Source organism: Chiloscyllium plagiosum, unplaced genomic scaffold (assembly GCF_037043375.1).
Source record: "Chiloscyllium plagiosum isolate Xiang-an unplaced genomic scaffold, Cpla_swu_hap1 HiC_scaffold_39, whole genome shotgun sequence".
Classification (NCBI taxonomy): Eukaryota; Metazoa; Chordata; class Chondrichthyes; order Orectolobiformes; family Hemiscylliidae; genus Chiloscyllium; species Chiloscyllium plagiosum.
In genome coordinates, this window is record NW_028270177.1 from 101083816 (window position 1) to 101155904 (window position 72089).

The window sequence follows — 72089 nt, forward strand, 5'->3', positions numbered from 1 at the left end:
TGTCTCCCCCACTCTGTTCTCCTCTCTCTGTCACCCTCTTTCTGCCCCCTCTCTCTCTATCCCACTCACTCTCTCTATCCCCCACTCACAGTCCCCCCTCTCTCTCCCGCTGTCTGACCACCTCTCTGTCCCCCCCTCTCTCTGCCCCCCCCTCTCTCTGTCCCCCCCTCTCTCTGTCCCCCCCTCTCTCTGTCCCCCCTCTCTCTGTCCCCCTCTCTCTGTCCCCCTCTCTCTGTCCCCCTCTCTCTGTGTACTCTCTCTGTGTACTCTCTCTCTCCCCGCTCTCTGACCCCCTCTCTGTCGCCCGTTCTCTCTGTCGCCCCTCTCTCTGTCCCCCTATCTCTGTCCCCCTCTCTCTGCCCCCTCTCTCTCTGCCCCCTCTCTCTCTGCCCCCTCGCTCTCTCTGCCCCCTCTCTCTCTCTGCCCCCTCTCTCTGCCCCCTCTCTCTCCCCCGCTCTCTGACACCCTCTCTGTCGCCCTCTCTCTGCCCTCTCTCTCTATCCCCCTCTCACTGCCCCTCTCTCTCTCTCCCGCTCTCTGACCCTCTCTCTGTCACCCTTTCTCTCTGCCCCCTCTCTCTGCCCTCACACTCTCTCTGCCCCCCCAAACTCTGTCCCCCTCTTTCTAACCCCCTCTCTCTCCCCCACTCTCTCTGTCCCCCTCTCTCTGTTCCCTCTCTCTCCCCCGCTCTCTGACCCCCTCTCTGTTGCCCTCTCTCTGCCCCCCGACCCCTCTCTCTGTCCCCCTCTCTCTCTCTGTCCCCCTCTCTCTCTCTGTCCCCCTCTCTCTGTCTCCCTCTCTCTGCCCCCCTCTCTGTCACCGTCTCTCTATCCCCCTTCTCTCTGTTCCTCCTTTCTCTGTTCCCCCTCTCTCTGTCCCCCTCTCTCTGTCCCCCTCTCTCTGTCCCCCTCTCTCTGTTCCCCTCTCTCTCTGTCCCCCCCTCTCTCTGTCCCCCTCTCTCTCTGCCCCCTCTCTCTGTCCCCCTCTCTCTCTGTCCCCCGCTCTCTGTCCCCCCCGCTCTCTGTCCCCCTCCTCTCTCTGTCCCTCCTCTCTCTGTCCCCCTCTCTCTGTCCCCCTCTCTCTGTCCCCCTCTTTCTCTCCCCCTCTCTCTGTCCCTCCTCTCTCTGTCCCTCCTCTCCCTGTCCCCTCTCTCTGTCCTCCTCTCTCTGTCCCCCCCTCTCTCTGTCCCCCTCTCTCTGTCCTCCTCTCTCTCTGTCCCCCACTCTCTCTGTCACCCTCTCTCTGTCCCCCTCTCTCTGTCCCCCTCTCTGTCCCTCCTCTGTCTGCCCCCACTCTGTCACCATCTCTCTCTCGCCTCTCCCTCTGTTCCCTCTCGCTCTTTCCCCCTCTCTCTGCCCCCCCACACTCTGATCCCCCCTCCCCCCTCTGTCCTCTCTCGCTCTGTCCCTTTTCTCTCTGTCACCCTCTCTCTCTATCCGTCTCTCTCTCAGTCCACCCTCTCTCTGTCCCAAACCTCTGCCCCCTCCTCTCTGTAGCCCTCTCTCTGCCCCCTCTCAGCAACCATCTCTCTGTTCCCACCCCCGTCCACCCCTCTCTGTCACCCGCTCTCTGCCCTCTCTCTGTCACCGTCTCTCTTTCCCCCCTCTCTCTGTCCCCCTCTCTCTGTCCCCCTCTCTCTGTCCCCCCTCTCTGTCTCCCCCTCTCTGACCCCCCCAATCTGTAGCCCCCTCTCTGCCCCCACTCAGTCACCATCTCTTTGTTCCCCACCGTCCACCCCTCTCTGTCCTCCCTCCCTCTGTCCCCCTCTCTCTGTCCCCCTCTCTCTGTCCCCCTCTCTCTGTCCTCCCTCGGTCTGTCCCACTCCCTCTGTCCCCCACTCTCTGTCCCCCTCTCTCTGTCCCCCCTCTCTGTCTCCCTCTCTCTGCCCCCTCCCAGTCACCATCTCTCTGTTCACCCCCTCTGTCCCCCCTCTCTGTGCCCCCCTCTCTGTGCCCCCATCTGTGTGCCCCCTTCTCTCTGTAGCCCCTCTCTCTGTTCCCACGCTCTCTGTCCCCCACTCTCTGTTCCCCCTCTCTCTGTCCCCACTCTGTCTCCCTCTCTCTCTGTCTCCCCTCTCTCTGTCTCCCTCGCTCTCTGTCTCCCCCACTCTGTTCTCCTCTCTCTGTCACCCTCTTTCTGCCCCCTCTCTCTCTATCCCACTCACTCTCTCTATCCCCCACTCACAGTCCCCCCTCTCTCTCCCGCTGTCTGACCACCTCTCTGTCCCCCCCTCTCTCTGTCCCCCCCTCTCTCTGTCCCCCTCTCTCTGTCCCCCTCTCTCTGCCCCCTCTCTCTCTGCCCCCTCGCTCTCTCTGCCCCCTCTCTCTCTCTGCCCCCTCTCTCTGCCCCCTCTCTCTCCCCCGCTCTCTGACACCCTCTCTGTCGCCCTCTCTCTGCCCTCTCTCTCTATCCCCCTCTCACTGCCCCTCTCTCTCTCTTCCGCTCTCTGACCCCCTCTCTGTCACCCTTTCTCTCTGCCCCCTCTCTCTGCCCTCACACTCTCTCTGCCCCCCCAAACTCTGTCCCCCTCTTTCTAACCCCCTCTCTCTCCCCCACTCTCTCTGTCCCCCTCTCTCTGTTCCCTCTCTCTCCCCCGCTCTCTGACCCCCTCTCTGTTGCCCTCTCTCTGCCCCCCGACCCCTCTCTCTGTCCCCCTCTCTCTCTCTGTCCCCCTCTCTCTGTCTCCCTCTCTCTGCCCCCCTCTCTGTCACCGTCTCTCTATCCCCCTTCTCTCTGTTCCTCCTTTCTCTGTTCCCCCTCTCTCTGTCCCCCTCTCTCTGTCCCCCTCTCTCTGTGTCCCTCTCTCTGTCCCCCTCTCTCTCTGTCCCCCCCTCTCTCTGTCCCCCCCTCTCTCTGTCCCCTCTCTCTCTATCCCCATCTCACTCTCCCGCTCTCTGACCCCCTCTCTGTCATCCTCTCTTTCTGCCCCCTCTTTCTCTGCCCCCTCTTTCTCTGCCCCCCTCTCTCTCTGCCCTCCTCTCTCTCTGCACTCCTCTCTCTGGCCCCCATCCCCCTCTCTCTGTGTCCTCTCTCTCTCCCCGCTCTCTGACCCCCCCTCTCTCGCCCGCTCTCTCTGTCCCCTCTCTCTGTCCCCCTCTCTCTGACCCCCTCTCTGTCGCCCGTTCTCTCTGTCGCCCCTCTCTCTGTCCCCTCTCTCTGTCCCCCTCTCTCTGTGTCCTCTCTCTGTGTCCTCTCTCTCTCCCCGCTCTCTGATCCCCGCTCTGTCGCCCGCTCTCTCTGTACCCCTCCCTCTCTCTCTCTCTCTCTCTCTCTGTCCCCCTCTCTCTCTCTCTCTCTCTCTCTCTCTCTGTCCCCCTCTCTCTCCCTCTCTGTCCCCCACTCTCTCCATCCCCCCACTCTCTGTCCCCCTCTGTCCCCTCTCTCTCTCCTACCCGCATCTCTCTATCCCTCCTCTTTGGCCCCCTCTCTCTCTGTCCCCCTCTCTTTCCCACCCGCCTCTCTCTCTGCCCGCCTCTCTCTCTGTCCCCTCTCTCTCTGTCCCCCTCTCTCTCTGTCCCCCTCTCTCTCTGTCCCCCTCTCTCTCTGTCCCGCTCTCTCTCTCTCCCCCATCTCTGTCCCACTCTCTCTCCCACCCGCCTCTCTCTCTGTCCCCCTCTCTCTGTCCCCCTCTCTCTGTCCACTCTATCTCTCCCTGTCTCTCTGCCCTCTCTCTGTCCCTCACTCTCTCCATGCCCACACTCTCTGTGTCCTGTCTCTCTCCCCGCTCTCTGACCCCCTCTCTATCGCCCGCTCTCTCTGTCCCCTCTCTCTGTCCTCCTCTCTCTGTGTCCTCTCTCCCTCCCCGGTCTCTGATCCCCGCGCTGTCGCCCGCTCTCTCTGTCCCCCTCTCTGTCGCCCGCTCTCTCTGTCCCCCTCTCTCTCTCTCTCTGTCCCCCTCTCTCTCTCTCTCTCTCTCTGTCCCCCACTCTCTCCATCTCCCCACTCTCTGTCCCCTCTCTCTCCCACCCGCATCTCTCTATCCCTCCTCTTTGTCCCCCTCTCTCTCTGTCCCCCTCTCTCTCTGTCCCCCTCTCTCTCAGTCCCGCTCTCTCTGTTCCCCCATCTCTGTCCCCCTCTCTCTCCCACCCGCCTCTCTCTCTGTCCCCCCTCTCTCTGTCCGCCCCCCTGTCCCCCTCTCTCTCTGTTCCCCCCTCTCTCAGTCCCGCTCTCTCTCTTCCCCCATCTCTGTCCCCCACTATCTCCCACCCGCCTCTCTCTCTGTCCCCCTCTCTCTGTCCCCCTCTCTCTGTCCCCCTCTCTCTGTCCCCTCTATCTCTCCCTGTCTCTCTGCCCTCTCTCTGTCCCCCACTCTCTCCATCCCTCCACTCTCTGTACCACTCTCTCTGTTCCCACTCTCTGACCCCCTCTATCTCCCCAACTCCCTGTCACCCTCTCTCTGCCCCTCTCTCTTTCCCCTCTCTCTCTGCCCCCATCTCTCTGTCCCTCTCTCTCTGTCCCCCTCACACTGTCCCCCTCACACTGTCCCCCTCTTTCTGCCCCCCTCTGTCTGCCCCCATCGCTCTCTGCCCCTCTCTCGCTGCCCCCCTGTCTCTGGCATCCTCTCTCTTTGGCCCTCTCTCTATCTGGCCCCCTCTCTCTGTTGCCTTTTTCTGCCCCCCTCTCTCTGTCCCCCCCTCTCTCTGTCCCCCCCTCTCTCTGTCCCCCCCTCTCTCTGTCACCCTCTCTCTCTATCCCCTCTCTCACTGTCCCCCTCTCTCTGTCCCCTTCTCTCTGTCCCCCTCTCTCTCTGTCCCCCTCTCTCTGTCCCCTCTATCTCTGTCCCCCGCTCTCTGTCCCCCCCCTTTCTCTGTCCCCCTCTCTCTGTCCCCCTCTCTCTGTCCCCCTCTCTCTGTCCCCCTCTCTCTGTCCCCCTCTCTCTGTCCCCCTGTCTCTGTCCCCCCTCTCTCTGTCCCCCTCTCTCTGTCCCCCTCTCTCTGTCCCCCTCTTTCTCTCCCCCTCTTTCTCTCCCCCTCTTTCTCTCCCCCTCTTTCTCTCCCCCTCTTTCTCTCCCCCTCTTTCTCCCCCCCTCTTTCTCACCCCCTCTCTCTGTCCCTCCTCTCTCTGTCCCTCCTCTCCCTGTCCCCTCTCTCTGTCACCCTCTCTCTCTCTGTCCCCCTCTCTCTCTCTGTCCCCCTCTCTCTGTCGCCCACTCTCTCTGTCCCCCTCTCTCGGTCCTCCTCTCTCTCTCTCGGTCCTCCTCTCTCTCTCTCTGTCCCCCAATCTCTCTGTCACCCTCTCTCTGTCCCCCTCTCTCTGTCCCCCTCTCTCTCTCTGTCCCCCTCTCTCTCTCTGTCCCCCTCTCTGTCCCTCCTCTCTCTGCCCCCACTCTGTCACCATCTCTCTCTCGCCTCTCCCTCTGTTCCCTCTCGCTCTTTCCCCCTCTCTCTGCCCCCCCACACTCTGATCCCCCCTCCCCCCTCTGTCCTCTCTCGCTCTGTCCCTTTTCTCTCTGTCACCCTCTCTCTCTATCCGTCTCTCTCTCTGTCCCCCTCTCTCTGTCCCCTCTATCTCTCCCTGTCTCTCTGCCCTCTCTCTGTCCCCCACTCTCTCCATCCCTCCACTCTCTGTACCACTCTCTCTGTTCCCACTCTCTGACCCCCTCTATCTCCCCAACTCCCTGTCACCCTCTCTCTTTCCCCTCTCTCTTTCCCCTCTCTCTTTCCCCTCTCTCTCTGCCCCCCTCTCTCTGTCCTCCTCTTTCTGTCCCTCTGTCTCTGTCCCCCTCACACTGTCCCCCTCTTTCTGCCCCCCTCTATCTGCCCCCATCGCTCTCTGCCCCTCTCTCGCTGCCCCCCCTGTCTCTGGCATCCTCTCTCTTTGGCCCTCTCTCTATCTGGCCCCCTCTCTCTGTTGCCTCTTTCTGCCCCCCTCTCTCTGTCCCCCCTCTCTCTGTCCCCCCTCTCTCTGTCCCCCCTCTCTCTGTCCCCCTCTCTCTCTGTCCCCCTCTCTCACTGTCCCCCTCTCTCTGCCCCCTCTCTCTGTCCCCCGCTCTCTGTCCCCCCTCTCTCTGTCCCCCTCTCTCTGTCCCCCTCTCTCTGTCCCCCTCTCTCTGTCCCCCTCTCTCTGTCCCCCTCTCTCTGTCCCTCCTCTCTCTGTCCCTCCTCTCTCTGTCCCCCTCTCTCTGTCCCCCTCTCTCTGTCCCCCTCTCTCTGTCCCCCTCTCCCTGTCCCCCTCTCCCTGTCCCCTCTCTCGGTCCCCCTCTCTCTGTCCCCCTCTCTCTCTCTGTCCCCCTCTCTCTGTCCCCCACTCTCTCTGTCCCCCTCTCTCTGTCCTCCTCTCTCTCTCTGTCCCCCACTCTCTCTGTCACCCTCTCTCTGTCCCCCTCTCTCTCTCTGTCCCCCTCTCTGTCCCTCCTCTCTCTGCCCCCACTCTGTCACCATCTCTCTCTCGCCTCTCCCTCTGTTCCCTCTCGCTCTTTCCCCCTCTCTCTGCCCCCCCACACTCTGATCCCCCCTCCCCCCTCTGTCCTCTCTCGCTCTGTCCCTTTTCTCTCTGTCACCCTCTCTCTCTATCCGTCTCTCTCTCTGTCCCCCTCTCTCTGTCCCCTCTATCTCTCCCTGTCTCTCTGCCCTCTCTCTGTCCCCCACTCTCTCCATCCCTCCACTCTCTGTACCACTCTCTCTGTTCCCACTCTCTGACCCCCTCTATCTCCCCAACTCCCTGTCACCCTCTCTCTTTCCCCTCTCTCTTTCCCCTCTCTCTTTCCCCTCTCTCTTTCCCCTCTCTCTCTGCCCCCCCTCTCTCTGTCCTCCTCTCTCTGTCCCTCTCTCTCTGTCCCCCTCACACTGTCCCCCTCTTTCTGCCCCCCTCTGTCTGCCCCCATCGCTCTCTGCCCCTCTCTCGCTGCCCCCCTGTCTCTGGCTTCCTCTCTCTTTGGCCCTCTCTCTATCTGGCCCCCTCTCTCTGTTGCCTCTTTCTGCCCCTCTCTCTCTGTCCCCCCTCTCTCTGTCCCCCTCTCTCTCTATCCCCTCTCTCACTGTCCCCCTCTCTCTGCCCCCTCTCTCTGTCCCCCTCTCTCTCTGTCCCCCGCTCTCTGTCCCCCCCCTCTCTCTGTCCCCCTCTCTCTGTCCCTCCTCTCTCTGTCCCCCTCTCTCTGTCCCCCTCTCTCTGTCCCCCTCTCTCTGTCCCCCTCTCTCTGTCCCTCCTCTCTCTGTCCCTCCTCTCCCTGTCCCCTCTCTCTGTCCCCCTCTCTCTGTCCCCCTCTCTCTGTCCCCCACTCTCTCTGTCCCCCTCTCTCTGTCCTCCTCTCTCTCTCTGTCCCCCACTCTCTCTGTCCCCCTCTCTCTGTCCCCCTCTCTCTGTCCCCCTCTCTCTGTCCCCCTCTCTCTCTGTCCCCCTCTCTGTCCCTCCTCTGTCTGCCCCCACTCTGTCACCATCTCTCTCTCGCCTCTCCCTCTGTTCCCTCTCGCTCTATCCCCCTCTCTCTGCCCCCCCACACTCTGATCCCCCCTCCCCCCTCTGTCCTCTCTCGCTCTGTCCCTTTTCTCTCTGTCACCCTCTCTCTCTATCCGTCTCTCTCTCAGTCCACCCTCTCTCTGTCCCAAACCTCTGCCCCCTCCTCTCTGTAGCCCTCTCTCTGCCCTCTCTCAGCAACCATCTCTCTGTTCCCACCCCCGTCCACCCCGCTCTGTCACCCGCTCTCTGCCCTCTCTCTGTCACCGTCTCTCTTTCCCCCCTCTCTCTGTCCCCCTCTCTCTGTCCCCCCTCTCTGTCTCCCCCTCTCTGACCCCCCCAATCTGTAGCCCCCTCTCTGCCCCCACTCAGTCACCATCTCTTTGTTCCCCACCGTCCACCCCTCTCTGTCCTCCCTCCCTCTGTCCCCCTCTCTCTGTCCCCCTCTCTCTGTCCCCCTCTCTCTGTCCTCCCTCGGTCTGTCCCACTCCCTCTGTCCCCCACTCTCTGTCCCCCACTCTCTGTCCCCCTCTCTCTGTCCCCCCTCTCTGTCTCCCTCTCTCTGCCCCCTCCCAGTCACCATCTCTCTGTTCACCCCCTCTGTCCCCCCTCTCTGTCCCCCCTCTCTGTGCCTTCCTCTCTGTGCCCCCCTCTCTGTGCCCCCCTCTCTCTGTAGCCCCTCTCTCTGTTCCCACGCTCTCTGTCCCCCACTCTCTGTTCCCCCTCTCTCTGTCCCCACTCTGTCTCCCTCTCTCTCTGTCTCCCCTCTCTCTGTCTCCCTCGCTCTCTGTCTCCCCCACTCTGTTCTCCTCTCTCTGTCACCCTCTTTCTGCCCCCTCTCTCTCTATCCCACTCACTCTCTCTATCCCCCACTCACAGTCCCCCCTCTCTCTCCCGCTGTCTGACCACCTCTCTGTCCCCCCCTCTCTCTGTCCCCCCCTCTCTCTGTCCCCCCCTCTCTCTGTCCCCCCCTCTCTCTGTCCCCCCCCTCTCTCTATCCCCCTCTCTCTGTCCCCCTCTCTCTGTCCCCCTCTCTCTGTCCCCCTCTCTCTGTGTACTCTCTCTGTGTACTCTCTCTCTCCCCGCTCTCTGACCCCCTCTCTGTCGCCCGTTCTCTCTGTCGCCCCTCTCTCTGTCCCCCTCTCTCTGTCCCCCTCTCTCTGTCCCCCTCTCTCTGTCCCCTCTCTCTCTGCCCCCTCGCTCTCTCTGCCCCCTCTCTCTCTCTGCCCCCTCTCTCTGCCCCCTCTCTCTCCCCCGCTCTCTGACACCCTCTCTGTCGCCCTCTCTCTGCCCTCTCTCTCTATCCCCCTCTCACTGCCCCTCTCTCTCTCTCCCGCTCTCTGACCCTCTCTCTGTCACCCTTTCTCTCTGCCCCCTCTCTCTGCCCTCACACTCTCTCTGCCCCCCCAAACTCTGTCCCCCTCTTTCTAACCCCCTCTCTCTCCCCCACTCTCTCTGTCCCCCTCTCTCTGTTCCCTCTCTCTCCCCCGCTCTCTGACCCCCTCTCTGTTGCCCTCTCTCTGCCCCCCGACCCCTCTCTCTGTCCCCCTCTCTCTCTCTGTCCCCCTCTCTCTCTCTGTCCCCTCTCTCTGTCTCCCTCTCTCTGCCCCCCTCTCTGTCACCGTCTCTCTATCCCCCTTCTCTCTGTTCATCCTTTCTCTGTTCCCCCTCTCTCTGTCCCCCTCTCTCTGTCCCCCTCTCTCTGTTCCCCTCTCTCTCTGTCCCCCTCTCTCTCTGTCCCCCTCTCTCTCTGCCCCCTCTCTCTGTCCCCCTCTCTCTCTGTCCCCCGCTCTCTGTCCCCCCCTCTCTCTGTCCCCCTCTCTCTGTCCCTCCTCTCTCTGTCCCCCTCTCTCTGTCCCCCTCTCTCTGTCCCCCTCTTTCTCTCCCCCTCTCTCTGTCCCTCCTCTCTCTGTCCCTCCTCTCCCTGTCCCCTCTCTCTGTCCCCCTCTCTCTGTCCCCCACTCTCTCTGTCCCCCTCTCTCTGTCCTCCTCTCTCTCTCTGTCCCCCACTCTCTCTGTCACCCTCTCTCTGTCCCCCTCTCTCTGTCCCCCTCTCTCTCTGTCCCCCTCTCTGTCCCTCCTCTGTCTGCCCCCACTCTGTCACCATCTCTCTCTCGCCTCTCCCTCTGTTCCCTCTCGCTCTTTCCCCCTCTCTCTGCCCCCCCACACTCTGATCCCCCCTCCCCCCTCTGTCCTCTCTCGCTCTGTCCCTTTTCTCTCTGTCACCCTCTCTCTCTATCCGTCTCTCTCTCAGTCCACCCTCTCTCTGTCCCAAACCTCTGCCCCCTCCTCTCTGTAGCCCTCTCTCTGCCCCCTCTCAGCAACCATCTCTCTGTTCCCACCCCCGTCCACCCCTCTCTGTCACCCGCTCTCTGCCCTCTCTCTGTCACCGTCTCTCTTTCCCCCCTCTCTCTGTCCCCCTCTCTCTGTCCCCCCTCTCTGTCTCCCCCTCTCTGACCCCCCCAATCTGTAGCCCCCTCTCTGCCCCCACTCAGTCACCATCTCTTTGTTCCCCACCGTCCACCCCTCTCTGTCCTCCCTCCCTCTGTCCCCCTCTCTCTGTCCCCCTCTCTCTGTCCCCCTCTCTCTGTCCTCCCTCTCTCTGCCCCCCTCTCTGTCACCGTCTCTCTATCCCCCTTCTCTCTGTTCCTCCTTTCGCTGTTCCCCCTCTCTCTGTCCCCCTCTCTCTGTGTCCCTCTCTCTGTGTCCCTCTCTCTCTGTCCCCCTCTCTCTCTGTCCCCCTCTCTCTCTGTCCCCCTCTCTCTCTGTCCCCCTCTCTCTCTGTCCCCCCTCTCTCTATCCCCATCTCACTCTCCCGCTCTCTGACCCCCTCTCTGTCATCCTCTCTTTCTGCCCCCTCTCTCTGCCCCCTCTCTCTCTGCCCTCCTCTCTCTCTGCACTCCTCTCTCTGGCCCCCATCCCCCTCTCTCTGTGTCCTCTCTCTCTCCCCGCTCTCTGACCCCCCCTCTCTCGCCCGCTCTCTCTGTCCCCTCTCTCTGTCCCCCTCTCTCTGACCCCCTCTCTGTCGCCCGTTCTCTCTGTCGCCCCTCTCTCTGTCCCCTCTCTCTGTCCCCCTCTCTCTGTGTCCTCTCTCTGTGTCCTCTCTCTCTCCCCGCTCTCTGATCCCCGCTCTGTCGCCCGCTCTCTCTGTACCCCTCCCTCTCTCTCTCTCTCTCTCTCTCTGTCCCCCTCTCTCTCTCTCTCTCTCTCTCTGTCCCCCTCTCTCTCTCCCTCTCTGTCCCCCACTCTCTCCATCCCCCCACTCTCTGTCCCCCTCTGTCCCCTCTCTCACTCCTACCCGCATCTCTCTATATCCCTCCTCTTTGGCCCCCTCTCTCTCTGTCCCCCTTTCTTTCCCACCCCCCTCTCTCTCTGCCCGCCTCTCTCTCTGTCCCCCCTCTCTTTGTCCCCCCCCCTCTCTGTCCCCCTCTCTCTCTGTCCCCCTCTCTCTCTGTCCCCCTCTCTCTCTGTCCCCCTCTCCCTCTGTCCCGCTCTCTCTCTGTCCCGCTCTCTCTCTCCCCCATCTCTGTCCCACTCTCTCTCCCACCCGCCTCTCTCTCTGTCCCCCTCTCTCTGTCCCCCTCTCTCTGTCCACTCTATCTCTCCCTGTCTCTCTGCCCTCTCTCTGTCCCCCACTCTCTCCATGCCCCCACTCTCTGTGTCCTGTCTCTCTCCCCGCTCTCTGACCCCCTCTCTATCGCCCGCTCTCTCTGTCCCCTCTCTGTGTCCTCCTCTCTCTGTGTCCTCTCTCCCTCCCCGGTCTCTGATCCCCGCGCTGTCGCCCGCTCTCTCTGTCCCCCTCTCTGTCGCCCGCTCTCTCTGTCCCCCTCTCTCTCTCTCTCTCTGTCCCCCTCTCTCTCTCTCTCTCTCTCTGTCCCCCACTCTCTCCATCTCCCCACTCGCTGTCCCCTCTCTCTCCCACCCGCATCTCTCTATCCCTCCTCTTTGTCCCCCTCTCTCTCTGTCCCCCTCTCTCTCAGTCCCGCTCTCTCTGTTCCCCCATCTCTGTCCCCCTCTCTCTCCCACCCGCCTCTCTCTCTGTCCCCCCTCTCTCTGTCCGCCCCCCTGTCCCCCTCTCTCTCTGTCCCCCCCTCTCTCAGTCCCGCTCTCTCTCTTCCCCCATCTCTGTCCCCCACTATCTCCCACCCGCCTCTCTCTCTGTCCCCCTCTCTCTGTCCCCCTCTCTCTGTCCCCCTCTCTCTGTCCCCCTCTCTCTGTCCCCCTCTCTCTGTCCCCTCTATCTCTCCCTGTCTCTCTGCCCTCTCTCTGTCCCCCACTCTCTCCATCCCTCCACTCTCTGTACCACTCTCTCTGTTCCCACTCTCTGACCCCCTCTATCTCCCCAACTCCCTGTCACCCTCTCTCTGCCCCTCTCTCTTTCCCCTCTCTCTCTGCCCCCATCTCTCTGTCCCTCTCTCTCTGTCCCCCTCACACTGTCCCCCTCTTTCTGCCCCCCTCTGTCTGCCCCCATCGCTCTCTGCCCCTCTCTCGCTGCCCCCCTGTCTCTGGCATCCTCTCTCTTTGGCCCTCTCTCTATCTGGCACCCTCTCTCTGTTGCCTTTTTCTGCCCCCCTCTCTCTGTCCCCCCTCTCTCTGTCCCCCCCTCTCTCTGTCCCCCTCTCTCTCTATCCCCTCTCTCACTGTCCCCCTCTCTCTGCCCCCTCTCTCTGTCCCCCTCTCTCTCTGTCCCCCTCTCTCTCTGTCCCCCTCTCTCTGTCCCCTCTATCTCTGTCCCCCGCTCTCTGTCCCCCCCTTTCTCTGTCCCCCTTTCTCTGTCCCCCTCTCTCTGTCCCCCTCTCTCTGTCCCCCTCTCTCTGTCCCCCTCTCTCTGTCCCCCTCTCTCTGTCCCTCCTCTCTCTGTCCCCCTCTCTCTGTCCCCCTCTTTCTCTCCCCCTCTTTCTCTCCCCCTCTTTCTCTCCCCCTCTTTCTCTCCCCCTCTTTCTCCCCCCCTCTTTCTCACCCCCTCTCTCTGTCCCTCCTCTCTCTGTCCCTCCTCTCCCTGTCCCCTCTCTCTGTCCCCCTCTCTCTCTCTGTCCCCCTCTCTCTCTCTGTCCCCCTCTCTCTGTCCCCCACTCGCTCTGTCCCCCTCTCTCGGTCCTCCTCTCTCTCTCTCGGTCCTCCTCTCTCTCTCTGTCCCCCAATCTCTCTGTCCCCCTCTCTCTGTCCCCCTCTCTCTCTCTGTCCCCCTCTCTCTCTCTGTCCCCCTCTCTCTCTCTGTCCCCCTCTCTGTCCCTCCTCTCTCTGCCCCCACTCTGTCACCATCTCTCTCTCGCCTCTCCCTCTGTTCCCTCTCGCTCTTTCCCCCTCTCTCTGCCCCCCCACACTCTGATCCCCCCTCCCCCCTCTGTCCTCTCTCGCTCTGTCCCTTTTCTCTCTGTCACCCTCTCTCTCTATCCGTCTCTCTCTCTGTCCCCCTCTCTCTGTCCCCTCTATCTCTCCCTGTCTCTCTGCCCTCTCTCTGTCCCCCACTCTCTCCATCCCTCCACTCTCTGTACCACTCTCTCTGTTCCCACTCTCTGACCCCCTCTATATCCCCAACTCCCTGTCACCCTCTCTCTTTCCCCTCTCTCTTTCCCCTCTCTCTTTCCCCTCTCTCTCTGCCCCCCTCTCTCTGTCCTCCTCTCTCTGTCCCTCTGTCTCTGTCCCCCTCACACTGTCCCCCTCTTTCTGCCCCCCTCTATCTGCCCCCATCGCTCTCTGCCCCTCTCTCGCTGCCCCCCCTGTCTCTGGCTTCCTCTCTCTTTGGCCCTCTCTCTATCTGGCCCCCTCTCTCTGTTGCCTCTTTCTGCCCCTCTCTCTCTGTCCCCCCTCTCTCTGTCCCCCCTCTCTCTGTCCCCCTCTCTCTCTATCCCCTCTCTCACTGTCCCCCTCTCTCTGCCCCCTCTCTCTGTCCCCCTCTCTCTCTGTCCCCCGCTCTCTGTCCCCCGCTCTCTGTCCCCCGCTCTCTGTCCCCCCTCTCTCTGTCCCCCTCTCTCTGTCCCCCTCTCTCTGTCCCCCTCTCTCTGTCCCCCTCTCTCTGTCCCTCCTCTCTCTGTCCCTCCTCTCTCTGTCCCTCCTCTCTCTGTCCCTCCTCTCTCTGTCCCCCTCTCTCTGTCCCCCTCTCTCTGTCCCTCCTCTCTCTCTCCCTCCTCTCCCTGTCCCCCTCTCTCTGTCCCCCACTCTCTCTGTCCCCCTCTCTCTGTCCTCCTCTCTCTCTCTGTCCCCCACTCTCTCTGTCACCCTCTCTCTGTCCCCCTCTCTCTCTGTCCCCCTCTCTGTCCCTCCTCTCTCTGCCCCCACTCTGTCACCATCTCTCTCTCGCCTCTCCCTCTGTTCCCTCTCGCTCTTTCCCCCTCTCTCTGCCCCCCCACACTCTGATCCCCCCTCCCCCCTCTGTCCTCTCTCGCTCTGTCCCTTTTCTCTCTGTCACCCTCTCTCTCTATCCGTCTCTCTCTCTGTCCCCCTCTCTCTGTCCCCTCTATCTCTCCCTGTCTCTCTGCCCTCTCTCTGTCCCCCACTCTCTCCATCCCTCCACTCTCTGTACCACTCTCTCTGTTCCCACTCTCTGACCCCCTCTATCTCCCCAACTCCCTGTCACCCTCTCTCTGCCCCTCTCTCTTTCCCCTCTCTCTCTGCCCCCCTCTCTCTGTCCCTCTCTCTCTGTCCCTCTCTCTCTGTCCCCCTCACACTGTCCCCCTCTTTCTTCCCCCCTCTGTCTGCCCCCATCGCTCTCTGCCCCTCTCTCGCTGCCCCCATGTTTCTGGCATCCTCTCTCTTTGGCCCTCTCTCTATCTGGCCCCCTCTCTCTGTTGCCTCTTTCTGTCCCCCTCTCTCTGTCCCCCCTCTCTCTGTCCCCCTCTCTCTCTATCCCCTCTCTCCCTGCTCCCTCTCTCTCTGCCCTCTCTCTCTGTCCCCCCTCTCTCTGTCCCCCACTCTCTCCATCCCCCACTTTCTGTCCCCCTCTCTCTGACCCCCCTCTCTCCCCCCCTACTCTGCACCCCTCTCTCTGTCCCTCTCTCTCTGTCCCTCTCTCTCTGTCCCTCTCTCTCTGTCCCTCTCTCTCTGTCCCCCTCACACTGTCCCCCTCTTTCTGCCCCCCTCTGTCTGCCCCCATCGCTCTCTGCCCCTCTCTCGCTGCCCCCCTGTCTCTGGCATCCTCTCTCTTTGGCCCTCTCTCTATCTGGCCCCCTCTCTCTGTTGCCTCTTTCTGCCCCCCTCTCTCTGTCCCCCCTCTCTCTGTCCCCCCTCTCTCTGTCCCCCCTCTCTCTGTCCCCCCTCTCTCTCTATCCCCTCTCTCACTGTCCCCCTCTCTCTGCCCCCTCTCTCTGTCCCCCTCTCTCTCTGTCCCCCTCTCTCTGTCCCCTCTATCTCTGTCCCCCGCTCTCTGTCCCCCACTCTCTCCATCCCCCACTTTCTGTCCCCCTCTCTCTGACCCCCCTCTCTCCCCCCCCACTCTGCACCCCTCTCTCTGTCTCTCTCTATATCCCCTCTCTCTGTTCCCCTCTCTCTGTCACCCTCTCTCTGCCCCTTCTCCCTCCCACCCGCCTCTCTCTTCCCCCCTCTCACTGTCCCCCCTCTCTCTATCCCCCTCTATATTCCCCACACTCTGCCCCCCTCTCTCTCTGATCTCCTCTGTCTCTGTCCCCCTCTCTCTCTGTCACCCTCTCTCTGTCGCCATCTCTCTGTCGCCATCTCTCTGTCCCCCTCTCTCTCTGTCCCCCTCTCTCTCTGTCCCCCTCTCTCCCTGACCCCCCTCTATCTCCCCCACTCTCTGTGCCCCTCTCTCTGTCGCCCTCTCTATCTCCCCCTTTTCTGTCCCCCCTCTTTCTGTCCCCCTCTCTCTGTCCCCCCTGTCTCTGACCCCTCTCTCATTATGTCCTCCCCTATTTCTCTCTCTCCCTCCCTCACCTTATCTCTCCCTTCCCTCTCTCTCTCTCTCCCTCTGTCTCTCCCTGCTCCTTCGCTCTCTCTCCATCTTCTCTCACTGTCGATCCCCCTCCCTCGGTGTCTCTCTCTCTCCCCACCTCCCTCCGTTTCTCTCTGACTCAATCTCTCTCTCCCTCCTGTCCTGCCCTTCCTCTCTCTCTGACATACTCTGTCTCCCTGGTCCTTCCCTCTCCCTCTGACCCAGAGACTGTGTGTTTGTGGTGAAGCTGCGTGTGGGGTGAGATGATTGAGAGATGTGGGAAGTGGGGAAATTGGGGTAGAGACGGAATTGCGGGAGGGAGACAGATGGCAGGAGAGAGAGAGTGAGGGTGAGGGGGAGAGAGAAGAATGGAGGCAGGTGGAGAAACTCATGTTGGGGGTGTGAGAGAGAGAGAGGGAGAGTGAGGCAGAAAGAATAGTGGAAGCAGGTGGAGAAACCGGGGTTGGGGGGGGGGGGGGTGTCTGAGAGGGGACCAGAGAGAGTGAAAGGGAGAGGAGGTGAGAGAGAGAGACAGTGTGCAGAAAGAGAGAGAGGGAGAGAATTGAGGAGGAAGAGTGGGGGTGAGGAAATGGGGAGGCAAGGTTGGAGTAGGGGGGGGACAGTGGGAGTTAAACCCAGCTCCTGAGCTCAGGGCCCGGTGCCCTCCCCTTCCCTGAGGACCAGGACATGGAGCTGAGCCTGTCTCTCTCCAGCTCAGCTTCTCCAACACAAAGACACACAACAACATCGGTCACTCTGCTGCTCGGCACGCTTTAATCAACATTTTTATTGTTTACAAATGGAAGTGATGGATACAGTCAGTGGGATGGAGCCTTTTATCATCGGCCCCTGAGTTGTGAGAAACATTGAAATGTGTCCCTGTAAACCCGCTGTGGGATAAGGATGGACAACCCAGCGCTACCCTCAGTCTGTTACCATAGCGACAGGCTGCTCCATCGCTGAAACACTGAACTAAAATGAGAAAATCCCGGATGGATTGATTAATGAGGGAATTTGATGGATGGATGGATTTGGGTGAAGGGATATTTCAGCACATTCTTCAGCTGCTGCCTGAACTTAGTCTGGGTCACGGCATAAATCGCGGTGTTTGTGCAGCAACTGAGGAGCTGCAGCATGAAGCCCAATTCCTGCACATTGCGATGGAGAGACAGAGGGGTATCCACAATCCAATACATCCGTCTCCATATAGAAAACAGCATGAACGTTGACCATAACAGAATGAAATTGGCTGAGATCACAAACAGTAAAATGATGGATTTTTTTCGGTTTCTCATTTCTGTGTCAGACTGAGCGTCCCCATTGGTGTGAGCGCGGAGTCTCCTGCTGGCTCTGCTGGTCACTAAAATGTGTCTGACGGTGAGAACATTGAGCAGCAGAATCAGGAGAAATGGGACACACGGGGTTAGAATGTGGTGGAGGGACTCGATTGTGACCCAGACAATGGAGAATAGAACAGCGGCTGTTACATCACAAAACCAGGGGCGTTCATCAGCCAATACCGAGCCGTGAGCATAAAATACCAGGAAATGTTCTTTAAACAGCTCAGCACAGTCACTGCTCCCAAAACCACAGCCGCCGTTTTCTCACTGCAATATTTACTTTTCAGCTTCTGGCAACAAATGGCCACAAACCGATCAAAGGTGAAAGTGACGGTGAACCAGACAGAGCAGTCAGTGGCTGCATAAACCAGGACGGCGTGGATATTACACACAGGGACGGAGTCCCTCAGGAAATAAAACTGTTCCCGATAAACAATAGGAATGTGTCTCAGGATCAGATCGAGGATAATGACCAGGAGATCCGCCGCTGCCATGGCCCCCAGGTAACGTCTGACACATGGAGACAATCCACAATCTTTATAAAGCAGGACGTAGATGGTCACTACGTTAACTGTGAGGAAGGAAAACAAACCCATTATCCATCAGCCTGAAGGCAAAGGGACCCGTTTGATCAGGGACCCAGTGAGATTTTCAAATGTGTCCCTGTATTCAGGGATTTATTAAAATAATTCGAGCTGGAATAACAAATGGGAATGTCAGAATTACTGACAAAACTGTGATATAAACCACAAGAAACCCTCCGTCACCAAACACACAGAGACACATCCATAAGGACAGATAGTTTCTAGAACATTCCCAACGACTCGATCACTCGAGAGCAGACACAGGTCACTCCTTCCCAGTTCCTAATACGGAGGATGGAAACGTCGCTGTCCTGAAGGATTCTCTCCCAGTTTCCTGAAGACAAACGGAGTTTGGGAATTCCTGTATTTTGGTTTAAATTGTGGTCGATCCTGTGACGTGGAGAAATGTAAACGCAGGGAAAACGTATTCACCCCATTAACTGCCTGAGGGGCCTTCGGAACAGTGTCTCCTTCTCCCTGGAACGGGATCTCTTCCCTCCGGATCTTATCATTTGTTCAATTCACTGACGTCCGGCCGTTCACAAACAATGTCAGGGACAGAACAATCCGGGGAATGTCAGTTATTGAATGTCGGGGACAGAACGTTCCGGGGAATGTCAGTTATAGAATGTCGGGGACAGAACGTTCCGGGGAATGTCAGTTATTGAATGTCGGGGACAGAACGTTCCGGGGAATGTCAGTTATAGAATGTCGGGGACAGAACGTTCCGGGGAATGTCAGTTATTGAATGTCTGGGACAGAACGTTCCGGGGAATGTCAGTTATTGAATGTCGGGGACAGAACGTTCCGGGGAATGTCAGTTATAGAATGTCGGGGACAGAACGTTCCGGGGAATGTCAGTTATTGAATGTCGGGGACAGAACGTTCCGGGGAATGTCAGTTATAGAATGTCGGGGACAGAACGTTCCGGGGAATGTCAGTTATTGAATGTCTGGGACAGAACGTTCCGGGGAATGTCAGTTATTGAATGTCGGGGACAGAACGTTCCGGGGAATGTCAGTTATTGAATGTCGGGGACAGAACGTTCCGGGGAATGTCAGTTATAGAATGTCGGGGACAGAACGTTCCGGGGAATGTCAGTTATAGAATGTCGGGGACAGAACGTTCCGGGGAATGTCAGTTATAGAATGTCGGGGACAGAACGTTCCGGGGAATGTCAGTTATAGAATGTCGGGGACAGAACGTTCCGGGGAATGTCAGTTATTGAATGTCGGGGACAGAACGTTCCGGGGAATGTCAGTTATTGAATGTCGGGGACAGAACGTTCCGGGGAATGTCAGTTATAGAATGTCGGGGACAGAACGTTCCGGGGAATGTCAGTTATAGAATGTCGGGGACAGAACGTTCCGGGGAATGTCAGTTATAGAATGTCGGGGACAGAACGTTCCGGGGAATGTCAGTTATAGAATGTCGGGGACAGAACGTTCCGGGGAATGTCAGTTATTGAATGTCGGGGACAGAACGTTCCGGGGAATGTCAGTTATAGAATGTCGGGGACAGAACGTTCCGGGGAATGTCAGTTATAGAATGTCGGGGACAGAACGTTCCGGGGAATGTCAGTTATAGAATGTCGGGGACAGAACGTTCCGTGGAATGTCAGTTATAGAATGTCAGGGACAGAACGTTCCGGGAACTCCTTGACCTGTCCATCACATTTCCCCCCTACCCACCACACCAACATGATGTACTGTGCCTGGGCACACTGTAACATTAATGGGGTGAGCGACAGAGCTTCCAATCACAGCAAATGGAACTAAAGGCATTGCCAGATCAGCTGAAATGGTTAGAAAAAACCACATTCTCAATCCACCTCACAGAACCAGCCCAGACACCATCAACCTAGAGGAGATGTCTGTGCCCTGTGGAACACTGTGCAGACCAGGCCAGTGTCCTGCTCAGTGCAACAAGCAATCTGTCCAGATTCATCCATTGCACTGGTCAATACAATCCAGCGATCTGTCCAGAGTGGAACACTGCGCAGACCAGAGCGGTGCATTGATCTATAAACCCAGAAGAGATATCTGTCCAGCAACAGGAGAAGTGCAGACCACTGCAGTGCATTGATCTATAAACCCGGACTAGATATCTGTCCAACTCTGGGAGCTGTGCAGACCACAGCAGTGCATTGATCTATAAACCCGCACTAAATATCTGTCCAGCACGGGGAGCTGTGCAGACCACAGCAGAGCATTGATCTGTAAACCCGGACTAGATATCTTTCCAGCACGGGGAGCTGTGCAGACCACAGCAGTGCATTGATCTATAAACCCGGACTAGATATCTGTCCAACACGGGGAGCTGTGCAGACCACGGCAGGGCATTGATCTGTAAACCAGGACTAGATATCTGTCCAACTCTGGGAGCTGTGCAGACCACAGCAGTGCATTGATCTATAAACCCGCACTAAATATCTGTCCAGCACGGGGAGCTGTGCAGACCACAGCAGAGCATTGATCTGTAAACCAGGACTAGATATCTGTCCAACTCTGGGAGCTGTGCAGACCACAGCAGTGCATTGATCTATAAACCCGCACTAAATATCTGTCCAGCACGGGGAGCTGTGCAGACCACGGCAGGGCATTGATCTGTAAACCAGGACTAGATATCTGTCCAGCACCGAGAGCTGTGCAGACCACAGCAGGGCATTGATCTGTAAACCCGGACTGGATATCTGTCCAGCACGGGGAGCTGTGCAGAACACAGCAGGGCAGTAATGTGTGAACCTGAAACAAATATTCATCCAGCAGGGGAGCTGCACAGACCACATCATTGCAGTATCTATAAACCTCAACCAGATAGACTGACCAGCACAGCGGCCTGTGCAGTGATCACCCGTGAATTAATCTGTAACCCAGGAGCAGTTACACTCCGAGCATATAGGACTGTTTACACCTCCCCAGTCCATCGATCTGTAAACCAGGAACAGTTACCCTCCCAGCATGTAGGACTGTGTACACCGCCCCAGTGCATTGATCTGTAAACCAGGAGCAGTTACCCTCCCAGCATGTAGGTCTGTGTACCCCACCCCAGTCCATTGATCTGTAAACCAGGAGCAGTTACCCTCCCAAAATATAGGACTGTGTACATCACCCCAGTGCAATGCTCAGTAACACTGCGTTAGATCACTGCCCAGTGTGGGGAAACTTGCAGCCCGGGCTGAAAGTGACAGGATGTACAGCTCCCATCCATTTACAGCTCCATATCTCCATTGTGTCATGACAACGGGGTGCTGTGGGTGTGAACATCACTGCCAGAGAGAGATGGTGGGGAAATCAGTTTAAATATCGCCACATGGGAGGGGGTTGGGGCATAGAAAGAGAGGGGGGAGACTGAGAGTCCGTATCATGGAAGGATGTGTTCCCAGGTTTCAGAATGCTGAAATGTAGACAGTTGGATAGCATCGTGTAACATGAGCCAACCTTCCCAGGAAAGATGGGAAAAAGTGATATTGGTGTCAGGTCAGATGATGGAGAGTTATGGATGAGCATTTGTTCTACAGCTTTGTAAATGGAGTCCTTCATGGCTGGAGGTACACATCATCACCCAGATGCCCCTGGATATTCAGTGATCCCTGACACTGATGTCATCTTTAAAAGCTCAATTGGCACACGATTGATCTTTCTCAGCTTGGAGCTGCTCTGCACAGTTTACCCCGAGCATGGCAGATAAGGGACAATTACACCACGGTTTGTCAACAGGGGCACGGAGGTCCTGGTGAATGGGCTAGTACAGAGGGGGACCATTCTCTTCCCAGAGGTGGCCACACCACCAGACCCACCGAGCATGGTCTGAGCTCACCACCCAGCTCAGTGCAATATCTGCAGTCTGAAGAAATGTCCAGCAATACAGGACAAGCATCAATAACTTTCCCCACTCTTTCAGGATAAGGGTCACCGTATTCTCTCTGCTCCCTCACACTCACTGTATATCTGTTATAGCACCTACCCCCGAACAAGGCTCATGGTCCACCACTCTCACTGCCGCATGCTGCACCTTCTCGCTCTCTCTCTGTCTCTCTGTGTCTCTCTTTCTCTCTCTCCCTCTCTACCCCCCTCCCTCCACTTCACCCCCACACTAATAACACTGCATGGATACAACACTGTGGACTGACTCCCTCCCGACATGACCATGTCCCTCATCTGCACCAGCACTAACAGCAGGGCCACCCACTCCCGCCCTCACTCCCTCCCTCCCTTTCTCCCATTCCAGGAGAAACAGCCTGGAATAGGACAGGAAGGGCCACGCCGGGTGGTTGAGTGCCGATATCCGTTCCCTCACCCTCTCCCCCTGCCATGGGGAGGACTCTGGTACGGGCCGGATAGGACCGAGACGCCTCGTGTGGAGATTCTGAAACATCCACGTCCCACCGACCGAGTAAGGAGCAATGTGCAGTGAAGGGCAATTCTCACTTTAAACTCACTGTCAGTTCCGTTTCCCCCCGGCACAACTTAGAAGCCGTTCCCCTGATGCCATCTCCCTTTTGTGCCGAGCTGGTACAAATGGTATCCCCAAGGTCTCGGTGGGCAGGAGGGTGGGCTCACAACACATCGTCACCACCACCTCCCAGGAAGGACGCACGGAGGGTCCTTCCTACACCTCCTCCTGTAAACAGCTCAGATACTGAAACTAATCTGTGATAGTTACTGCTCTCCCCACTTGTCCTGACATCTTCAACCATCTGTGCTCATATACACACAGGACCATCTGTTCCTGCAGCCCCATTATAACAGTACGACCTGTATTAAACTGCCTTTCAATGTCCTTCCTACCACAGTCCATTACCTCACACTGATCTGCATTGATCCCCATCTGCCTTACAACTGAACACTCCTCCAACGTATCACTGTCCTGTCAGAGTTCCACACTGTCCTCCAAAGGCTTTACAATTCTTCCAGGTTCGGTGCCATCCACAAACATTGAGATTGTTATAGCGTCACAGTCCCCATGAAACAACTGAAATCCTGCCCCACATACACGAGTGTGAGCAAGTAAAATACTGATATATTCCTATGGACAAAGTCGAATAATGACATGCTGTCAATGGAGCAACAAAAGTCCTGACACACACAAGACGGAGCAAATGAAATATTGACAAACCACACAGCAAAAGAAATCTGGATAGGTTCCACTTATCGATATTCACCAGGGTATAATGTGATGAAGTTGAAAGTGTGTACTGTACCTTCAAGAGAAAGGGAATGCTGTTCTGAACTGCGAGCTTACACGCTCCTGTGATATGAGAGGATGGCAGACCCAGAAACAATATATTGCTATAGAGCTGGAGTCGGGTAATAAGCAGTTAAGAGAAAGAGGATCCCAGAGTTGTGCATAGTTGATGCCAACTGTTCACTTTCAGAGTGAAAAAATAAATTGATGTTTTTACTTAAACAGTGGAATTTGGGAGATCTGTCCCTCATATTTTAACAGTTTACGAGGTGAATTGAGCATTTCTTTATGTTTCATTTAAGTTACCAGATGAGCTTCCCGCCGTGTCCTCACCATCCCCGTGTGTGTATCTGTGTGTGTCTGTGTGGGGTAGGTCTGGCAGTCTCTGTGATGCTTAAAGTGATGCAATGCCACCCTCTGCAGGCCTCCCCACGCCACTGCACAGACATTGGCAGAGGGTGTAAACCAACAGGGATTCATTCAGAGAGGGGGAGGGCGAGGGCAGCTGCTCACAGCACCATCCAAACTGATGTCTTATCCATAGACTGATCTAAATGTCCTTTAACCATTGTAGCTGTCCCTGTTTTCACCACTTCCTCTGGAAGTTCATTCCACACAAGCCAGATTCTGTCTAAAATAATTACCTCTCATGACTTTTGTAAATCTTTTTTCCTCGCACCTTAAAATATCCCTCAGTTTTGAATCCTCAACTCTATGGAAAAGACATCAGCCCTTCAGCTTCTCTGTAACCCTCATTATTTTATAAACCTCTGTAAAGTTACTGCTTAATCTCATACACTCCAGTGAAAAAAGTCCCAGTCTACCAGCCTCTCCTTATAGCTCACTCCCTCCATTCCCAGAAACATCCAGGTTAATCTCTTCTGAAACCTCTCCAGCTTAATAATATCAAGGTCAATAATATCAAAATAAATAGTCAAGGTATTTTCTAAGGGTACGGGGAGTCCAAAACTAGAGGACACAGGCTTAAGGTGAGAGGGGAAACATTTAAAAGTCACCTAAGGGGCAGCTTTTTCACCCAGAGGGTGGTGTGCCTATGGAATGAGCGAGCAGGATGATCAGATTGGACACAGTATTCCAGAAGAGGTCTCACCAATCTCCTGTACAACCACAACATGACAACCCAATTCCGATACTCAAAGGTCTGTCCTATGAAGACATATGTGTTAAACACCTACTTAACCACACTATCTATATGAGATGCAAATTTTAAAGAATTAAACCTGACGGCCTAGGTTTCTGTACCACAACACTGCCAAAGGCTCTACTTTTAATTGTATAGATCCTGCTGTTGTTTGATTTACCAAACCCAATACCTCGCATTAGTCCAAACTAAACTCCATCTGCCATCCCTCAGCCCAGTGAGTGATATTACTGCCTCCTCACCCGCCCTCTTCAATTTTAAAATTCCCTCCCGATCTCCAGGAAGCCTGCACACTCTGGCCTTGATTTTCGTAAAGACCCTAAGCTTGGTTTATCTTGTGTGGTTGGGGGAGGAAGGACAGATTGCAGAGACAGTCAGGGGCGTGGGGAGGGGTGGCTGGAATGCAATCAGCGGCCAGATAACATTTCTTGGTTTTAGGCAGAGGGCAGACACTCGTGAGAGTTGGGTAATACTGATCGGTGTTTTGGGGCCAGAAATTATGGTCTTTCTCCGTCTCTGGTGTTCAGTAATAAATATCCATTTGAGACCCTTCATTGGGCAGAGTGTGCCTGCAGGATTCCTTTCCCTAATATTGCACACTGCAGATAATAGCGATTTAAGATGTTCATAGTTAATTTCAATGGCACAGCACATACACTCAACATCCTGCAGTTGAGACAAATATCTTGCATTTGTTTGACAACACAGTGTTTTGTGTAATTCAGTAATGGTAACCTGATTATAATAAATCCACACCGAGCTGAAAGCTCGCACTTAAAATATGACGCAAAATCTGGGTATGGTAGTGTAGTGGGTATTGTCCCTGTCTCTGAGCCCGAACTCTGGATTTGATTCCAATTCCTGAACTTGTGTGGTAGTGTTCCTAGCTCTAGACTAGAAGGCCTGGATTCAAGTCCTTCCTGTTGCAGAGGTAGGTCACAGCATGTCAGAACGGGCTGATGAGCAAACACACAGGACAATACTGTTACAGCTTTATGGGTATTGCTGAGTACCTCCGGGCACAAAGGTCCAGGTGTAAAGCCCACAGATGTATCTCATGATGCATCTGAACAAACTGATTAAAATGGATTTAGAATTGTGACTTGATGGAGAAGGAAGAGGTGTCAGTATTGAATTTCAGAATTTAGGCCCAGGATGACTGAAAGTACAGCCATTCGTGTTGATTGGAGTCACATTTCGCAGCAGTAGAGGTTTATAAAATCAGAATGGTCATAGATAGGGTGAGTAGTCAGGGTTTTTCCCCAGATTGAGGGTGTCTGAAACTAGAGGGCATTGGTTGAAAGTGAAAGGGGAAATGTTTTAAGACATCTAAGGGGTACCATTTCACGCAGAGAGTGGTGTGCGTATGGAATGATATCAGAGAAGTGATGGAGGCTGGTACAACTACATCATGTGAAAGGCATCTCGTTGCTGACAGACCTGCTGAGCTTTTCCAGCAATTTCTGTATTTGTTCAAAAATGCATTCGTTTTGACACAGGTATTCTGAATACATTAAACATGTCATGTTTTTAATGAAGCGGGGATATATAAACATATCTTCAAAGCGAGCGAGACCATTTTCTGCGAAGGGTATGGCTCTGTGTATGACAGCAGCAATGATGCACCTACATGGAACAAGGAATGTGATGGAGACATACTTTGGACAATGTACAAGGAGACCTCACATGGTCCAGTTTGGGAGAGGATGACATTACAGTGTGAATCAGCTCATAGAGGGAGAAAATGCAATCTGCCCGAGAAGGGACGGCCTATTGCTCTCTCTCTCCTTCATTGTTCTTCATCACAGCAATGTGTGTGATCTAAAAAGGAGCTCTACAGTCATCGTTACCATTCTTATTTTTATAGAAACCCTGCAGTGTGGACACAGACCCTTCGGCCCAACAAGTCCATACCAAACCTCCAAAGATTAACCTGCCCAGGCCCTTTCCCTTGCATTTATCCCTGACTAATGCACCTAACCTAGAAACCCCTGAACACTGTGGACAATTTAGCATGACCAATCCACCGAACATGCACAGCTTTGGACTGTGGGCGGAAACTGGAACACCCATGAGAATCTCACACAGACATGGAAGAATGTGGAAAATTCACACCGATAAAATGGAGCCTGAAATTAAACCCAAGTCCCTGGTACTGTGAGGCAGGAATGCTAATCACTGAGCCACTGTGCTACCTAATAGAGGATTCCTGAACAGAATTCATTGGAATCTCCTCACTGCCTAATGCAAAGGGAATTCAGCCAAATCCAACTGTTCCAGGATGAAATGCCATTGCTAGAAGCTGTGTGAGTAGAATATCTTCAGAAGCAGAATCACATTTTGGACAATCTCTCATTTTTTCCTTTTGTCATGAGTTACATGAATATCCGGACCAAGTTCTTTCAACTTGAAATTGCAGAGATTTTTTTTAGTGTGTGTGTGTGTGTGTGTGTCAGTCAGCGTTTTTAGAAATGGAAATATCGATTCTATATTTGCAATATCCAAACAGTTTGCCATTCATCTTTCCAACATTGTTTGAGTAACATTGCTCTGGTTCATAAAGGTGATATTTCAGCAGATTAAAGAAACTAGCCTGACTTGTTCCTAAAACTGACCCTGACCTAGTTTGAGACGCGATATCATCGGCCATATCACCGAACTGTTTACATTTAACATTTGTTGTCAGAATGGAGGAGTGGGACTAGAAAAGAAAACAGTGACCCAAAAAGCCGGGGAACTATAAACCTGTGAGCCTGATGTCAGTGGTGGGTAAGTTGTTGGAGGGGATTCTGAGGGACAGAATTTACATACATTTGGGAAGACAAGGGCTGATGGGGTAGACAACGTGGCTTTCTGCATGGGAAATCATGTCTCATTAATTTGATTGGGTTTTATGAATAGGGGACAAAGAAGATTGATGAAGGCAGTTTGGTAGACATTGTCCATATGGACTTCAGCAAGGTGTTCATGATATTCCGATTGGTGCACAGATTAGTAAATTTTGGTGACATTGGATACAGAGGAAGCTAGTCACAATTGTCTTGAACGAAGTGGGGTATTTTTCAGACCGGAGGCCTTTGAGCAGCATTGTGCTGTAAGAATCAGTACTGAGTTCACTGCATTTCATCATTTATGTAAAGGATTTGGATGTGAATATCGGGGCCATAGTTAGTAAATTTACAGATTACATCAGAAAGATGGTGTAGTAGATTATCTCACCGTGGGCGGCACGGTGGCACAGTGGAGCATTGCTGCCTCACAGCGCCGGAGACCCGGGTTCAATTCCCGCCTCAGGTGACTGACTGTGTGGAGTTTGCACATTCTCCCCGTGTCTGCGTGGGTTTCCTCCGGGTGCTCCGGTTTCCTCCCACAGTCCAAAATTGTGCAAGTCAGGTGAATTGGCCATGCTAAATTGCCCGTAGTGTTAGGTAAGGGGTAAATGTAGGGGTATGGGTGGGTTGTGCTTCGGCGGGGCGGTGTGGACTTGTTGGCCCGAAGGGCCTGTTTCCACACTGTAATGTAATGTAATCTAATCAGTACAACGAGACCACAATTAGATGAGGCAAGGAGTGACAGTTGAAGTTTAATTAAGATAAATACGAGGTTTTACATTTTCGGAAGTCAAATAGTGCAGAAATTATACACTTGATGGTAAGGTCCTGTGGAGTGTTGTGGAACAAAGGGACCTGGGGCCGCAGGTGCATAGTTCCTTGAAAGTGGAGTTGCAAGTAGACAGTGTGGGACAGAACATATTTGTCACATTTGCCTTATCAGTCGGAGCTTTGAGTGTAGGAGTTGGGGTGGCATGTTGTGTCCGTGCAAGATGTTGGTGAGGCCACTTTAAGAATACTGTGTACAACTCGGTTGTCTGCAGAAAACATGGACATGGTTGTTCCAGAACTGGAGGTTTGAGCTTTAGGGAGAGGTTGATTAGGTTGTGGTACTTCCCCCCTGGAGTGGTAAAGGCTGAGGTAAGACATTATAGAGGTTTATAAAACCATCAGGGGCATGGATATTCTGAATAGCCACGTTCTGCTCTCCAGGATAGGGGAGTCCAGAACAAGAGGGCATAGGCTGAAGACGGGAGGGCGAATGCTTTAGACGGACCTGAAGATAAATGATTCACACAGAGAGTTGTGTGTGTACAGAAAGTGCTGTCAGAGGAAGTGGTGTAGGCGGTTATAATCGCACATTTAAAAAGTATCTGAAAGAGGAGGGATATTTACCAAATGCTGGCAAAGGGGACTGATATCTGATCGGAGTGAACAGATTGGATTAATGGGCCTGTTTCCATTCTGCATGACTCTCTGATTCTATAAGTGGGATGATGAAAAATTCTGAAAGGACCTTTCAAGTGGGAATTCCCTTCACTGGAAGTTTATCTTGCTTCTATGTTCACATTGATTGAAAGCTGCGTTAGTTAAATATTTGACAGGGAAGTGAGTCACAGATAATGGGACACAGACAGGAAAGTTGGGCTGAGACCCCAACCTGATCAGCCCCAATCTTAGTGCCTGGTGGAGAAGGCTCAAAGTGTCCAATGACCCACTCCTGCTCCTCAGTCCCATGTTTCTGTGTTCCATTCAGCCCCTCAAGACTGACACATACGCTTTGAGGTGATTTGGGAAATGTAATTGGAAAATCCAGGCACGGGTATGAAAGAGGCCCCTCATCTCTCTTTACAGAGCGTCCCCCTCTCCAACTTGTGCCTCTGACAGGTCAATATCCATCGACATCCTTTTCAAAGACTTTCAGACAACACACTTGAGAAGAGAAATCCTGACATTCAATATCACCTGTTTGAAGAAAACACTTGCTGCTCCTATATCATGGCCTGTCGAAATGAACAAAAGAGGTTGACTCAAGGGTTCAGGTGAAAATGACTGGCCCTGATATCACGGCAGTGGTTGCCTTCTGTTGACATCAAGGAGCTGAACAAAACTGGACTTAGTGGGAATCAGAGTAACCTCTTCAGTGTTTGGAGTCAAACATGGCACAAAGGAAGATGCTCATCATGTCAGCCCTGGATCATCTCTGTGGGAGATCCTCAGGGTAGCTTCCTCTTCACAAACATCTTCAGCTGCTTCATCAATGTCTCCATGCCCCCATCCGTCCCACCATAAGAACAGAAGTGGGGATGGTCACTGAAGATTCCACAATGTTCAGAACGTTTTGTCCCCCATCAGCTCTTGAACTCGTCTGTGTCCATGTGCAACAAGACCCAGGCTCCATTGAGGCATGTGCTGTTAAAGGGTTCATAACATTCATATAACAGCACTGCCTGACACTGCACATTGCCACAGTAAAACAAGAGTTCATTCAGGACCTTACGGTGGTTTCACAGGAATATGAGGAAGTCGTTCAGCCTATTGACACTATTGGAGATGAACAGTGACAGCCCATTCAGTGCCTCCATCATATTACTCAGGAAGAGAGGGAGTTTAGAGTGATGGACCACATCAGAGCCCCTCGAAAATATTTGAAGGCGGTAGACGAGACTCTAATGTTTTCTTATTTTTCAGGAAATGTAAAGTGTCTGTCCCAGATTCAATGTGACTGGTCAAACTACTCGCTGTGAAGCAAATCACCATCTACTTAAACACGAAAGATAGAATAAAACCAAAGAAAGAGGAATTTAGAACAACGTAACATCTCGGAACTATTACTAATGAACTGTTCCAATATATAAACACAGCCCTTGGCAAAAAGGAATATTCAGACACAGAATGTCACAAACATTTCTCCAATCCAGGAATTAAAAACAGCATCAAGAGAAATTTCAGAGAGAGTAGCAGCCAGGAGACATTCACTGAAGCTTTCAACTCTGTGGAGATCCCAATAGTTTCTGATGTTACTGAGAAACTAAAACCCAGAGATCCTAATCTGTGAGAGCTGGCCACACACATTCAGGCTGCATTAAAATAAACACAAGGACTCCCTAGCTTTTACTGAAGTGTTCTTACCTAGCCAGCTTGGTAACGATTGTTCAATCTCTCTCTGAAAAGAAACCAGGAAAAAGTAACCTCTTAAAGCTGCAGCATCATCACACTTGTCAGCACATCGAGCTGTCAAACAGGAACCAGGGGTAACCCAGTCAGGCCCTTGGCCCTGTCCAATCAGACGAGGAAGAAGCCACTCAGTTCCTTGAGTCAGTTACACAGGGACAGGATGAGGCCATTCAGCCCCTTGAGTCTCTTACACAGGGACAGGATGAGGCCATTCAGCCCCTTGAGTCTCTTACACAGGAACAGGATGAGGTCATTCAGCCCTTGAGTCTCTTACACATGAACAGGAGGAGGCCATTCAGCCCCTTAAGTCACTTATACAGGAACAGGAGGAGGACATTCTCCCCTCAACGTACTTACAAAGGGACAGAATGAGGTAATTGATGCTGATTCCTGATGAGTGACTTATGCCCGAAACGTCGATTCTCCTGCTTCTCGGATGCAGCCTGACCTGCTGTGTTTTTCCAGCAATCCACTCTCTACTCCAATCTCCAGCATGGGCAGTCCTCACTGTCTCCTAACTGATGCTCGAACATGATGAACAAGTGGAGCAGATGCTGCACAGACAGACTGCTCCACGTTGTTCCTCCTGGCTCCGTTGCTCATGATACACACGTGGAACTTTAACGTGGTTTTCTAGTGGTGAAGAGGGAAGCCATATGTCTTGTGTGAAGTCTCAAGAAGGCTGTTGTTCTCTATGCAGGACGGAAGCTGGTGGGAATGGCTCCCTGCTTCAGATGGAAGGTATTGTGGCTGCTGTTGTAAGCAACCTGTCGTTCAGTACGGGTTCACTCCCCGACTGCCCAATAACATGGGGAGAGTTAATTAAGGCATATAAACTATTAGGAAAGTCACATTAGACTGATGAATGGACTCTCTAAGTTCACATAATGCTGATTTTTCTCATGTTGATCTTGTCCAGTGCACGCCCTGTTCAGTGTATCCTGTATGCCTGACTCTGTCCAAGTCTATTTCCACCCTATGATCTGTCTGGCCATGCTTACTGTGATCTGCTTCCACTGCTCATAAATAAAGTGTTTCCCTGTACTGAGGTACACGTGAAAATAAATCAAACCAATCAATCCTGGGTAAAGTATGGAATTCCTCTCCCTGTCAATGTCTCTTTTGGAAATAAGTGATCGCTGCCACTCCTCGTGTTTCAGCATTACAATTTGTTCGTCTCTCACAGCTCTACAGATTAAACACTCAGCTTATTCACTCGATCCTCATGTTACCATCACCGGTGTCTGTGGTAAGGACATCATTCCTTACAAAGGAGAACAAATCTGTAGAGAGTGCCCCAAATGGTCTCTCAACAAGGCTCTACAACAGCAGGAAGATGGCTTTACTAATGTACTCGAATCATCTTACAATGAAGGACAGCATACCATTGACTGCACCCATTACTTACACAGTGTTTGATTCAGACCGGTCAGCATAAAATTGTGATTGGGGGATCATGCTTCCCAAATTTCTTAGAGTCCTGTGATGAAATGACCAAGAAGGTTAATGAGGGTAGAGCGGTAAACGTAGTCTCTATGGATTTCAGTAAGACCTTTGATAAGTTACCACATGGCAGGCTGCTCTGGAAGGTTCCATCACGTGGAATGCTGGGGGAGCTGGCCAATTGGATACACAGTTGGCTTGTTGATAGGAAGCAGAGGGTTTAGTGGAAGGATGATGGTCAGGCCGGAGGCTGGGTCTATTGCTCTATGTTATCTATGATTTGGTTGAGAATGTACAAGGCATGATTAGTAAGTTTGCAGATGACATTAAAATAAGTGGGAGCATGATCAGTGAGGATGTTTATCAGAAATTGCAGCAGGACCTTAATCAGGTGGGGAAGTGGACCGAGAAATGGCAAATGGAATTTAATATCGATGTGTGAGGTCTTGCATTTTGGAATCTCAAATCAAAGTAGGGGTTTCACGGTGAATGGGAGGGTCTTAAGGTGTGCAGTGGGCAGAGAAACCTTGGAAATCAGGTGCACCGTTCCCTGAGAGTGGAGTCACAGGTAGGCAGGGCAGTGAAGAAGGTTTTTGGCACATTGGCCTTCATCAGGCAGGACATTGAGTAAAGAAGTTGGGAATTTATGTTGCAGTTACACAGGACTTTGAGAAGGCCGCACTTGGAGTATTGTGTTCAGTTTTGTCACCTTGTTATAGGGAGGATATTATTAAATTAGAAAGAGTGCAGACTGAATTTACAAGGACGTTGCCAGGACCCAATGGTCCGAGTTATAGGGAGACGTTGGACAAGCTAGGACCTTTTCTTTAGAGTGTAGGAGACTGAGGGGAGGACCTTATAGAGCTGTGTAAGATCATGAGGGATATGGATAGGGTGAATACTCTCAGTCTTTTCCAACGTTTAGAGAATCGAGGATTAGAGGGGATCAGTTTAAGGTGAAAGGGAAAGGAATAAAAGGGAACCTGAGCGGCCACGTCTTTGCACAGAGGGCTGGTACATGGATGAGCTGCCAGCAGATGTGGCTAAGGGGGGGGGGGAGGGTGTATTAACAACATTTCAAAAGCATTTGGATAAATATGTGGATGGGAAAGGACTAGAAGGATATGGGCCAACTGCAGGGAAATGCGGTTAAGCATGGATGGACATTTACAAGGTGGAGTCGAACCCCTTTGTTAATTAAAACGAAACACCCAGAAAAGCTCGCCTCACATCGTAATCTGTTAACATACCAGTGACACAGATCTCCTACATTCCACTATTTAAACAAAAATTAGCAAGTTAGTTTCTTAACTTTAATAGTGAACACTAAACAAAAACTATTCACAAATACAAGCCCCTCTTAGCTACTTACTATCTGACTCCAACTCTGTAAAAATATCCTGTTCCAACAACCCACATATTAAACATTACAATCTCAAGACCATGCAGTCTCTATCTTCCCCGCTGTGTTCACTATTTGAGCTGCTGATCTCCCTGGGTCATTTTTTTTTTTATAATGCATGTATGTTTTACATGAACATGTGTCTTTGAGAGAGAGTGTTTGAGATGGCCAGTTAGCACTCCTGCTCTACAGCAGTTACTCTGCTGTTGGATGGCAGCGGCTCTCCCTCTAGTGTTCAAAATGCTGGGATTATATACTTCCCATGATATAATAATTCTCATAATTTGATTGCTTTCCAGGTGTACAAACAATAATATTCAAATTCCATTGGCTTCCTGAGCGTTATTTAAAGTCTTTGATTGTATTTGAATTGCTGTTAAAACAGCAACCAAAACTCAGACTTCCATTTCCCAGCGAATTGTTACATTTGGAACAGTCTGACCTTCAGCTGGCATCTGTGGCTGTACCTTCGATTCAGCAAAACCTGTCCTATCTTAAAGTGAACAGACATTGATTAGATTCCAGGCAGTAACACACCCCGGGCTATCTGTTATTCTGTATACTCACCTCCTTGAACCTCCTCTATTAGATTCTGGGCTGTAACTCACTCCGGGCTATCTGTTATTTTGTATATAACCCACCCTGAACACCTCGATTCAATTCCAGGCTGTAATTCACTCCGGGGTATCCGTTATTCTGTATATAAACAACCCTGAACCCCTCGATTACATTCCAGGCTGTAACCCAGTCCGGGGTATCTGTTATTCTGCATATAAACCACACTGAACCCCTCAATTAGATTCCAGGCTGTAACACACCCCAGAATATCTGTTATTCTGTGTATAAACCACCCTGAACTCCTAGATTCGATTCCAGGCTGTAACTCACTCTGGGCTATCTGTTATTCTGTATATAACCCACCCTGAACCCTGCGATTAGATTCCAGGCTAGAACTCCCTCTGGGCTATCTGTTATTCTGTATATAACCCACCCTGAACCCCGCGATTAGATTCCAGGCTGTAACTCACTCCGGGCTTCCTGTTATTCTGTATATAACCCACCCTGAACCCCTCGATTCGATTCCGGGCTGTAACTCACTTCGGGCTATCTGTTATTCTGTAAATAAACCACCCTGAACTCCGCGATTCGAAACCAGGCTGTAACTCACTCCGGGCTATTTGTTATTCTGTATATAAATCACCCTGAACTCCGCGATTCGATTCCAGCCTATAACTCACTCCGGGCGATCTGTTATTTTGTGTATAACCCACCCTGAACACCTCGATTAGATTCCAGGCTGTAACTCACTCCGGGCTATCTGTTATTCTGTATATAAACCACACTGAACTCCGCAATTCGATTCCAGCCTATAACTCACTCCGGGCTATCTGTTGTTATTTTGTGTATAACCCACCCTGAATCCCTCGATTCGATTCCAGGCTGTAACTCACTCTGGGCTATCTGTTACTCTGTATATAAACCACCCTGAACCCCTCGATTAGATTCCAGGCTGGAACTCACTTTGGGCTATCTGTTATTCTGTATATAAACCACCCTGAACCCTGCAATTAGATTCCAGGCAGTAACTCACTGCGTGATACCTGTTATTCTGTATATAAACCACCCTGAAACCCTCGATTAGATTCCAGGCTGTAACTCACTCCGGGGTATCTGTTAATCGTATATAAACCACACTGAACCCCTTGATTAGATTCCAGATTGTAACTCACTCCGGGGTATCTGGTATTCTGTATATTAACCACCCTGAACCCATTGATTTGATTCCACTTCCTGACATGTTAAGCTCATGTTCCCAACACAATCTAATCTCAATAATGATCAATAAATCACTGGTCCACCTATTTGCTGGCACTACCATCATGTTAACTTTCTGATGTTTACGTACATGATTACCTGTAGCAGTGAGTCGAAGGTAGACAGAGTGGTGCTGAACCCATTTGGCACATTTGCCTTAATCAGTCAGAGCATTGAGTATAGGGGTTGTGGTGGTATGTTGTGTCTGTACAGGATGTTGGTGAGGCCTCTTTAAGAATACTGCATACAACTCGGTTTTCTGCAGAAATGACTTACACAGATGTTCCAGGACTGGAGGTTTGAGCTAATGGGAGAGGCTGATTCCGTTGAGGTGTTTCCCCCTGGAGTGTCAGAGGTTGAGACGCAACATTACAGAGGTTTATAAAATCATCGGGGCATGGATATTCTGAACAGCCATATTCTGCTCCCCAGGCTATGGGAGTCCAGAACAAGAGGGCATAGGCTGAAGGGGAGAGGGTGAATGATTTAGAAGGGACCTGAAGGTAAATATTAGACACAGAGAGTGGTGTGTGTACAGAAAGTGCAGTCAGAGGAAGTGATCAAGGCGGGTGCAATAACAGGAGGAATATTGGCCAAATGCTGACAAATGGGACTAAATCAGATTTGATATCTGATCGGAGTGAACAGGTTGGACTAATGGGTCTGTTTCCATTCTGCATGAATCTCTGATTCTATAAGAGGGATGACGAATAATTCTGAAAGGAACTTTCAAGTGGGAATTCTCTTCAGTGGAAGGTTATCGTGTCTCTATGTTCACATTGATTGAAAGCTGCGTTAGTTAAATATTTGACAAAGAAGTGAGTCATGCACAATGGGACGCAGACAGGAAAGTGGGGATGAGACCACAACCTGATCAGCTACAGTTTTAGTGCCTGGTGGAGAAGGCTTAAAGTATCTGTGTTCTGAGTTCCATTCAGCCCCTCAAACCTGCTAGACAGGAACAGTTGGAGGCTACTTACATTTATAACCTGATGCACAGCAAAAGAGAAAACCATTCACCCTTCAAGGCTGTCACATGCTTTGAAGTGATTTGGGAAATGTAATCGAAAAACCCAGGCTGGGTATGAAAGAGGCCCCTCATCTCTCTTTAGAAAGCTCCCCCTCTCTGCAACGTGTCCTCCATTTGTTGGTCATGTTATAGACCCAGATTCACTGTGAATACAGCCCCTATACCTCACCCAGAGATGGCTCACAAAATCCTCTGGCCTCCCTGACTGCAATATGCAATAACATAACATTCATAAAAATAGCCCCAGTAACTTTCCAATAACAGAATGTGAGAACATCAGAAACAGGGGCAGGTCGTTCACTCCCCAAGCCTGCCTTGCCCTTCACTAAGATCATGACTGATATGCTCTTGGCCTCAAATCCTCTTTCATACCCAATTCCTCATGGCCCTCACCTCTCTGATAGGTCAATATCCATCTACCTCATCTTCAAATACTTTCAGACATCTAGCTTCCCAACACTCTTGAGAAGAGAAATCCTGACATTCAATACCACCTGTTTGAAAGAAACACTTGCTGCTCCTATATCATGGTCTATTGATGTGAACAAAAGAGGTTGACACAAGGGTTCAGGTAAAAATGACTGGCCCTGATATCAAGGCAATGGTTGACTTCTGTTGACATCAAGGAGCTGGTCTTAATGGGAATCAGAGTAAACTCTCAAGTGATTGGTGTCAATCATGGCACAAAAGAAGATGTTCATCATCTCAGTCCTGGGTCACCTCTGTGGGAGATCCTCAGGGTAGCTTCCTCTTCACAAACATCTTCAGCTGTTTCATTAATGTCTCCCCACCCCCACCCTCCCCACCATAAGGTCAGAAGTGGGGATGGTCACCGAAGATTCCACAATGTTCAGAGCATTTGGTCCCCCGTCAGCTCCTGAACTGGCCTGTGTCCATGTGCAGCAAGACCCAGACTCCATTGAGGCTTTGGGTTGAAATGACTAGCCACACTACCATACATCAAAAAACATTTCTGAACTGACAGCCAGACTACTGCGACCATTAAGACTCATAACAGCACACAACCAACAGCCACTCTCAGACAAAACTCACTGGGACGAAGGACCCGATACCCAGCATGAGAAAAACCAATGTAGTGTACAAAATCCCATGCAAGGACTGCACAAAACACTACACAGTACAAACAGGAAGACAGCTAACGATCCGTATCCATGAACACCAACTAGCCACGAAACGACACGACCAGCTATCCTTAGTAGCCACACACTCAGATGACAAGCAACATGAGTTCGACTGGGACAGCACTACTATTATAGGACAAGCCAAACAGAGAACAGCCAGGGAATTCCTAGAGGCATGGCACTCATCCACTGATTCAATCAACAAGAACATTAACCTGAACCCAATATACCGGCCACTGCAGTGGACAGCTGGAACTGACAACCGGAAGGGGCAGAGACAGGCCACTATAAATGCCGGAGGAAACACCACAGAAGCGCTTCACAGGAGGCTCCGAAGCACTGAGGATGTCACCTAGACAGGGGACGAAACATCTGCAACACAAATTCCCAGCTCGGCGAACAGAACCACAACAACGAGCTCCCGAGCTACACATCTTCTCCCAAACTTTAATGTAATATTATTATAATTGAGCAATGCAACTACAAAGGCATGCGGGAGGAGCTGGCCAGAATTAATGGGAAGGGGACCCAAACAGGGAAGACCATGGAGCAGCAATGGCAGGAGATTCTGGTGATAATTCGGAAGATAATATCAGAAATTCATCCCAAAGAATATGAAACATACTCATGAGAGGACAAGACAGCCATGAGCAATAAAGTAAGTAAGGGACAGCATCAAACCAAAAGAGAAAACATGCAATGTGGTGAAGATTGTTGGGAATCCAGAGAATTCATTGGCAGTGGAACGACATAAGGCTGGAATCATTGACATTGCAGAGCTCTTAATCATGGTCAGGGACAGAAACAGAGGGAAACACATTCACTCTAAACACAAAAGATGGCATTACTCAAGGAAAACGATTCTGATGAATTAAACAGTTGAATTAAAATCAGTTAAATGCTTTTGTGGAATGGATCAGATTGAAAGCATGACCCGGGGAGAGACCCTAAGCAGAAGGAGAATTTGAAAATGGAAATACTTCCACATCAGAAACCACAGTAGGTCACTGAGTTGAGGGCTGATGGGTGAATGGGTCTCGGTGTGAACTAGGGGAACAGACCGCAGAATTGAATTTCACATGTTGCAGCTCACAACTGCGTATGCATGTAGTCCTATAAACCACAGCAGCAGGAGAAGCAGACCTGCAATCAACCACAACCTGTTACTTTTTTGCCAAGGATAACAGTTCAGTCTGTCATTACCATCAACACGATCTATAGCTCAGTGGCGAGTGTGGATGAACATGTCAGGGTCAGAACCACGTGAACATAAACCTGATGCTATCACATTAAAGCTACCGCACTTGACCAACAGATCTGATTGAAGCTCTGCAGTCCTCACACATTCAGTTATAAATGGTGATGGACGATTAAACAAATGACGGAGGAGAGGGCTCCACAAACATTCCCATCCTATATAATGGAACAGCCCTGCACATCAGTGTAAAAGACCAGGATGTAGTATCTGCACCATCTTCAGCCAGAAGTGTTAAGTGCATGACCAAACTCACCCTCGCCGTGATGCCCAGAGAATCACAGATGTCAGTCTTTAACCGATTCGATTTGTTGCACGTGACATGAAGAAACAGCTGAACACAGTAGATACGACAAAGGCAATGGGCCCTGACTCCATTCCTGCAATAGGACTGAAGACTTGTGCTGCACAACAAGCCGTGTCCCTGGGGAAGCGGTTTCATTCCAGCTCAAACTCTGACAACTCCCTGGCAATGAGGAAATTTACTGAACTATGTCCAGTCCCCTATGAGGGGAATAATTATAATCTGCCCAATTACCATCCCCTCAGACCCATCACAATAGTCAAATTGGTGGGAGTTCTTTTTGACAGAGCTGTCAAGCAGCACAGAAATAACCTGCTCAGTGTGGTTTTTGACAGGTCTCCAAGTGAAGATGGTGTTGTTTTGGAAATGTCATGGATTACTAATCCAGACCAGATCTGGCAGCTGGTGGAAGTCAAAAACAATTAATAAAATATCGAGATCTAAAATCTGGTGTCAGTAATAGTTACCCTGAAGCTAATGTCGATTGTAAACAGCAGTTTGCTTCCCCAATGTACTTTCAGGAAGTAAATCTCCGGTGCTTTCCTGGTCTGGGATAAAAGAGTCTCCAGACGCACAGACATGTGCTAAACTTTTCAGTGGTCTCTGAAATGGCTCCAAATTATCGTCCCTGCTTGTAATTTGTCTCGCCCTGTCAGACTTTTATATATTGCACAGAGGTCTCCACTCATTTTGCTAAAACACATGGAATATATGTTCAGTCGACCCAAACACTGCTGCCACAACAAGCCTGTCATCCTAGAGATCAGTCTGGTCATCCTCCGCTGCTTTCCCTCAATGTCAGGTTTGACCTTTATTAAGTAAGGAGACCAAAACTGCACACAATACTGCACAATGTTCAAGATGGGGTTTCACCAAGGCCCTGTACAGCTGCAGTAAGACACCCTTACTCCTGGACTCAAATCGCCCTGAAATGAAGGCCAACACACCCTTTACCTTCCTAACTGCTTTCTGTTCCTGCAAAAAATTACTTTCAGTGTCTAGTGTACAGGGAGCGCCAGATCCTTTTCAATGTTACAGCTACCCAACCGGTGGGCCTATGTACACTGGTAAGTGTCCCAATACCATTCCCAGTATTTTCTTCTGGCTTCAGAGCTCACTGTCCTGTATGGACGGCGGAGGTCGGTGAAGAATGAAACAAAAAGAAGCGTAAGTCCCTTTATAGAGTAACATTTTCCAACCTTTTCAAATGGTAGGCTGCCCTTCACTTTTTCCCATCAAATAGCACAATGTCACATCTACACACATTGCTCTTCATTGCCCCGTATTTGCAAATACATTCCACTTGCCTCAGTCACCTTGGAGCTTTTTTACATCCTGTACAACCACTCATAATCCGACATCGATTAGTGCCCTCAGCAGGCTTGGAAATTTTGCATTAGATTCCCTCTAACAAAAGTTTGGCGTGTATTTGAAATAGCTAGGGCTCAAGCACTGAATCCAAGTATACGCCCGAGTACGCCGCTCGAAAAAACATTGATTTATTCCTACTCACTGTTTCCTGTTAGCTCTCTTATCCTAAAACCATACTCTTCTGTTAGCCCCAGTCCCATACGATTCAAATTTGCATAGTAGGCTTGGGGCTTTATCAAAAATCTTTCTGAAAATCCAATCGTGTTGCATTGAGTGCTTCTCCATAGTTTTGCTGAAAGTTGGTTTCTCAAATATGATTTCCATTTGATAAATCTCTGTTGCCTTTGTCTCAGCCCATTACTCTCAGTTAAAATACTTTCTCCATAACGTTTATTTGCTAATTTTATTCAATTCCCTTTTTCTCTCTCACTAGATTAAACTTTCCTAGTATTGCTGGGAAGATTGTTTGTCTTTTTTTTGTTTTCTTCTTAACTGAAATATTTGCTGCATACTTCTACCATTTCCCTGTTCTCCATTCTCCATTCTCTGGTTTCAGACTGTAAAGAATCTGCACTTTTTTCCCTTAATGTTGCCATTGACGTACTTTATGAAGCTATTACAAGTTGACCCGTACTACCCTTGTGCAGATAGAGTGTTCTGAAACCCACCAATTCCTGTCTTAAGCTTCTTAATGATTGACCTTGCACAAATATGCACTCATAGAGGCATAGACTCTGCACCATCAGAAATACAGCACGGTCTACACTAGTCCCACTTTTCTACACGAACCCCATAGCTGGGAATGTTATGACACTACAAGAGGTCGTAAAGTACTTTGTAACAGCTGTGAGGTTACCCGTGACAACTCCCTCTCCGATAGTACATTCCAGACCCCAAAACCCTCTGGGTGCAATACGATCTTCAAGTCCTCTCTAAATCTCAAACCCTTCAGTTTAAGAGTGTTCTCCCCCTTGTTTTTTTCCCCCTGACGAAAGGAACAGCTGCTGTCTATCCACTGTGTCCATGTTCCTCATGATCTTTTCCTTCTGAATCACATCCCCCTCAGCCTCTCTGCTCCAACATAAACAATCCCTGAGCTTATCCAGCCTTTCTCCATAGCTGATATACTCTATCCCAGGGAACATCCTGGTGAATCTCCTCTGCACCCCCTCCAGAGCAATCACATCCTTCCTGTAATGTGGTTCCCAGAACTACACACAGTATTCCGTCTTGTCCTCACCAAAGTTCCGCATAGCTCTTATAATCTGTGCCTCGATGAATAAAGGCTATGCTTACGCTAACCTTTGCGTTCTCAACTTGTTTATTAAGCTGTTTAATCACCTTCATGGATGTGTGGAGAAGCACCCTCTGAAATTTCTAGTGTGCTGCCGTTCATTGAGTCCTCCGCTGTCTGGTTCCTTCTTCCAAAGTGTATCACCTCATATTTATCCAGGTTGCATTCCATCTGCTATTGATCTGTCCATCTGACCATTCCATCTGTATCTTCCTGTAACATAAGACCTTCCTCCTCACTGCCAACCACCCGGCCAATCGTTGTATCAAACACAAACTTAGTTATCACACTCTCCCCACCCCTCGTCCATATTTGCAGATACAGCATTTATGAATATCACAAAGAATTAGGTTATAGATCACACAACACCAGGTTATAGTCCAACAGGTTTATTCGGAGGCACTAGCTTTCGAAGCGCTGCTTCTTCATCAGGTGGAGTTGTGCTATTTTTAACTTTGTCCACCCCAGTCCAACACTGGCAGCTCTGAATCACAAATAATAAGGGACACAACATTGATCCCGATGGTGCACCATGAGACACAAGCCTCCAGTCACTCCAACAGGCTTCTACCACCACCCTCTGTCTCCTACCATTAAAATTGACTTAGATGCAATTTGGCAAGTCACTAATGACTCCTACCTATTCCCTGGCTATTCTGTTCCACTTGACACACTTGCTGAATACCTGGGGATTCACCCTAAACTTGCCATGCCAGCAGATTTCCATGACCCTGTATTAGTCACTCCTCTCCAAGTGAAGAATTTCCTCCTTATTGCAGGCTTAAATGGCCAGTCCCTTATCCTGCCAGTATTTGCCTTAAATGTAGAGTAGAAAGCCTGAGAAACATCCTGTTTATTTGCACCTTGTCATATGTTTAGTGAATTTTCTAAATTTCACTGCGATAACCTCTCATTCTTTGAAAACTAGAGAACACAGGCCGAGTTTCTCATTCAGAAAATCTCGCCATCTAAGGGACGAATCTGGAGAGTGTCCATTGCACTCCCTCTGTGGTCAGTATATTCTTTCTCAGATTAAGTCACCAACTCTGTACACAATACTCCAGGTACAGTCTCACCAATACACTATGAAACTACTTCAACATTTTATTGCATCGATATTCTGACGCCTTTAATTGAAGGTGAACCCAAATTTAACTCTCCACTTAAATATATTCTTCCAAATACCCTACAAAAATTCCGAAGTTATCAAGTATGATTTCCTTTCAAAAATGCATAGTGATTCTCTCCAATGTTGCTGTTAATTTCTAAATATTCAATATCTCATCCTGTCTTATAAATTACAAAAGTTTATCTTCAGATGTCAAGTTAATTGGTCTGCATTTTTTCACACTATCACTTTTTCCCTTTCTAGATGCCTGGATCCAGTCCATTTGTTTACCTACCATGCTTGGATCACGTTTATTACCTTCCATTTATCTACAATGGCTTTGCAGCCTTTTTGGAATGTACAGGAAAGTAAACACAGTCATCAACAGTGCAATTAATACTTCTATTGGTGATTAAATTTAGACATTTTGAAATGAATTACATCTGTTTCGTTAGACTTAGCAATGCTCGATCCAGCTACATGTTCTAGTACTAACTTGTTGCTGATGTGAATTGACTTTGTGTCTTTAGTTCCACAAGCCCTATACGATCACTTGGTATTTTTTGGTGATTTTCTGGGTCTTCCTCGATGAAGCCAGATGCAAAGTAACTGGTTATTTTCTGGGCTGATAAGCAATAAGCACTCCTCTCCCAATTAAACATTTTCACATTTGATCATGCTTTTATTTGTTTCCTTTGAAATATAGATCGTATATTTATGTAGTCTTTGTGTTCCTGTTTGTTAGCTTGCATGTTCTCTTTTTGATTTCCTTATCTGTTTTACTGCCCTCCTTTTCTGGATTGTAAATTTCTAACATTTCTCAGGTTTCCACAATGTCTGGATTTCTTCTGAAGTCACTTCTAATGATTAATATAATTTTTAATTTGTTATGTTAACCATCATTTAGTCAGTTTCTCACTCTTGGGTGATTTTACCTTAAAGAAATAGACTTTTGTTTCAGACGTTGCAGTATTCCCATTAACCAGATATATCCAAGAACATTGCAAGAGGATAGAGAAGAGATTGCGGGGGGCCTGGCCGATATATTTACATCATCGCTGGCCATGGGAGATGTCCCAGATGACTGGAGGACAGGGAATGCTGTGCTCTTATTCAAGAAGGGCTACAAAGAAAATGCTGAAAATTATAAACCAGTAAACTGGACATCTGTAGTAGGTAAGGTACTTGAGAAGATTCTGAGAGATAAGATAAACACACATTTGGAAAGGCAGGATGTGATTAGAAGCAGTCAGCTTTGTGTATGGGAGATCATGGTTGACAAATTTATGAGAGTTCTTTGATGAAAAGTGACCAGAAACGTTGATGAGGGCAGGGTGATATACGTAGTCCAATTGATTTTAGTGAGGCCTTCAATAAGGGTTTCCATGGTACGCTGCTCTGGAATGTTTGTTTACATGGATTTGAGTGGGAACAGGGCAAATTAGATGCAAAATTTGCTTGATGGTAGGAAGCAGAGAGTTATACTGGAAGGATGCTTGTCGGACAGGAGGCCTGTCACTGGTGGAGTGCCTCAGTGTTCGGTGCTGGGACCATTGCTGTTTGTTTTATGTATAATGATTTAGTTTAGAATGTACAAGGCATGATTAGTAAGATTGTAGATGACAATAAATAATGTGGTATCGTGGACAGTAAGGAAGGTTGTCAGACATTGCAGCAGGGTGGGAAAATGGTCCAAGAAATGGTAAATGGAGTTGAATGTGGATAAACTCCAATTCAAGGTCGGAGTTGAATGGTGAATGGTTGGGACTTAAGGGTTGTAGTGGAACAGACGGACCCTGGAATTCAGGTGCACGGTTCTCGTAAAATTGATTCAGGGATAGACAGGACAATGAAGAAGGCTTTTGGCACACAGACCTTCATCAATCAGTGCATTGAATATTGAAGTTGCGGAGTTATGTTGCAGTTATGCAGCATGTGGTGAGGTCATACTTGTAGCATTATGTTCAGTTTTGTTCACTTTGTTAAGGGAAGGATGTTATTAAAATGGAACGAGTGCAAAGGAAATTTACAAAGACGTTGCCAAGAACTTGGTATTTCTGGGTTTTAAGGAGAGATTCGACATTTTACTTCAGAGTGTATGAGACTGATGGGGATCTGATGGAAGTGTATAAAATCATGGGAGGCATGGATAGAGTGAATGCACTCAGCCTTTTTTCCCCAGGGTTGGGCAATCCCGGATGAGAGGGCATCAGTTTAAGGTCAGAGGAGAAAGAATAAAAGGGAATTAGAGGGACAACTCTTTTTTACACAGAGAGTGGTATGCATATAGAATGAGCTGCCAGTGGAAATGGTTGAGGCGGGTACATTAACAACATTTGACAGGCATTTTGACAAATACATGGATAGGAAATGATTATAAGGATACCGGGCAATAGCAGGGAAATTGTGTTAGAGTGAATGGACATTTTGTTCGGAATGGATCACTTTGGGCCGAAGGAAATATCTCCGTGCTAAAGGAGTCTATGACACGAACAACCATTGCTTATCTCTCACTGAATGTTGTATTGTATTTTTCCAATTCACTTGTGGTAACTTGAGCTTCTAGTCTCCAGGCTTCCACGATGTTGCGCCGCCCTGTCATACTAATCTGAAACCCATCCCACCTACACTATTCCATGTACGTCCATATGCCTGTGCAATGACGACTTAAATGCACTTAAACTTGGCAAGTCTATTACCGTTGCACGCAAATCATTCCATACCCTTACTACTCTCTAAGTAAAGAACGGTATGTAAAATGCAACATATTAATGTCACAATTCATCAAAACCTGCATCAGATCAAGGTTAGTAATTAGTCTTTCTGACCACACAACACCAAATCCGAAATAACCTGCTCACTAGTTGGTGACACAACGTATTCTTAAACCTACCTGCTACAAACTTATGGAATGTATTTGTCACAACACTAGCTGTCATTTAGTTAACGCAGTTTCGATGCAAGTTGATGCCATCTATTATTACTGCAGCACCCACGATTATTTGTTACTCATTAACAGGATCAGAGCGTTGCTGGATAACCAGCATTTATTGTCCATGCCAGAGAGCAGTTATGAGTCAACAGCGCTGCCTTGGGTCTGGAGTCATATGCAGGTCAGACCTGGTAAGGACAGCAGTTTTCTTCCCTAAAGAAAATCAATGAAACAGATGAGTATTTCCAACAATGAATTCCTGGTCATCATAAACCCTTGATTCCAGATAATTATTGAATTCAAATTCCACCATCTGCCATGACAGAATTCAAACTTGGGAACTCAGAACATTCCCTGGGTCTCTGGGTTAAGAGCACAGCGATAATACCACGAGGCCATTGCTTCCCCTTGCATATACTTGCATATCCAATTTCCAGAGCATATGATGCAAATTATTTGTGCCACAGTTTTGGTCTCGATTTATAACACACCAATGTTTGCTTCTCCTTGCTATTTGTAAGATCCACCCAAACTGGTTTTGTGGAATCTGAGGGATAGGGTCTGTGGTGTTAGCGATAGACTTGGACAAGACATATAGGGAGACTCGCCTCGATGCGGAGATGATCTGAAGAACTGGTCAGCAATACAGGACAAGGATCAATATCTGTCACCATATAAGTGTCACCATATTCTTCTGCTCCCTCACACTCACTGTATATCTGTTATAACACCTACCCCCGAACAAGACTCACACTGTATCTCCAAATAAGGCTCCAGCACGACCACACTCACTGTTTAATTCAGCACCTTCCTTCCCCCACTTTTTTCTGTCACTGACGCAATAGCCCCGCACACTAATACCACTGCATGGATACAACACTGTGGTCAGACTCCCTCCGGACATCTCACCCTTCCCCCTTCCTCTTTACCAGCATGAACAGCAGGGACACCCACTCCCACCCTCACCCCATCCCTCCTCTTTTCCCATCCCAGGTGAAACAGCCTGGAATAGGACATAAAGGGCCAAGCCGGGTATTAGAGTGTCCGATATCCGTTCCCTCACCCTCTACCTCGACATGTAGGGATGATCCTGGAAAGAGCTGGAAAGGACAAGGACGCCTTGTGTGGAGATTCTGAAACATCCAAATCTCACCAACCAAGAAAGCAGCAATGTTCAGTAAAGAGCAATTCTCAATTTAAACTCGCTGGCAGTTCCAATCTCATCTCTCTCACTTGAAAAAGAACAGATACCCCATTGTACAGAGATGCAGGCATTAAATTACACAGAAGTATTGGTAAGCACCCCAATATACTAACCATCACAATGCATACAAGGGGATAGACATACACACACGGAGAAGCACACAAAGACATATAGAGTGACACAAAAATAGACACAAACACATATAGAAACGCAGATAGAAAATGTGATACACAGACAGACAGAGATAGTCACACAAATACACAGGTAACAAGCACATGGACACACACACATACTTGCACACAGAGACACAGACATTAATGTCATTAAGACACAAATACATACGTTTTTGATTTATAAGGAGATCAAGGATTCTAGGGAGAATGTAGGAGAATGATGTTGAGAAACACATAAGAAATTATAGAATGGCATATCAGATACGATGGGCCGAATGACCTAATTCTGCTCCTATTAATAATGTTCGTGTGGTATTATGCTATCAGGTATTCTCTTCCTGAGACAGCAGCACAGGCTGGGTTTGATACAAATTTGATTGAAAAGGCTGAATGGGATTGTGGGACAGAGTTGGAGGTTTATGTCTATTCCTAGTTATTTTATCCTTATATATAAAAGGGGGCAGTGATTTGCTGTCAGGTTAACACCGTTTTAAAATAATGGGTTCCACAATGAAATAAGAATGTCCCTTTCCCTTTAATGTTGTGCTATCTGTGGTGTCCTCATCCTCAGGGAGCAGTGAAGACTCAGTTATTGAAGATATTCAAGGCTGAGCTCGACTGAGCTTTGCTGAACAGGAGAGTCAATGTTTATTGGGAACAGACAGGAGACGGATGGTCAAACACAAGCGGATGAGCTATGAGCATTCTGAATGGTGCCGCCGATTGGCTAACTGCTGCCCCTGCCCCTTGTGTTGTCGACTCAATCCACCCCTCGAGGCTGTTAACAGAGATATACTGCTGTCCCTACCCCATGTGTTGTTGCCTCAATCCACCCTCCTGTCTGTTACAGAGATAAACTGCTGCCCTCCCCCCCACCCCCGCCCAGCCTTGTATTGTTCCCTCAATCCACCCCTCAATGCGATTACAGGGTAGAGGACCATCCCATTCAGCCAGACTGGATTGTTACAATGAGACAGGGAGAGACCATTCTGGCCCTTGAAGGAGTTACACAGGAATATAGAGGGAAGTATTTGAGCTCGTTGAGGACATGACAAAGCCCAGGAGGAGGCCATTTAAATTGTCTGAACTGCTGCACAGGAACTGGGATGCTGTCGCGAACAGGAAATAGACAGTAGAGATAAATTATTTTTTTTTTACAAAATTGTAACTAGTTTTGTCTCGGAGATCATCGTAGGGTCATCAATGATCAATAACCCATATCAAATATCTGGTTGAAGGTAATGAATGGATCAAAACTGCTTCATCAGGTGATAGTGGAGGGCTCGATCGTAACAAACAATTTATAGCAAAGATTTACAGTGAGATGTAAATAAAATTATACATTGAAAAATTGATTCATGTAGAACTCCGAGCTCAAAAACTGCATGAATTTATGTAAAACTCTGTTATCTCACTTTTTAGATTAGAATCAATCTAAACATCATGGGATAGACAGAGAACACAGGGGGATAACACCTTCAACATCTTGTCTAGCTATCACCATTGTTAACAGCTAACCCGGGAATGCAACTTTAAAAACAAGGTTTTGTGATTTACACATGAAAGAAGTGAAACTATCACTGTATTCTAACAGATGAAAGGCTTAACAGACCATCAATTTTTCAATGTATAATTTCAGTTACATCACACTGTAAATCTTTGCTATAAATTCTGTGTTACGATCGAGCCCCCACTATCACCTGATGAAGGACCGTCACTCCGAAAACTAGTGTGCTACCAATTAAACCTGTTAGATTATAACCTTGTGTTGTGTGATTTTTCACTTTGTCCATCCCAGTCCAACACCAGCATCTCCGAATCAGAAATATATAATGTGAGTTGTCTATTGTGGTAGGGAGGATACAACAGCAGGAAACAATTTAAGTAGAGAGAGATCACAGAACTCTGTGATGCAGATGTTTTTCATATTCATGGTACATGAATCATATGAAGTCTGTGTGCAGATGCAGCAAGTGATTTGGAAGGTAATTGTTTGTGGCAACGGGTATTGGGTTTAATCAGAAATGCTTTACTATATCTGTACGGACATTGCTGAGACCACATCTGATAGACTGCGTGCAGTTTTGATCTTCTCAATTAATTAAAAAAAGATATAACTCCTTGCGAAGATTTTCATTTCCTGAAATGAAGGTCTTTTCTTATTGGAGTTATCTGTTTAGGTCTTAGATGAGAAATCTTATTGAACCACGATTTTCAGAAAAAGTGTATCAGCTGGATAGATATTTAATCCTGTTAAGAAGACTAAAGCTAGAGAATAATTTTTATGAATGAGATGTCTTGATATTATCACAAATATTATGAAGACAATAACCTATTTTTAAAAAATTACGCAGACACATATAAATAGAACATAGAAGAATACAGCGCAGTACAGGCCCTTTGGCCCTCGATGTTGCGCCGATCCAAGCCCACCTAACCTATACTAACCCACTATCCTCCATATACCTATCCAATGCCCGCTTAAATGCCCATAAAGAGGGAGAGTCCACCACTGCTACTGGCAGGGCATTCCATGAACTTACGACTCGCTGAGTGAAGAACCTACCCCTAACTTCAGTCCTATATCTACCCCCCCTTAATTTAAAGCTATGCCCCTTGTAATACCCGACTCCGTACGCGGGAAAAGGTTCACACTGTCAACCCTATCTAACCCCCTAATCATCTTGTACACCTCAATCAAGTCACCCCTAAACCTTCTTTTCTCTAATGAAAACAGCCCCAAGTGTCTCAGTCTTTCCTCATACGATCTTCCTTCCATACCAGGCAACATCCTGGTAAACCTCCTCTGCACCAGTTCCAGTGCCTCCACATCCTTCCTATAGTATGGCGACTAAAACTGCACACAATATTCCAGATGCGGCCGCACCAGAGTCTTATACAACTGCATCATGACCTCAGGACTCCGGAACTCAATTCCTCTACCAATAAAAGCCAGTACGCCATATGCCTTCCTCACCGCACTATTTACCTGGGTGGCAACTTTCAGAGATCTGTGTACATGGACACCAAGATCCCTCTGCTCATCCACACTACCAAGTATCCGACCATTAGCCCAGTACCCCATCTTTTTGTTATTCTTCCCAAAGTGAATCACCTCACACTTAGCTACATTGAATTCCATTTGCCACCTTTCTGCCCAGCTCTGCAGCTTCTCTATATCCTGCTGTAACCTGCCACATCCTTCCTCACTGTCAACAACTCCTCTGACTTTCGTATCATCCGCAAACTTGCTCACCCAACCTTCTAACCCCTCTTCCAGGTCATTTATAAAAATGACAAACAGCAATGGTCCCAAAACAGATCCTTGCGGAACACCGCTAGTGACGGCACTCCATGAAGAAACTTTGCCATCAACGACTACCCTCTGTCTTCTTCCATCCAGCCAATTCCTAATCCAAACCTCCAACTCACCCTCAATGCCATATCTCCGTATTTTCTGCAGTAGCCTACCATGGGGAACCTTATCAAACGCCTTACTAAAATCCATATATACCACATCTACCGCTTTCCCCTCATCAACCTCCTTCGTCACCTTTTCAAAGAATTCAATAAGGTTTGTGAGGCACGACCTGCCCTTCACAAAACCATGCTGACTATCCTTGATCACATTATTCCTATCCAGATGTGCATAAATCCTATCCCTTACAATTCTCTCTAAGACTTTGCCCACAACAGAAGTGAGACTCACCGGCCTATAGTTACTAGGGTTATCCCTACTCCCCTTTTTGAACAAGGGAACCACATTTGCTATCCTCCAGTCTTCTGGCACTACTCCTGTAGACAAAGAGGACATAAAAATCAAGGCCAATGGCTCTGCAATCTCCTCCCTTGCTTCCCAGAGAATCCTAGGATAAATGCCATCAGGCCCAGGGGACTTATCTATTTTCACCTTTTCCAGGATTTCCAACACCTCTTCTCTACATACCTCAAAGCCATCCATTCTACTTATTTGTGACTCAGTATTCACATCGACGACAATGCCCTGTTCCTGAGTAAATACTGAAGAAAAGTATTCATTCAGTGTCTCCCCAATCTCTTCCGCCTCCACACGCAACTTCCCACTACTATCCTTGACTGGACCTATTCCTACCCTAGTCATTCTTTTATTCCTAACATACCTATAGAAAGCCTTACGGTTTTCCCTAATCCTACCGACTAAGGACCTTTCATGTCCCCTCCTTGCTGCTCTTAGCTCTCTCTTCAGGTCCTTCCTGGCTACCCTATAACTCTCAATCGCCCCAATTGAACCTTCACGTCTCATCTTGAGATAGGCCGCCCTCTTCCATTTAACAAGGGATTCCAATTCCTTATTAAACCACGGCTCCCTCGCACGACCCTTTCCTCCCTGCCTGACAGGTACATAATTATCAAGGACACTCAATAGTTGCTCCTTGAACAAGCTCCACATATCATTTACACTCTTGCCTTGGAGTCTACTTTTCCAAGCCACACATCCTAAGTCATGCCTCACCGCATCATAATTTCCCTGACCCCAGCTATAACTCTTGCCCTGTCGTACACACTTATCCCTCTCCATCACGAGAGTAAAAATCACCGAATTATGGTCACTATCCCCAAATTGCTCACCTACCTCTAATTCTAACACCTGGCCTGGTTCGTTACCCAGAACCAAATCCAGTATGGCCTCACCTCTTGTTGGCCTGTCGACATATTGTGTCAGGAAACTCTCCTGCACACATTGAACAAACACTGACCCATCTAACGAACTTGAGCTATAGCTTTCCCAATCAATATCAGGAAAGTTAAAGTCCCCCATAACAACCACCCTATTACTGTCACTCATCTCCTGAATCACCTTCCCTATCCTTTCTTCAATGATTCTAGGACTATTAGGAGGCCTGTAAAAGACTCCTAACAGGGTGACCTCACCTTTCCTATTCCTAACCTCAGCCCAAACTACCTCAGATGGCAAGTCCTCATCCATCGTCCTTTCCACCACTGTAATACTATCTTTGACAAGCAATGCCACACCTCCCCCTCTTTTACCCCCACCTCTGACCCTACTAAAACATTTAAATCCTGGAACCTGCAACAGCCAATCCTGTCCCTGTTCTAGCCATGTCTCCGTAATAGCCACAACATCGAAGTCCCAGGTACCAACCCACGCTGCAAGTTCACCTACCTTATTTCGTATACTTCTTGCATTGAAGTATACACACTTCAAGCCACTTTCCTGTTTACAGGCACCCTCCTTTGAAATTGATGCCATGTTCCTAACCTCCCTACACTCCAGGCCCTGCACCCTGAAGCTACAATCTGGGTTCCCATGCCCCTGCAGAGTTAGTTTAAACCCCCCCCCCCCCCCCCAAGAGCACTAGCAAACCTCCCCCCAAGGATACTGGTGCCCCTCAGGTTCAGGTGTAGACCATCCTGTTTATAGAGGTCCCACCGTCCCCAGAAAGAACCCCAGTTATCCATAAACCGGAATCCCTCCCTCCTGCACCATCCCTGTAGCCACGCATTTAAGTGTTCTCTTTCCCTATTCCTCGAATCTCTATCACGTGGCACGGGTAACAAACCAGAGACAACAACTCTGTTCGTTCTCACTCTGAGCTTCCAACCTAGCTCCCTGAAAGCCTGTCTAACATCCTCGGCACTCCTCCTACCTATGTCGTTGGTGCCAATATGGACCACGACTTCGGGCTGCTCCCCCTCCCCCTCCAGGACCCGGAAAACACGATCAGAGACATCACGTACCCTTGCACCTGGGAGGCAACATACCAAACGTGAGTCTCTCTCCTTCGCGCTTTTAAAGGGGGAAAAAACCTACCCAGGTCAGCTTACATTAACTGCTTCCGGGTCTCGGCTGCACCTCTGGTCGTCGTCACTTCCCCCTGGTGCTCCCGCTCTTTCTGTGAAGAGAGAGTGAAAGAGAAAAAAAAACACCGCTGCCCGCTACCGGTAAGTACTTTTAAAACCAAACGGTCTTACCTTCGCTGCTGCTCGCACATTTTTGTTTTGCTAATGAAAGGCACTGTGCACAACAACAGCAATGATGCACCTGCATATAGTTCATTATCACCCATTCCAGAGAATGGTCATGGAGATCGCACATGCTCAAGTTTGGTGTTCTGTTGACATTATTGTATTTTTCCACACAGAGAGGGAGAAAAATATTACTTGCATCAGAACCAGCAGCCAATTGGTCTCTCTCTCTTACTTTGTTTTGCTTGAAGACAAGGTGTAAGAGCAGAAAATCCCTGAGTCATCTTTACCACTCATGCAGGATTCCTGGAGTGGGGCCATTCGGCGCAGCCATTTTGGCACGTGCGATTTGGCGCGGCCTGTTTGGTGCAGCCCATTTTACCGCAGACACATTTAGACGCAGAACTATTTCGGCGCAGCACAAATTTATTCCTTTTCGGGCTTAGTTAAAAGCATTAATGAAAGTACTAAAATAAAAATAATGTTTATTCTCTTCAGTAAGAATGTTAAAAGAAAAAAAAACGAAATAAATCCATTATCAAAAATCTAAAATATGATGTTCATTCAAAATTATGGGCAGTCCCTCGTAAATACCCGACATCATTTCTCTCACTAAATCTTCTTACCAGTGTTTGTATTCTAGTATCTGCTTCTTCAATTTCAACGGAATATCGTGCCCTGCTATCAAATGCTCATAGTAAATGTCCCTTCCCCTCTGAACTTTGCGTAAACTGTCAATATATTTCCAAATAACTGGATGTTCCACATCAAGTTCGCATTGTCATCTCCTGTGGGCAGCTTCTGCATTATTGTTTGTTCTGTCCTCATTGTTTGAAGTTCTTTCATATAAATTCCACATTCCAACTGGAAACAGCGGTGGACGCCGACCATTTCCTCTGTGTGAGCTTCTACCTCCATAGCTATCATCAAACCAGTCCAGCAGCGGCTGCAGTTCATCTGGAAGCGCATCAGACAAATGTTCAATAACTTCAGGAATGTTTTCAATCGGAATAAATGCAATGCCAATTATCATTTTAGCTCTGAAAGGAAACTCGGAGTCAATGTTAAACTTACTCAAGTGTCTTTTTAACATTTTTACTGAAGGGAATAAACATTATTTTTATTTTTATTGTTTTGATTAATGCTTTTATCGAAGCCTGAAAAGGAATAAATATGAGCTGCGCTGAAATAGTTCTGCGCCTAAATGGGTTTTCGGCAAAATGGGCTGCACCAAACAGGCCGCACCAAACAGAATGAAGTACTCAGTAAATTACACAGCACAGGGGGACGCCTTCTTACCATCCCAGGCTGTTATGCAGAAGCAGGGACGGCCTGTGAAGCTGTCAGGAAATACAGAGTGTAGATCATTACTCAATTTTTGTTTGGAAAGCGGTAACGAGTAGAATTCTTCAGGGATATGTGTGCGGTCATCAACAAATTGCAATCTCTACGAATGAACCCAATGAAGGGGATGCAGCTCATTTTGCTCATGCAGCAGGATAGTCATTCAAAAAGATGTCAAATGGAGACTGAGCGTCTCCAATGGGATACAGACAGGGGGAGGACAGAGCATCTGCAATGGAATACAGACAGGGGTAGGGCAGATCGTCTGCAATGGGATATAGACAGGGAGGGGAGAGCATCTGCAATGGGAAACAGACAGGGGGAAGGGAGAGAGTCTGCAATGGGATACAGACAGGGGGAGGGTCAGAACGTCTGCAATGAGATACAGACAGGGGAGGGCCGGTCGTCGGTAATGGGATACAGACAGTGGGAGGGCAGAGCGTCTGCAATGGAATACAGACAGGGGGAGGGCAGATCGTCTGCAATGGGATACAGGCAAGGGAGGGCAGAGCGTCTGCAATGGATATAGACAGGGAGGGGAGAGCATCTGCAATGGGAAACAGACAGGGGAGGCATGGCGTCTGCAGTGGTATACAGACAGGGGGAAGGCAGAGCGTCTGCAATGGGATACAGACAGGGGAAGGCAGAGCGTCTGCAATGGGATACAGACAGGGGGAGGGCAGATCATCGGCAATGGATACAGATGGGGCAGGGCAGAGTGTCTGCAATGGGATACAGACAGGGGGAGGGCAGAGCGCCTGCAATGGGATACAGACAGGGGGAGGTTCAGAGAGTCTGCAATGGGATACAGAGAGGGGAGGGCAGAGAGTCTGCAATGGGATACAGAGAGGGGAGGGCAGAGAGTCTGCAATGGGATACAGACGGGGGAGAGCAGAGAGTCTGCAATGGGATACAGATAGGGGAGGGCAGAGACTCTGCAATGGGATACAGACAGGGGGAAGGCAGAGAGTCTGCAATGGGATACAGACAGGGGGAAGGCAGAGCGCCTGCAATGGGATACAGACAGGGGGAGGTTCAGAGAGTCTGCAATGGGATACAGAGAGGGGAGGGCAGAGAGTCTGCAATGGGATACAGACGGGGGAGAGCAGAGAGTCTGCAATGGGATACAGATAGGGGAGGGCAGAGACTCTGCAATGGGATATAGACAGGGGGAAGGCAGAGAGTCTGCAATGGGATACAGACAGGGGGAAGGCAGAGAGTCTGCAATGGGATACAGACAGGGGGAGGGCAGAGAGTCTGCAATGGGATACAGACAGGGGGAAGGCAGAGAGTCTGCAATGGGATACAGACAAGGGGAGGGCAGAGAGTCTGCAATGGGATACAGACAGGGGTAGGGCAGAGTGTCTACAATGGGATACAGACAGGGGGAGGGCAGAGACTCAGCAATGGGATAAATACAGGGGATGGGCAGAGTGTCTGCAATTGGATACAGACAGGAGCAGGGCAGAGTATCTACAATGGGAAACAGACAGGGGGAAGGCAGAGCATCTCCAATGGGATACAGACAGGGGTAAGGCAGAGCGTCTGCAATGGGTTACAGCCGGGGAAGGGCAGAGTATCTGCAATGGGATACAGACAGGGGGAGGGTAGAGAGTCTGCAATGGGATATAGACAGGGGAGGGCAGAGTGTCTACAATGGGATGCAGATAGGGGGAAGGCAGACACTCTGCAATAGGATACAGACAAGGGGAGGCCATAGTGTCTGCAATGGGATACAGACAGTAGCAGGGCAGAGTATCTACTATGGGATACAGACAGAGGGAAGGCAGAACGTCTGCAATGGGATATAGACAGGGGGAAGGCAGAGAGTCTGCACTGAGATACAGACAGGGGGAGGGCAGAGTGTCTCCAATGGGATAGAGACAGGGGGAGGACGAAGCATCTGCAATGGGATACAGAGAGGCAGGACAGAGCGTCTGCAATGGGATACAGACAGGGGGAGTGCAGAGTGTCTGCAATGGGAGACAGACAAGGGGAGTGCAGAGCCAATGCAATGGGATACTGACAGGGGGAGGGCAGAGAGTCTGCAATGGGATACAGACAGGGGGAGGGAAGAGCGTCTGCAATGGGATACTGACAGGGGGAGGGAAGAGCGTCTGCAATGGGATACTGACAGGGGGAGGGCAGAGCGTCTGCAATGGGATACAGACAGGAGCTGGGCAGAGCATCTACAATGGGATACAGACAGGGGGAGGGCAGACCGTCTGCAATGGGATACAGACAGGGGGAAGGCAGAGCGTCTGCAACGGGATACAGACAGGGGGAAGGCAGAGCGTCTGCAATGGGGCACAAGCAGGGGGAGGGCAGAGAGTCTGCAATGCGATTTAGACAGGGGGAGGGCAGAGAGTCTGCAATGGGATACAGACAGGGGGACAGCAGAGTGTCTCCAATGGGATACAGACAGGGGGAGTGCAGAGTGTCCGCAATGGGAGACAGACAAGGGGAGTGCAGAGCCTATGCAATGGGATACAGACAGGGGGAGGGAAGGGCTTCTGCAACGGGATACTGTCAGGGGGAGGGCAGAGCGTCTGCTATGGGATGCCGACAGGCAGAGGCAGAGTGTTTGCAGTAGGATACAGACCGGGGGAGGCAGAGCGTCGGCAATGGGATACAGACAGGTTGAGGGCAGATCGTCTGTAATGGGATACAGACAGGGGGAGGGGCAGATCGTCTGCAATGTGGTACAGACAGGAGGAGGGGCAATTCGTCTGCAATGGGATACAGACGGGGGAGGGCAGATCGTCTGCAATGGGATACAGACAGGGGCAGGGCAGATCGTCTGCAATGGGATACAAACAAGGGAGGGCAGAGCGTCTGCAATGGGATATAGACAGGGGGAAGGGAGAGAGTCGGCAATGGGATACAGACGGGGCAGGGCATAGTGTCTGCAATGGGATACAGACAGAGGGAGGGCAGAGTGTCTACAATGGGATACAGACAGGGGGAGGGCAGAGAGTCTGCAATGGGATACAGACAGGGGAAAGGCAGAGCGTCTGCAATGGGATACAGACAGAGGGAGGGCAGAGAGTCTGCAATGGGATACAGACAGGGGAAGGGCAGAGCGTCTGCTGGGGGATACAGACGGGGGAGGGCAGAGAGTCTGCAATGGGATATAGACAGGGGGCGGGCAGAGTGTCTACAATGGGATACAGACAGGGGAAGGGCAGAGCGTCTGCTGGGGGATACAGACGGGGGAGGGCAGAGAGTCTGCAATGGGATATAGACAGGGGGCGGGCAGAGTGTCTACAATGGGATACAGACAGGGGAAGGGCAGAGCGTCTGCTGGGGGATACAGACGGGGGAGGGCAGAGAGTCTGCAATGGGATACAGACAGAGGGAGGGCAGAGAGTCTGCAATGGGATACAGACAGGGGAAGGGCAGAGCGTCTGCTGGGGGATACAGACGGGGGAGGGCAGAGAGTCTGCAATGGGATACAGACAGAGGGAGGGCAGAGTGTCTACAATGGGATACAGACAGGGGGAGGGCAGAGAGTCTGCAATGGGATACAGACAGGGGAAAGGCAGAGCGTCTGCAATGGGATACAGACAGGGGGAGGGCAGAGAGTCTGCAATGGGATACAGACAGGGGGAGGGCAGAGAGTCTGCAATGGGATACAGACAGAGGGAGGGCAGAGAGTCTGCAATGGGATACAGACAGGGGGCGGGCAGAGTGTCTACAATGGGATACAGACAGGGGGCGGGCAGAGTGTCTACAATGGGATACAGACAGGGGAAGGGCAGAGCGTCTGCTGGGGGATACAGAAGGGGGAGGGCAGAGAGTCTGCAATGGGATATAGACAGGGGGCGGGCAGAGTGTCTACAATTGGATACAGACAGGGGGGCGGGCAGAGTGTTTGCAATGAGATACAGACAGGGTGAGAGCAGATCGTCTGTAATGGGATACAGACAGGGGGAGGGGCAGATCGTCTGCAATGGGATAAAGACAGGGGGAGGGGCAGATCGTCTGTAATGGGATACAGACAGGGGGAGGGGCAGATCGTCTGCAATGGGATACAGATAAGGAGAGGGGCAGATCGTCTGCAATGGGATACAGACAGGGGGAGGGCAGATCGTCTGCAATGGGATACAGACAGGGGGGAGGGTCAGATCGTCTGCAATGAGATACAGATAAGGAGAGGGGCAGATCGTCTGCAATGGGATACAGATAAGGAGAGGGGCAGATCGTCTGCAATGGGATACAGATAAGGAGAGGGGCAGATCGTCTGCAATGGGATACAGACAGGGGGAGGGCAGATCGTCTGCAATGGGATACAGACAGGGGGAGGGCAGATCGTCTGCAATGGGATACAGACAGGGGGAGGGCCGATCATCTGTAATGGGATACAGACAGTGGGAGGGCAGAGCGTCTGCAATGGAATACAGACAGGGGGATGGCAGGGACTCTGCAATGGGATACAGACAGAGGGAAGGCAGAACGTCTGCAATGGGATATAGACAGGGGGAAGGCAGAGAGTCTGCACTGAGATACAGACAGGGGGAGGGCAGAGTGTCTCCAATGGGATACAGACAGTAGCAGGGCAGAGTATCTACTATGGGATACAGACAGAGGGAAGGCAGAACGTCTGCAATGGGATATAGACAGGGGGAAGGCAGAGAGTCTGCACTGAGATACAGACAGGGGGAGGGCAGAGTGTCTCCAATGGGATAGAGACAGGGGGAGGACGAAGCATCTGCAATGGGATACAGAGAGGCAGGACAGAGCGTCTGCAATGGGATACAGACAGGGGGAGTGCAGAGTGTCTGCAATGGGAGACAGACAAGGGGAGTGCAGAGCCAATGCAATGGGATACTGACAGGGGGAGGGCAGAGAGTCTGCAATGGGATACAGACAGGGGGAGGGAAGAGCGTCTGCAATGGGATACTGACAGGGGGAGGGAAGAGCGTCTGCAATGGGATACTGACAGGGGGAGGGCAGAGCGTCTGCAATGGGATACAGACAGAAGCTGGGCAGAGCATCTACAATGGGATACAGACAGGGGGAGGGCAGACCGTCTGCAATGGGATACAGACAGGGGGAAGGCAGAGCGTCTGCAACGGGATACAGACAGGGGGAAGGCAGAGCGTCTGCAATGGGGCACAAGCAGGGGGAGGGCAGAGAGTCTGCAATGCGATTTAGACAGGGGGAGGGCAGAGAGTCTGCAATGGGATACAGACAGGGGGACAGCAGAGTGTCTCCAATGGGATACAGACAGGGGGAGTGCAGAGAGTCCGCAATGGGAGACAGACAAGGGGAGTGCAGAGCCAATGCAATGGGATACAGACAGGGGGAGGGAAGGGCTTCTGCAACGGGATACTGTCAGGGGGAGGGCAGAGCGTCTGCTATGGGATGCCGACAGGCAGAGGCAGAGTGTTTGCAGTAGGATACAGACCGGGGGAGGCAGAGCGTCGGCAATGGGATACAGACAGGTTGAGGGCAGATCGTCTGTAATGGGATACAGACAGGGGGAGGGGCAGATCGTCTGCAATGTGGTACAGACAGGAGGAGGGGCAATTCGTCTGCAATGGGATACAGACGGGGGAGGGCAGATCGTCTGCAATGGGATACAGACAGGGGCAGGGCAGATCGTCTGCAATGGGATACAAACAAGGGAGGGCAGAGCGTCTGCAATGGGATATAGACAGGGGGAAGGGAGAGAGTCGGCAATGGGATACAGACGGGGCAGGGCATAGTGTCTGCAATGGGATACAGACAGAGGGAGGGCAGAGTGTCTACAATGGGATACAGACAGGGGGAGGGCAGAGAGTCTGCAATGGGATACAGACAGGGGAAAGGCAGAGCGTCTGCAATGGGATACAGACAGAGGGAGGGCAGAGAGTCTGCAATGGGATACAGACAGGGGAAGGGCAGAGCGTCTGCTGGGGGATACAGACGGGGGAGGGCAGAGAGTCTGCAATGGGATATAGACAGGGGGCGGGCAGAGTGTCTACAATGGGATACAGACAGGGGAAGGGCAGAGCGTCTGCTGGGGGATACAGACGGGGGAGGGCAGAGAGTCTGCAATGGGATATAGACAGGGGGCGGGCAGAGTGTCTACAATGGGATACAGACAGGGGAAGGGCAGAGCGTCTGCTGGGGGATACAGACGGGGGAGGGCAGAGAGTCTGCAATGGGATACAGACAGAGGGAGGGCAGAGAGTCTGCAATGGGATACAGACAGGGGAAGGGCAGAGCGTCTGCTGGGGGATACAGACGGGGGAGGGCAGAGAGTCTGCAATGGGATACAGACAGAGGGAGGGCAGAGTGTCTACAATGGGATACAGACAGGGGGAGGGCAGAGAGTCTGCAATGGGATACAGACAGGGGAAAGGCAGAGCGTCTGCAATGGGATACAGACAGGGGGAGGGCAGAGAGTCTGCAATGGGATACAGACAGGGGGAGGGCAGAGAGTCTGCAATGGGATACAGACAGAGGGAGGGCAGAGAGTCTGCAATGGGATACAGACAGGGGGCGGGCAGAGTGTCTACAATGGGATACAGACAGGGGGCGGGCAGAGTGTCTACAATGGGATACAGACAGGGGAAGGGCAGAGCGTCTGCTGGGGGATACAGACGGGGGAGGGCAGAGAGTCTGCAATGGGATATAGACAGGGGGCGGGCAGAGTGTCTACAATTGGATACAGACAGGGGGGCGGGCAGAGTGTTTGCAATGAGATACAGACAGGGTGAGAGCAGATCGTCTGTAATGGGATACAGACAGGGGGAGGGGCAGATCGTCTGCAATGGGATAAAGACAGGGGGAGGGGCAGATCGTCTGTAATGGGATACAGACAGGGGGAGGGGCAGATCGTCTGCAATGGGATACAGATAAGGAGAGGGGCAGATCGTCTGCAATGGGATACAGACAGGGGGAGGGCAGATCGTCTGCAATGGGATACAGACAGGGGGGAGGGTCAGATCGTCTGCAATGAGATACAGATAAGGAGAGGGGCAGATCGTCTGCAATGGGATACAGATAAGGAGAGGGGCAGATCGTCTGCAATGGGATACAGATAAGGAGAGGGGCAGATCGTCTGCAATGGGATACAGACAGGGGGAGGGCAGATCGTCTGCAATGGGATACAGACAGGGGCAGGGCAGATCGTCTGCAATGGGATACAAACAAGGGAGGGCAGAGCGTCTGCAATGGGATATAGACAGGGGGAAGGGAGAGAGTCGGCAATGGGATACAGACGGGGCAGGGCATAGTGTCTGCAATGGGATACAGACAGAGGGAGGGCAGAGTGTCTACAATGGGATACAGACAGGGGGAGGGCAGAGAGTCTGCAATGGGATACAGACAGGGGAAAGGCAGAGCGTCTGCAATGGGATACAGACAGAGGGAGGGCAGAGAGTCTGCAATGGGATACAGACAGGGGAAGGGCAGAGCGTCTGCTGGGGGATACAGACGGGGGAGGGCAGAGAGTCTGCAATGGGATATAGACAGGGGGCGGGCAGAGTGTCTACAATGGGATACAGACAGGGGAAGGGCAGAGCGTCTGCTGGGGGATACAGACGGGGGAGGGCAGAGAGTCTGCAATGGGATATAGACAGGGGGCGGGCAGAGTGTCTACAATGGGATACAGACAGGGGAAGGGCAGAGCGTCTGCTGGGGGATACAGACGGGGGAGGGCAGAGAGTCTGCAATGGGATACAGACAGAGGGAGGGCAGAGAGTCTGCAATGGGATACAGACAGGGGAAGGGCAGAGCGTCTGCTGGGGGATACAGACGGGGGAGGGCAGAGAGTCTGCAATGGGATACAGACAGAGGGAGGGCAGAGTGTCTACAATGGGATACAGACAGGGGGAGGGCAGAGAGTCTGCAATGGGATACAGACAGGGGAAAGGCAGAGCGTCTGCAATGGGATACAGACAGGGGGAGGGCAGAGAGTCTGCAATGGGATACAGACAGGGGGAGGGCAGAGAGTCTGCAATGGGATACAGACAGAGGGAGGGCAGAGAGTCTGCAATGGGATACAGACAGGGGGCGGGCAGAGTGTCTACAATGGGATACAGACAGGGGGCGGGCAGAGTGTCTACAATGGGATACAGACAGGGGAAGGGCAGAGCGTCTGCTGGGGGATACAGACGGGGGAGGGCAGAGAGTCTGCAATGGGATATAGACAGGGGGCGGGCAGAGTGTCTACAATTGGATACAGACAGGGGGGCGGGCAGAGTGTTTGCAATGAGATACAGACAGGGTGAGAGCAGATCGTCTGTAATGGGATACAGACAGGGGGAGGGGCAGATCGTCTGCAATGGGATAAAGACAGGGGGAGGGGCAGATCGTCTGTAATGGGATACAGACAGGGGGAGGGGCAGATCGTCTGCAATGGGATACAGATAAGGAGAGGGGCAGATCGTCTGCAATGGGATACAGACAGGGGGAGGGCAGATCGTCTGCAATGGGATACAGACAGGGGGGAGGGTCAGATCGTCTGCAATGAGATACAGATAAGGAGAGGGGCAGATCGTCTGCAATGGGATACAGATAAGGAGAGGGGCAGATCGTCTGCAATGGGATACAGATAAGGAGAGGGGCAGATCGTCTGCAATGGGATACAGACAGGGGGAGGGCAGATCGTCTGCAATGGGATACAGACAGGGGGAGGGCAGATCGTCTGCAATGGGATACAGACAGGGGGAGGGCCGATCATCTGTAATGGGATACAGACAGTGGGAGGGCAGAGCGTCTGCAATGGAATACAGACAGGGGGATGGCAGGGACTCTGCAATGGGATACAGACAGAGGGAAGGCAGAACGTCTGCAATGGGATATAGACAGGGGGAAGGCAGAGAGTCTGCACTGAGATACAGACAGGGGGAGGGCAGAGTGTCTCCAATGGGATACAGACAGTAGCAGGGCAGAGTATCTACTATGGGATACAGACAGAGGGAAGGCAGAACGTCTGCAATGGGATATAGACAGGGGGAAGGCAGAGAGTCTGCACTGAGATACAGACAGGGGGAGGGCAGAGTGTCTCCAATGGGATAGAGACAGGGGGAGGACGAAGCATCTGCAATGGGATACAGAGAGGCAGGACAGAGCGTCTGCAATGGGATACAGACAGGGGGAGTGCAGAGTGTCTGCAATGGGAGACAGACAAGGGGAGTGCAGAGCCAATGCAATGGGATACTGACAGGGGGAGGGCAGAGAGTCTGCAATGGGATACAGACAGGGGGAGGGAAGAGCGTCTGCAATGGGATACTGACAGGGGGAGGGAAGAGCGTCTGCAATGGGATACTGACAGGGGGAGGGCAGAGCGTCTGCAATGGGATACAGACAGGAGCTGGGCAGAGCATCTACAATGGGATACAGACAGGGGGAGGGCAGACCGTCTGCAATGGGATACAGACAGGGGGAAGGCAGAGCGTCTGCAACGGGATACAGACAGGGGGAAGGCAGAGCGTCTGCAATGGGGCACAAGCAGGGGGAGGGCAGAGAGTCTGCAATGCGATTTAGACAGGGGGAGGGCAGAGAGTCTGCAATGGGATACAGACAGGGGGACAGCAGAGTGTCTCCAATGGGATACAGACAGGGGGAGTGCAGAGAGTCCGCAATGGGAGACAGACAAGGGGAGTGCAGAGCCAATGCAATGGGATACAGACAGGGGGAGGGAAGGGCTTCTGCAACGGGATACTGTCAGGGGGAGGGCAGAGCGTCTGCTATGGGATGCCGACAGGCAGAGGCAGAGTGTTTGCAGTAGGATACAGACCGGGGGAGGCAGAGCGTCGGCAATGGGATACAGACAGGTTGAGGGCAGATCGTCTGTAATGGGATACAGACAGGGGGAGGGGCAGATCGTCTGCAATGTGGTACAGACAGGAGGAGGGGCAATTCGTCTGCAATGGGATACAGACGGGGGAGGGCAGATCGTCTGCAATGGGATACAGACAGGGGCAGGGCAGATCGTCTGCAATGGGATACAAACAAGGGAGGGCAGAGCGTCTGCAATGGGATATAGACAGGGGGAAGGGAGAGAGTCGGCAATGGGATACAGACGGGGCAGGGCATAGTGTCTGCAATGGGATACAGACAGAGGGAGGGCAGAGTGTCTACAATGGGATACAGACAGGGGGAGGGCAGAGAGTCTGCAATGGGATACAGACAGGGGAAAGGCAGAGCGTCTGCAATGGGATACAGACAGAGGGAGGGCAGAGAGTCTGCAATGGGATACAGACAGGGGAAGGGCAGAGCGTCTGCTGGGGGATACAGACGGGGGAGGGCAGAGAGTCTGCAATGGGATATAGACAGGGGGCGGGCAGAGTGTCTACAATGGGATACAGACAGGGGAAGGGCAGAGCGTCTGCTGGGGGATACAGACGGGGGAGGGCAGAGAGTCTGCAATGGGATATAGACAGGGGGCGGGCAGAGTGTCTACAATGGGATACAGACAGGGGAAGGGCAGAGCGTCTGCTGGGGGATACAGACGGGGGAGGGCAGAGAGTCTGCAATGGGATACAGACAGAGGGAGGGCAGAGAGTCTGCAATGGGATACAGACAGGGGAAGGGCAGAGCGTCTGCTGGGGGATACAGACGGGGGAGGGCAGAGAGTCTGCAATGGGATACAGACAGAGGGAGGGCAGAGTGTCTACAATGGGATACAGACAGGGGGAGGGCAGAGAGTCTGCAATGGGATACAGACAGGGGAAAGGCAGAGCGTCTGCAATGGGATACAGACAGGGGGAGGGCAGAGAGTCTGCAATGGGATACAGACAGGGGGAGGGCAGAGAGTCTGCAATGGGATACAGACAGAGGGAGGGCAGAGAGTCTGCAATGGGATACAGACAGGGGGCGGGCAGAGTGTCTACAATGGGATACAGACAGGGGGCGGGCAGAGTGTCTACAATGGGATACAGACAGGGGAAGGGCAGAGCGTCTGCTGGGGGATACAGACGGGGGAGGGCAGAGAGTCTGCAATGGGATATAGACAGGGGGCGGGCAGAGTGTCTACAATTGGATACAGACAGGGGGGCGGGCAGAGTGTTTGCAATGAGATACAGACAGGGTGAGAGCAGATCGTCTGTAATGGGATACAGACAGGGGGAGGGGCAGATCGTCTGCAATGGGATAAAGACAGGGGGAGGGGCAGATCGTCTGTAATGGGATACAGACAGGGGGAGGGGCAGATCGTCTGCAATGGGATACAGATAAGGAGAGGGGCAGATCGTCTGCAATGGGATACAGACAGGGGGAGGGCAGATCGTCTGCAATGGGATACAGACAGGGGGGAGGGTCAGATCGTCTGCAATGAGATACAGATAAGGAGAGGGGCAGATCGTCTGCAATGGGATACAGATAAGGAGAGGGGCAGATCGTCTGCAATGGGATACAGATAAGGAGAGGGGCAGATCGTCTGCAATGGGATACAGACAGGGGGAGGGCAGATCGTCTGCAATGGGATACAGACAGGGGGAGGGCAGATCGTCTGCAATGGGATACAGACAGGGGGAGGGCCGATCATCTGTAATGGGATACAGACAGTGGGAGGGCAGAGCGTCTGCAATGGAATACAGACAGGGGGATGGCAGGGACTCTGCAATGGGATACAGACAGAGGGAAGGCAGAATGTCTACAAAGGGATACAGACGGGGGTGGACAGAGAGTCTGCAATGGGATACAGACAGGTGGAAGACAGAGCGTCCGCAATGGGATACGGACAGCGAGGGCAGAGCGCCTGCAATGGGATACAGACAGGGGGAGGGCAGAGAGTCTGCAATGGGATACAAACAGGGGGAGGGCAGAGACTCTGCAATGGGATACAGACAGTGGAAGGCAGCGAGTCTGCAATGGGTTACAGCCGGGGAGGGCAAAGAGTCTGCAATGAGATACAGACAGGGGGACGGCAGAGAGTCTGCAATGGGATACAGACAGGGGGAGGGCAGAGAGTCTGCAATGGGACACAGACAGGGGGAGGGCAGAGAGTCTGCAATGGGACACAGACAGGGGGAGGGCAGAGAGTCTGCAATGGGATACACACAGGGGGAGGGCAGAGAGTCTGCAATGGGATACAGACAGGGGGAGGGCAGAGTGTCTACATTGGGATACAGACAGGGGGAGGGCAGAGTGTCTACATTGGGATCCAGACAGGGGGAGGGCAGAGTGTCTACATTGGGATACAGACAGGGGAGGGCAGCGACTCTGCAATGGGATACAGACAGGGGGGGGGGGGCAGAGCGTCTGCAATGGGATACAGACAGGGGGGGGGGGGCAGAGCATCTGCAATGGGATACAGACGGGGGGGGGGGGGCAGAGCGTCTGCAATGGGATACAGACAGGGGGAGGGCAGAGTGTCTACATTGGGATACAGACAGGGGGAGGGCAGATTGTCTACATTGGGATACAGACAGGGGGAGTGCAGAGAGACTGCGATGGGATACAGACAGGGGCAGAGCAGAGAATCTACAATGGGATACAGACAGGGGGAAGGCAGAGCGTCTCCAATGGGATACAGACAGGGAAGGACAGAGCGTCTACAATGGGATACAGACAGGGGGAAGGCAGAGCGTCTGCAATGGGATACAGAGAGGGGGAGGGCAGAGTGTCTACAATGGGATACAGATGGGAGAGGGCAATGGGATACAGACAGGGGCAGGGCAGAGTATCTACAATGTGAAACAGGCAGGGGGTAGGCAGAGCGTCTGCAATGGGGTACAGACAGGGGAAGGGCAGAGCGTCTGCAATGGGATCCAGAGAGGGGGAGGACAGAGTGACTGCAATGGGATACAGACAGGGGGAAGGCACAGCGTCTGCAATGGGATACAGACAGGGGGAGGGCACAGCGTCTGCAATGGGATACAGACAGGGAGGGCAGAGACTCTGCAATGGGATACAGACAGGGGGAGGGCAGAGTGTCTACATTGGGATACTCTGCCCTCCCCCTGTCTGTATCCCAATGTAGACACTCTGCCCTCCCCCTGTCTGTATCCCATTGCAGACTCTCTGCCCTCCCCCTGTGTGTATCCCATTGCAGACTCTCTGCCGTCCCCCTGTCTGTATCTCATTGCAGACAGGGGGAGTGCAGAGAGACTGCGATGGGATACAGACAGGGGCAGAGCAGAGAATCTACAATGGGATACAGACAGGGGGAAGGCAGAGCGTCTCCAATGGGATACAGACAGGAGGAAGGCAGAGAGTTTGCAATGGGATACAGACAGGGGGAAGGCAGAGCGTCTCCAATGGGATACAGACAGGAGGAAGGCAGAGAGTTTGCAATGGGATACAGACAGGGGAAGGGCAGAGCGTCTGCAATGGGGTAAAGACAGGGGAGGGCAGAGACTCTGCAATGGGATCCAGAGAGGGGGAGGACAGAGTGTCTGCAATGGGATACAGACAGGGGGAGGGCAGAGACTATGCAATGGGATACAGACAAGGGGGAGGGCAGAGTGTCTACATTGGGATACAGATGGGGAGGGCAGAGAGACTGCGATGGGATACGGACAGGGGCAGGGCAGAGTATCTACAATGGGATACAGACAGGGGGAGGGCAGAGAGTCTGCAATGGGATACAGACAGGGGAAAGGCAGAGCGTCTGCAATGGGATACAGACAGGGGGAGGGCAGAGCGTCTGCAATCGGATACAGACAGGGGGAGGGCAGGGCGTCTGCAATGGGATATAGACAGGGGAGGGCCCTGCGTCTGCATTTGGATGCAACTAGGGAAAGGCAGAGCATCTGTATTGGGATATAACTGGGGGAAGGCAGAGCATCTACAATGGGATACAGACGACTGAGGGCGGAGCATCTGCAATGGGATTCAGACAGAGGAGGGGAGAGCGTATGCAATGGGGCACAAACTGGGGGATGGCGCAGCAACATGCGTTGGCATACAGACAGAGAATGGCTGTGAGCAAAGCTGCAGCAGAAAAAAAGCAGTGCAATATATATGTGATGGAAATTTTCTGTTTTGGGGAAAAGATGAAACAGCAGAAATTTATTTAAATGCAAGGAGAATGCAGAACTCAGTGTTACAGAGGGATTTGTGTGTCTTAGTACATGAATCACATCAAATTAAGCTGAAGATGTTGCAAGTGATTTGGAAGGTAAAAGGAATGATTCTGTTTCGTGCAAGGGGTGTTGGGTATGATCTTAGCGATGTTTTATGTGTTAGTACAGGGCATTGCTGAGATTACATCTGTTATATTATGTGTAGTTATAACTGTCTAAACTGAAGAAAATACAAAATTGCTTTCGAAATCGTTCAAAGATGTTTCTCTTTACTCATTCTTGGGATGAAGGCATTACGTTATGAAGAATTAACAGTTCGGTCTGAGAATGAGGGATGTTTTACTGCCCATATCAGATCTTGAGAAGAGTGTAGTTGGTGAATACCGGATGGATATTTCTTCTTGTGTGGGAGAATAAAACTAGGGAAATACTTTAAGAATAAGTCCGGTTCAAAGGAAAGGTCATTGGACCGAAAAATCGAACTCTGAATTCTATTCTTACATGCTGACAGACAGGCTGAGTTTTTCAGCAATTACTGTATATGTTTAAGAATATTCATTTTAACACAGATATTGTGAAGACATGAAACGCTTATTTTACATTTATGCAAGCACATATTAACACATCTTCAAAACAATTGGGCCATTTATTGTTAATGAATTGATTCTGCAATACCTCACTGACCTGGAATCGAGAATGGGAAGGAGTCATATAGTTCGGACAATGTTCAAATAGAGCTCACAGAGTCCAGTGTGGGACTGATAACGTGACTGATTTAACTTACAGATGGAAAATGCAGCCTATCAGTGGAGGAACAGTCTATTGCTCCCTTTCTGTTTCCCTGTCACTCATCACACTAATGTGTGGGAGCGAAAAAAAAGCGCCCAGTCTTCTTTCCCAGTAATGAAGGATTCCTGATGAGGATTCATTAACATCTCCCCACTGCCTGAAGCAAAGCAATTCAGCTAAATACAACTGTTTCAGGAATAAATCCCATTGTCAGAAGGTTGTGCGAGCAGAATAACTACAGAAGTAATTATCCGAATCGATAGTGAGGGGAACAGACAGGAGATTCTGTGGCTGTAAATGGAAATCCGGAATGGTGTGTAGCTTCCCACATGCCAGGGTCCAGGATGTCTTATAGCGGCTGCAGAACGTTCTCACCTGGGGTGGGGATGGGGGGAATGAGCCAGAGGTCATTGTGCGCATTGGTAAAAATGTCAGAATGACACAGGTAGAAATAGTGATGACATCCTTGCAGAGTGATTGTAGAGAGATAGGGAGAAGGATAAAAGACAGGACCATGACAGTGGTAATATTCAGTTTACTTCCAGTGCTCCGTGCTAGTGAGGGTAAGAACAGGAGGATATGGCAGATGAAGGGGTGGCTAAAGGTTTGGTGCATGGGGCAGAGATTTTTGGATTACTGGGATCTTTTGAGGGGCAGAGGTGACGTGTTCAGGAAGGACGGGTTGTACCTGAACTGGAAGGAGATCAATATCCTGGCAGGCAGGTTTGCTACTGGGGCAAGGGAGGGTTTCAACTAGATTGGCTGGGGTTGGCGAGAGGTGGAATCCTCATCAGCAGGGAGGCAAGTGCGAGGCTGGAAGGAGATGCAGTAATCAGAAACAGTAAAGTGAAGAGACAGGTCAGGCTGGAACATGATAGGGAGCAAGGAATGCCTGTTGGATTAAATTGCAACTGTTTCAATGCAAGATGGCTGAGAGGTAAGGCTGATGAACTCACGGCGTGGATAGGTAGGTGAAACAGGGATATGATAGCCATTACATTTACATGTCTAAGGGAGGGACAGCACTGGCAGCTTAATGTACCAGGGAACAGGTGCTCAATGCGGGACAGAGATGGTGGAAGGAGGGGACGGGGAGTTTCACTTTTGATTAAGGCGAGTATCACAGCAGTAAAATAACTGATGGATCATCCAATGAGGATTTGTCGGGGAGCAAAGAAATAAGAAGGGAATGGTGGTAGTATTTAAATTGCACTATAGGCCCCCAAATAGTAAACAAGTAATTCGGAGAACAAAAATGTGCAGACAGACTGGGGAGACTTGCAGGGTCAATAGGATTGCATTAGTAGGACATTTTAATTATCCTAACATAGACTGGGAATGACATGGAATTAAGGACTGAGATGGGGTGTATTTATTAAGTGTGTTCAGAATAGTTTCCTCAAGCAGTAAGTAGAGGGTGTAACTCGGGAAGGGACGAAACTTGACCTACTCTAAGAAGGAGAAAGTGAAGTCTGCAGATGCTGGAGATCAGAGCTGAAAATGTGTTGCTGGAAAAGCGCAGCAGGTCAGGCAGCATCCAGGGAACAGGAGAATCGACATTTCGGGCACAAGCCCTTCTTTAGGAATGAGGAAAGTGTGTCCAGCAGGCTAAGATAAAAGGTAGGGAGGAGGGACTAGGACTAGGGCAGGACAGGCGACCGAAGTGGCAGTGAGGGAGCACTCTGGGAACAGTGACAAGAGTTCTATAAATTTTTAAATAGTTATGGAGAAGGATAAAACTGGTCCACATGTTCAAGTTCAAAACTGAGGCAAGGCGAATTTTGATGGAATTAGATAGGAGCTTGTAGGGGTTGGTTGGAGGGGTTTGTTTGGAGGAGAAGGGACCTCCTGCAAGTGGGAGGCCTTTAAAAGTGACATGTCTACAGTTCAAGGTCTATATGTTCGTATGAGGGTAAAAGGCAAGGTTGGTAGGAAGAGGGAACCTCGGATGTCAGGAGATATTGAGGCTTTGACCAGCGAAAAGAAGGTGTGGATCAGTTTCAGGCAGCTGGGATCGAGGGAATCCCTAGAGGTGTACAGGGGATGACCTAGTTTACTGAAGAAGGAAATCAGGAGGGCGAAAAGAGGGCACAAGATAGCTTTGGCTGAGAAGATGAGGGTGAATCCTAAGAGGTTCTTTAAGTATATTGAACTAAAAGGAATAACTAAATGTGAATATGACCCCTCAAGGTCCAAAGTGGACGTGCATGTCTAGAACCGTAGGAGATTTGCGAGATTCTCAATGAATATTTCTCCTCTGCCTTTATCGTGGATAAATACATGAAGACTTGGGAGGTTAACAAAGGTCGTGGTGTTATCTTGGGTTGAGTTAATATCATGGGAGAGAACGTGTTGGATGCATTAGAATGTATGAAGGTGGTTGAATCTCCTGGTCCTAAGCAGATGCATCCAAGAATACTGCAAGAGGCTACAAAAGAAACTACGGGACCTGGTTGATATTTTTGCATCATCGGTAGCTACAGTTTAGGTTCCAGAATATTGGAGGGTAACAAATGTTGTGCCATTACTCAAGAAATGAAGCAAAGAAAAATCTGGGATCTATAGACCAGGAAACCTAACATCTGTGGTAGGTAGGTTACTTGAGAAGACTCTGAGGGATAAGATATATGTGCATTTGGAAAGATAGGGTTTGTTTAGAAATTTTTTTTCCGATTCCCTACAGTATGGAAACAGACCATTTGGCCCAACAAGGCCACACCGATGCTCCGTACAGTAACCCACCCAGTCCCATTCCCCTACACTATATTTACCCCTGACGAATGCACATAACACTATGGGTAACTTAGCACGGCCAATTCACCTGACCTATGCATCTTTGGATTATGGAAGGAAAATGGAGCACCCAGAGGAAACACACACAAACACAGTGAGAATGTGCGAACTCCACACAGAGAGTCACCCGAAGCTGGAACCAAACCCGGATCCATGGCATTATGAGGCAGCAGCATTAGCCACTGAACCACCATGCCAACCTTGCTTTTTTTCAACACAGTTCAATGACACAGGTACAAAATCTATTCTGCCCTTCACCCATGATGCACGTTCCAATGTCACATACCATGGATAATTCATTCTCCATTGAAAATGTCATCTTATTATTATTTATTAGTTTGTTATTGTTAATTTTAATAATAATTATTAATCGTTGTTTTGAGACTGGAAAGATTGCATGGTTTTGTGAGTGGGAGATCATGCCTCTAAAATTTGTTTGAGTTCATTGATGAAGTGACCAGGAATGTTGATGAGGGTAGGGCGGTAGACGTAGTCTGGATGATTTTCAGTAAGACCTTTGACAAGGCTACCATTGATAGGCTGGTCTGGAAGGTTAGAATTGCATGGGATCCAGAGAGAGCTGGCAAATTGTACACACAATTGGCTTCATGGTAGTAAACAGAGGGTAATAGTGGAAGGATGCTCTCGGACTGGAGGCCTGTGACACATAAAGTGCCTCAGCGGTCGCTGCTGGGCCCATTGCTGTTTGTTATCTGTATCAATGATATTCTTGCGAATGTACAAGGCATGATTAGGAAACTTGAAGATGACACTAAAATAGGTGGTATCGTGGACAGTGACGAAGTATATCAGACATTGCAGCAGGACCTAGATCAAATTGGAGAAGTGGGCCGAGGAATATTTTGGTAATGCTAGATCAAGGTAGGAGTTTAATGGTGATTGGTAGAACCTTAAGTAGTGTAGTTGAGCAGATGGACCATTCTCTGAAAGTGGGGTCATAGTTAGACATGGTAGTGAAGAAGGCTTTTGCCACACTAGCATGCATCGGTCAGTACATGGAGGAGAGCAGTTGAGAAGTTATGTTGCAGTTACACAGGATGTTGGTGAGGCTGCACTTGGAGTGTTGTGTTCAGTTTTAGTCACATTGCGATCTGAAGGATGTTTTTAATTTGGAATATGTGCAGATAGAATTTGCAAAAATGTTGCCAGGACTAAACAGTATGAATTATAGGGAGAGGTT